Source organism: Augochlora pura, chromosome 2, assembly GCF_028453695.1.
Source record: "Augochlora pura isolate Apur16 chromosome 2, APUR_v2.2.1, whole genome shotgun sequence".
NCBI classification, from domain to species: domain Eukaryota; kingdom Metazoa; phylum Arthropoda; class Insecta; order Hymenoptera; family Halictidae; genus Augochlora; species Augochlora pura.
The window spans coordinates 18,181,129-18,251,198 of NC_135773.1; the positions used below are offsets into that span (position 1 = coordinate 18,181,129).

Below are 70,070 nucleotides of genomic sequence, written 5' to 3' on the forward strand. Positions count from 1 at the left end.
CGTACGGGAGTTAACGTATCGGGAGTGTGACATTGGGAACAGCCTGTACAAAATATTTGGCGCAATCGCCTGTAAACACAGAGTAGATTCAACAAATGTTTCGCAACTCGATGCGAATTCGAAATCGAGTGCAAGTTTTTCTAGATCGTTTTATATAAACAACCAATTTATAGAAGTACCACTGCTTTTCCGTTGCAGACTTTGGCTTGAATAATTATCATTAGTATTAGAGTTATCGACCAATTAAGTATGTTAACAGTAAGTACGCGTTTATAATTTTCTTGAAAAAAATACAGCGGAGCGATTACATTATAAATAATTGTGCTGTCGTGTGCCTTTCATGATGAATAAGTGCTGAATATAGATGCTTGTAAAAATTCTGCGCATCGATTCAACCGTATCAGAACATGTATACTAAACACATAGTATGTGGGGCTTCTAGTCCTCGTTGAATAAAATCGCGAAGATAGTGGTTAAAATGGGGATGCTCGGTTCGCGTAATCGTCCCAGTCGGAGCGGCTGGTTCTGACGAATTTATCGTGTGTTCCCTCGAAACGAGCATTCCGTCAACATTTTTTTGACCTTTCACTGAATCGGAACGGGATCGTCTGTCAACGTCGAATATAGGCGGTGCAAAACACAAAGGACTAAAGGAGATTACGACTAGACCCCGAGCGCTGGCTACTGAAACAGACTGTTGGATATAATGTTATCTTGACGTCATACCGAACAACTTTTGCTACTAGATTCCCGCAATCGTTGTCTGCCGCATCATACCACGATAATGAAACTATGACGAAAATAGATGTTTCCTGCGCGTACTCTTACCCTTTCGCTCGCCTCTTACAAAGTTAATTCTATCGCGAGATAATGTCAAGTATGTAAAATGTAGCCGAAAACTGTTATACATGGCTAATGACAAAAGAAAAACCCCATTTAATCGTATATGAATTCATTACAATGAACGATAATATAGAACGCATATTCTAATTAAAAATATGCTGATACCGAAGGAGACGAACAGCATCGATAAAGTAGATTCGATGAGAAGAGGATTATTAACATTGTAAAATTCAGCCCAAAATACAATAAACAGGGATAAAACTCTCAAGATTGATCGAAATAGCTGCCAATGAAATTTTGTCAATTTAATATTATTTATTCGATATTGGTTCTAATAGTTGTCCACCCTAATTTTGTTAACCATAGGAGCGAGTCGGACTTTTATTACGACTAAGAGTATATTTCAAGAATTTGCAAACACAAATGTAACATATCGGTATACTGTTGATTATCGACTAATTCGAATTGAAAAATCGAATTGTATACATTATTTTTATGGCAGAACCCATCTAACCTTTTCAAATCTCCCGCGATCAATAATAAAACGGAGTGACGTCAGGTCGTGGGTAACACGCCTATGTTCGCGTTTAATGTCCTGTCGTGATAGACGATAGACGTACGAGCGAGTCATGTTGCGATAATAATAGTGATTTAAAAAGTGGCTGTGCTATCCCTTTATCATAATCGCCCTTCTCGCGAGAAAAGAGCTGTAAGATACCGCGAAAAGAGCGCAGGACTGCGCGGTAAAATGAGCCTCAGTATAACAAAGTTATTGTTCTCGAGAAAGAAGCAGACAAGCGCGCTTGATACGGTCGTCACCGAGATTGGTTTACCCACGAACGTTTCACACAAGTTTCACGTGAGCAAAAATGCTGAAACAGGGCAATTGGAGGGTCTGCCGGACTCCTGGATCAGGTTACTCAACACTCAGATCTCGAAATCGGAGCAGAATGAACATCCGACCGCCGCCCTGCAGGCCATCAAATTCTACAATTACTCGATCAAACGAAAACCGGAGGAGGAAGTGTTCAAACCCTTTGTCACCGAAGACCTTATCGAGGAAGAGTCCCAGGAAATAGACAAAATCTTAGCAAAGAAATGTCAAGCCAGAGACTCTGATGGCTCAACATCACATGGTTCTACAGACAGCCTTGAAGAAAAGCAGCCAAAGCTTCCACCCAAAGTAAACAAAGTACCAAAGTCTGCAACACCAGTATGTTTTGATAGAATTGAAAAGACTCTCACCGAGATCCTTGAGGATTTCAACACTTATCATATTGGAGATGAACAACTGCCAGAGAATACAGCTGATAAGACAGAGGAGAGTCCTATTCTCAGAAGGAAGACAGACTCTACAGAGGGAGTGAAGCTCAGCGACGAAGAGGTCTTCGCAGAGCTCAGATCCATCTGTCATAGTGGAGATCCAAATCTGCGCTTTGAAAGGACTAAGGAGGTAGGAGCTGGTGCTTCAGGTACTGTATTTATAGCAACGGATTTGAAGACAAATCAAAAAGTAGCAATCAAGGATATAGATTTGTCTAAGCAACCAAAGAAAGAACTTATATTGACAGAGATCAAGGTTTTGAAAGAGTTTCAGCATCCGAATCTGGTTAATTTCCTAGATGTATACCTAGTAAATGAACATCTTTGGGTTGTCATGGAATTATTGGATGGGGGACCACTGACAGATGTAGTCATGGAAACGGTAATGAAGGAAGCTCAGATTGCTGCAGTTTGCAGAGAAGTTTTGAAAGCAATTAGTTTTCTACACACAAGAGGAATCATCCACAGAGATATCAAATCTGATAATGTGCTCCTTGGGATGAACGGTGCTGTGAAAGTTACAGACTTCGGTTTTTGTGCTAATATTGATGGTGACGAGAAACGACATACTATGGTTGGCACTCCTTATTGGATGGCACCTGAGGTGGTGACCAGGAAACAGTATGGTAAAAAGGTGGATATTTGGTCCTTAGGTATTATGGCAATAGAGATGATAGAAGGTGAACCACCGTACATGAAAGAAACACCTCTGAGAGCACTGTATTTAATTGCTGCCATTGGTAGACCTACCATTCCCAGATGGGACACATTGAGTCCAATATTCCAGAACTTCCTAGAAAGGTGCCTGGCTGTTGAAGTTGACGAGAGAGCAACAGCGGACGAATTGTTGTCCCATCCATTCTTGGGGAACTGTGCGGAATTAACAACTCTCACGCCATTGATTCGAGCAGCACAGCAAATACTTCACAAAGCATTCTGCTAAATATCTTTCTTGCATAGAAGCAAGAAATGCTTGTGTTGCTTTTATTATGCATTTGTCCCAAATGCGTGCAACTTTGCACTGATACAATTTACAACGAAAAGTATTTCTTACATTAGACAAGGAATACAACTATACACAATATGAATGCTAATATGTATTATACAATACGTGCTCAGCATTAACATCTTAAGGAATTAACAGTAGGAGTAACATGAATTTTAATAACATAAGTTATTATAGAACAATTCCTATCATTTATTTCTGCATTTCACGTTTATTATAACGACGCAATAGATTCACTCTGTTGCTTGAGTCAATGAAGTTGTAATTAATGTAAGTTAGTAATGATTCGATGTGCAATATCTATCGTGTTTGTTCACGGTTTACCTCGATGTATTATCACTTCTTTTGTGGACTTATCCCATCAATTTTAGATCAAAATGGGAGACGTATAGATAATTTAGAATTCACTAGTAATTAAGATTGTATTTTCAGTTGTATTTTGCATTTATTATATAATGATTTTACTGTAATTACTGTACTTAGTTTGTTCAAGAACTGAAAGTGCAAGGTAAACGCACGTGGCATCTATTCAGGGATCCTTTAAAATTTATTTCCTATTCAATAGTTCTCAATACACTAAAAGAACTAAAAATGCCAATTTTACTATAGTACAAATTAATCTAATATTACTAAATGAAAATTTCAATTACATGTTTTGCAATTAAGTATTTGAATTTTATTCGATTATTTATGATTCTATGTATTAAAGGATGAATCGAGCCATATATTTCTAATCAAACAGTTGATACACATGAATTTGGTAATTTAGTATTAGTGTATAAACTGAATAGAAATAAGAGTGTATTTGTGAACTTTTTTAAATCTTTTTCTCACATTGATAGTAAGAAGTTGAATTACACAGTTCAATTCTACAGTTATATGTATTAATAACTAAGTATTGTAAATGGTTTTCAGTACCGCACATTACAGAATGCATTTTTTAAATATTTTAGAAGACGCGCATAGTTTTGTAAGATTTTATCATATATCACAGTATACAATTTTGGAAAACTTTTATATTTGTATATTAAAACTTAATGCTGCTCAATTAAATGCCAAATTTTAAGGAAAGCTATACATTGAAATATTTATATACAAATAACATTGTCTTCGTGATACCTTCCACAAAGAAGGTATCCTTCCAAAAAAATTATTGCATTTTCATTATACAATTTTACATATAAGGTCTGAGCAGTAATACGAAATAAAATCACAACTGTGATAGAGGAAATTAAGTCTTATTATATTAAAGCATTATATTCCACCAACTGTCATTTTCATATTATTAATTTCTGCTTTGATAATTATTGTATGTATAATTTGAACATAATCTTATTTGACATTAAGCTATTGGCCAATATTCGTTTACAATGAAATTTTCAGCTTGTAATGTAATATAATTGTGATCTATGCATTAACCCTTCGACAATGATGATGTATAATCGTTTATATACACAAAGTCACAATATTTGTGCCTTATCAGATCTATATCTATGATTGTATGGCAACTGCCTTACTGATACCTTTATTAGCGATAACAGAATACGGCGAATTTAACTATGATTCAACATGTAGTTGTTGGAAGAAAGAAAATTATATTTTGTCGTATCAAAAAATGTACTAAGAAATCATCACACATCAATTTAAACAAATAAATACTTTATTTACAAGAAAAATTAGTAATCTTGTACATTTACTATTCCGATATATTTGTTCAGCCACACTGAAGCCTCTAATCTTGCATGGTAATCATAATAAGGAAAATTAATTACATTTTTCAATTCTATTCGTATCTACATAATTTTCTTGGAAAATATAAGAGTTGAAACTACTACAGTGCGGCAACCATTTCATTGAAATAATAATTAATTATGAATTCCCTACTTACATGAAAATAAATTATCTGTATTGAACACATCTATAACTTTTCCAGTTTGTAATCAGTTTACATTTACAATTTTTAAAGTATTTTTAATTTGCTTTAAATAATAATCTTGACGACACAAAAGTCTCCGATATGTACCCTATATACATCAGTATGAACCAAATAAAATCATTTTCTAATAGCTTTGTGGAAATGTAAACGGCACTAATCTGTATAAAAGAATCAATAATGATATAAAATATTTTAGTTCTATATATACACATATTACATTGTATTTATACTTTTCAACACTGTCGATAATTTCATTTATATTTCCGGTGCCTAATGTCCATAAACAATTCCACTAAAACATTTATACAAATATTACAAGTAAAAATATCGCCATTAGATTACTTGCTACCCTGAATTTCTTTATGGCAGTTTGTATATGGTTATTTTGAATATATGTGCATATATTGCTTCTTTGGAAAGGATGAAATATTACAAAATATTTTCCATAATTATCTGGGTTTTACAAATAAAAGTTTGCATGTGTTGTAAGATTTTAAGCTACGAATTTTATCTGATTTGTTCGCGTGGAAAAATGGCTTTTCTTGTAAAATTTCAGACCTAATTATTTTAAACAAACTTTATATCAATAATGCTCAAATTACTCAGATCAATAGTATAATAATTAATATTTAACGAACGTGACAATTTCCGTAGCCAAGCCATTTTTGCAAGAAACATTTCAGAATATGGATTTAATTAAAGGTCAATCCTGTGCGTACCTAAGCGCGCGTAATTTTCCGGCAACAAGGAAAGATGGATCGTCTAACATGGCTTTTAAAACTGCTAAGAAATCTGCAGCTTGCTCTTCGTCGATCGCTCGTCTGTCATAAGATAGGGTCACCGACATTTTTGTTGATTTTCGCAGTGTAGTATCTGTAAAATAATATATTAACATTTCTTATAATTTTATAGTCATCACTAAACTGCAGATGTTTATTGAAAAAATTTAGTGAAACATTTACCCAATTCGTCTCGACCACCGCCAACAGCGAGTATCGCTGTTTGTGGAGGATTTATTATGGCTGAAAACTGTTTGATACCGAACATACCCAAATTGGAAATTCTGAAAAAACGATATTAATCGTGATGCATAATGATATGTCGACAAATCTATGTATTCGTTCGTTAACTTACGTAAATGTTCCTCCTTGAAATTCATCCGGCTTTAACTGACCAGTTCTAGCTTTCTCAGCTAACTCCTTAATATTATTTGAAATTTCCAACAAACTTTTGGCCGTAGTGTCAAAAACAATTGGAGTGATAAGACCTGTATCTGTGGCAACTGCTACAGATACGTCGACTCGCGGCATACGTACGATCTATTAATAAAGTATTATAATTACAACATTTGTATATAACATTTAAATATTTTCTTGGATTCGTTACAGATTTGACATTGACCTGTCCATTCTTGTATAACGTATTTATAGCCGGACATTCAACCAGCGCATGTGCAACCGCTTTCGTGACAAAGTCGTTTACCGACACTTTAATATTGTCAGCTTTTAATTCGTTACGAATTTCTATCAGTTTGTCCAATTTGATGTCGATGAAAGCATAAGAATGTGGAATAGTACTCTAAAAATGATGTTACATCAGTAATAAATGGAGTTTACAGACTCATTCTGTACACGTAAGACAGTGGAATCGTATGATTACCTTTGATTCTCCGAGCCTTTTTGCAATAACAGCACGTATATTCGAAACTGGTATGTCTTCGTAGGCAGATGCCTTTCCGGTAGGCACATGAGCACCCGCCTTCTTAGCTCCTTCAGCTTTTACAGGATCAGCTATTTTAGTAAATAATGTATATGCATCAATTATATAATATATTTGAAATGTTGATAAAAAAAATTCTCAGTTCGTACCAGCTTTTGGAGCGACTTTTTTCAAATTACTTGCTGCAATATATGCTAATACGTCGCTCTTTAGTAATCTATTTGGCCTTCCAGTTCCTTTAATGGAGCCTGAACTTAGTCCGTATTCTTCTAACAATCGCTTTACTGCTAAACCATAAACCCTGTAAATAAGATACAATGAGTACAATGAAAATATAATTATTTGAAGTTATAAAGTGAAATGGATTCGCTTACTGTCCACTTGGTGGTGGTCTTTTATCACCTGCTGGTGCAGCCCCGGCAGCTGGTGCAGCCCCTGCAACTGGTGCAGCTTCTGCAGCTGGAGCAGTAGCAGCCGGTTTCGTAACTGATGGAATAACAACACTCTTCCAATCCATTCCTTTCTCAACTGTAATAGCTATCAATTGTCCCACATCGACTTGACTTCCTTCAGGAACCTATCAAATGAAATTTCAAAAATACATTAAATCTTGTAATTAAGATGCTGTAATCTACAATGTAATTTTCATTGCCATCATACAAGAATTTTTGCAAACACGGCCTCATCCTCAAATTCGAATGTCATGACAGCTTTATCAGTTTGTATCTCAGCCAATGCGTCTCCAGGTTCTATTTCATCTCCTTCCTTTTTGAGCCACTTTACAATTGTACCTGAAGTCATTGTAGGTGACAAAGCTGGCATGCTAACATTGTTTCTGGAAATTTAATATCGGACAATGCCGTTTAAGTTCACAAATTCAGTAAATTTTATAAAACCGTTATTAAGCACAATTATGCATTACAATGTAACGTTAAACCTACTGGCCAGGAGGTGGTTCTACTGCTGCACTTGCAGCAGGAGCAGCAGCAGTAGGTGCAGATGGAACAGCTGAAGGAGTACTGGACACAGATGCTGGCATTTCCACAGACTTCCAATCTTCATCTGTTTCAACAGTAAGTGCAATCAATGTTCCTACTTTAATGTCCTTAGTTCCTTCTGCTACCTAGTAAATTAATATAGCAATGAAATCTAATGGAAATGTTAAAAAGCCTGTTGAGTATATTATGAGTATTATATATATTATATTACAATAATTTTTGCAAGGACACTTTCATCATCAACTTCCATTGTCATAACAGCTTTATCAGTCTGTATGTCAGCAAGTGCATCACCAGCCTCGATTTTGTCACCTTCCTTCTTCAGCCATTTGACAATGGTGCCAGACTCCATGGTGGGTGACAAAGAAGGCATTAGCACTTCTTTTCCCTTGACTAAAACGAGAAATTCATTCAAGTACGTTTCAATTATATGCATTTTGTGCATATCTTAATTTAATATTTGATTGCATAACCAATCTGGATAATGTTATAAGGAACGAAAAGTCACGAACTGAAATGATATCAAATTAAATTAACTGTACGCTTAACGTCATCAATCATTTAAATTGTATTGAAATTAATATCATTTAGAGGTGAAACTATTTTAATAGATTGATGAGATTCTAACCTCAACGTGATGATAAAAACGTGCTAATAAATTATTTCTGAATAAAATGCATACCGTCGAGAATCCAACTTGTGTGGAAACATGATCGCTGATATTTTATGGGCACAGGTATCCGCGCTATTGTGCGATTACTGTTTCGAATGGACAAAAGTGTGATCCTAGATATCATCATTTGCGCCATTTTGACCTGACCCTGACGTTTTCTCTACAATTACTATACTACTACATTATATGTATCTATGTACAGTGATATATTGAGCCATTTCTACCTCACCATATTGCGCCTTTTTATCCCCCACCATTTTAATGCGCATCTAGCACTGCACAGTTAGTTTAGAAAGAAAACGCGAGATGATCGAGAGAGACAGAACGAAAGTAGCGAGCTCTATGGTAGTGTCCCCACGGACGAGAAACCTAGGTCATCTTACTCATCCGTACTTGCGGTCTCGCTCTTTTCGCGCATCTGTACGGTGTGACTAGATTCACTTGTGGTTGTGCTGATGTCGACTCTCTTGCTCTCTCGCCACTTCTCCTCTCTTTGTTTAAAACTATGAGGACAGCTCTGCTTAGCTGTGGAGCGTCAACCAATCAGAGAAAGGCAGTTTCTGTACCATACCTCAAATTCTTAAGCCATTTACCCCTGGCATGGCAATTACATACTGTACATATTGCAAGTGTCGTATAACGAACCACATGAACAACAGAATCACCTTCACTATACAAAATAATCTGTGTATGAATCTTTCTTACTTATTGTCAATAAACCAACTGCCTTACACATAACTTTTAAATTTGAATTAACATAATACAAATTTATTCACACATCGTACGATGCAGACTTATGTAATCTGTAATACATAATGTAAGTGCACATTTGTAAGATTACTCGAACTTGCCGCATAATTAATTATGTAACTGTAGCTTTACCAAATATATAAATATATAAAATGAATTCCTTTATTACTGTTTTACATTTTGGCAAGATACATTAATTAGTCTGTAGATATTATAATTCATGTGATTATATTTTTGCTGGAACCAATTTCTAGAATCAGAATAGTAAATATGAATAAAATCAATTTTATGATTAGCGTCTTAAAAAGTTTATTATCATAGATTTTAGTAAAAAAAAGGATCACATTACATTTTTACACCAAATATTGGGCAGTATGGTTAGTGAGCAGCCATCTAGCTTCTATATTTGAAGTATATAAAAAAGTTGCTTTGTATCATAATACAATAAAGGCACTTAAGGTCTAACATTTAAAGATATAAATAAAGAATATGTAACATGACTATCACTTTTATGTTTATTATTTACAACATGCATGCAAGATTTCAACCTCTGTTCTCGTGAAACATCCGCTAATGAGAGAAAGAAGCAACAAAAAATATCGTTTTCATATCTTTCTAACTACATCGAACATGTTATTATTATCTTCATATTTGTCGATGGATTAACATCGTTTATGGTATTTCTCGGATAATTTTTTACTAAGTTAATGTCGTAAAATTACTGACGTTTTCCCTACGTCAATAAAGAACAATTCTTGTATTACATAGGCTACGGAACCATAAGAAATCCATGCTCACGTTTATACAAATTTAAACACAACGCAACAAGAGCAACAATTTATCATAAAATATGCAGCGCTAAAATTTAATGAGGAAATGGACGAGTCATTATAGTATGTATACTCGGTGTAAAACAGATTAATGTACAAGCAGTTCATTCTTTCTTCTCTTGCTGCCATTGCTTCAAGCAAAGAATTACAGAAGAGATATGCTGGATGGAGCATCAAAGTTAATGCTAGTAGCGAACGAGAATCGTTCAGAGAAAATGTAAAGATACATTACATATGTTGCACTTGTATGTACATAGAGCATTTCTAAAGAGTCAACAATATTGTAAAGCATTGTATTAATTGAAACAATGGTTTAATATCCTTGGCTCTCTCTTTACAAGATTCCCGAAAGTACATCTGTTAAGCGTTAACTCCTCAAAAATAACTTTCGAAACTATTTTTCAATAATTCTTTTACATGTTTATAAAGTTCTGATATTTCATAGTTTAATTACAGTATGTTATCGGCAATAGTTATTTAACTGTAGTATTGACGTACATTTCTTCAGATACTTGTATATGTACAACCTTTTTATGATATGACAATAAAAATAAATTTTGTGATCATTCTTTGGTCATTAAGATTTAAAATTTGTCTTCTACATCTAAGCGCATAAAAATGTCATTACTTCGGCACATTAAAAGGATTTTAAACACTCTCAGATTGCATCAGTTGCATATAAAAATTATAATTTAAGAAATATGTTTTTTCTTGTACAGCTGCGAGATAATTATTACTTAAATTGTAAATATGTTGCACGGAATTAATAATATACCATAAGTTTCTATGTATCTCATTCAGTATAGGTCACTTATGTCAAAAAATATTGCGTTGGATTCTACAAAAAAAATAGTAGCTTTCAAGTGATTATAAAATTGATTAAAAATTTACGAAAATTCCATTTTTATCTTGAACTTTAGTCTATATATAAAAACTGGTATTGAAACTCTGTTTCTACACGTTATTTTATTAAAAAATATCATACTTGTATTTCCGCAACCCTATCTATTTATACCTTCTAGGTATTTTACTTGGTAACGAATTTTCTAGCTTCTTCTGTTTGAAAATGTTTATTCATGTAAATCCTTATTGATCACGTTCTTTAAATATAAGCTTTCCTTTCTAATTATTTTTTACAAGAAAATTTGTACAAAAGTTGTTTTTTAGGATTCTATCTACGTATAATTGTACACAGTGTGTAAATGGTATATTATTAATGCTTTCAATGAAATGTACATATCACGCAATTCCACTTTCTCGAAATGGAATGCAATTTCAAGTATAATAGGAGTAATTACACTATAAGTGTAATAGGAGTTATCCTTCATACAGATTCATTCATTCGTGATAATTGGAATGACCAATAAGAATTTGATCACCTACTTTTTGATTCTCAAGACAGAAATAAGTTTTCTATATCTGTTCCGATGAAGATAATTTAATAAAGGTTTTTATGAAATCACTAGTTCCACCAATCTTGACAAATCATTTATAAAATATGGTACACTAATAATTTTGCAATAAATCTGTAACGATAAAATCGTAATACAGACTACAAGAAAACATGAGAAAATTTTTCCATACAATTTCATATGATAGAGAACTTTCTTTAAAAAAAATTCGTTGATTCCTGAGAAACAAACGGAAGTGGAAAGATTTTCATCATGCTGGAAGTGCAATAATACTGAAGTTTTCTTATAGTCGCAATATTTTTTCTTTTCTTTCGAGAGCATAACTTAAACACCTTTTATACAAATTGTAATACGAATACAAATAAAATTGAGGAGCTTATTTAGAAACACGTGTCTGCTTTGATTATTAGTACCCCTTGAATTTTTACATGTATCCTCTTTTTACATCACCTTGGGTAGTCTTTACAGTTGGCCTAACAGCCCTAGGGCCTGGTATGCGCGACGGTGGCCTGGGAATAGCACTCAACGTGTTCGCAGTTCTATTTCCAGTATTCCAATTTCCCGGTTGTCGCATTCTGGTTTTGTTTTCGAATTTCATCGCAGGTTTATTGAGCACCTATGATTAAATATTTTCATATACATACAATTGCTCAATTGTGGAGCGTGAATAATTCCAAAACATACATTTTTTTTTAATTATAAATTTAATTGAAAATTGTACACTTACTTCAGCTTTTTTTACTACATCTGCTTCATTTTGATGTTTCAATACACGTTCCATAAGATGATCTTGAAAATAAGTTACAGATACATAAAATAATAAATAATGCACAGTGAACGAATTATAAACACAAAAGGTTACCTTACCGTTAGTATTTCCCGACTGATTAGATCTAGTAGGGCTTATAATCGGAGAACTTGTTTTAACATTCAAATCCATATTTGAAGAGAAATCGCTTTCTAAACCGTCAGTACCATTTTTTAGGATAGGAAAAGGTAAATTCTTCTTCAACTCCGTCCAAGTGTTATCCATGACTCGTCTGTTCAAAAGCGGAGCTGCGTCTTGCTTCAGACCTGATAAAACTCAATGTTTAATTGGATACTCTATTTCAACATGAATAATAGTATTAATAGTCACTTAACACTAAAACTAAAGATCTTAAAAATTTTGTTACGTTTTAGTTGTTCTAGTGTTAACAAAAAGAAGAAAGTGTTACTCACTTTCTTCTTGCATCCGTACAATCTGATGCAACTGTTCAATGTTCATTGGCTGTACAGTATACGAATTATGGCTACTATCAGAACATGTGCTAAGTCTATCATCCAGGTCAGGTGCACTGTGAGCACTTTGTGTGCTTTCAATGCTTTCTGTGGAACCCCCTGCGCCCATCATTTGAAGTTCGCCTGTATTGAGTTCCAAGAGTCGTTGTTCAGAACCACTTTTCATTTTGCCCAAAGCATACAATTTATTCGTTACACTCTTTTCCACAATATTTGGTTGCGAGCCCTTCATGTAACCGATACTAGATGGATTTGTGCATCCTGTTTTACTTACAGTCTTCAAGGAATTGGACACAAGATTTGGATTAGATTTCTGAAGAAACTGTGGCAGCTTCGAAAATGATCTCGGAATACGCTGTTTGCTCTTTTGTAGCTTTGCAAGTGGCTTCACGAACGTGGAGTCCACGTTCTCCAAAGATTCCGTATTTTCCATATCAGTCTTTCCTCCGTGAACGTTACTTTTCTTTGTAAAAGTGTAATACTTTTTATTCTGAGCACTCAAAACACAGGCTCCCGCGTCATTCGCTGTCTCTGTCTGAGATTTGATTCTGTTCACTGATGAATCTTTCTTGTATGTGTTATATTTATTTTCTTCGTCTGCACTCCTATGTATTTCAGCCAACAACTCTTTCCTCAATGATGTGGGTGCTTTAAAGGTTGAATTCATAGCTATGTGAGAAACCAGAGGCTTCTCTATAAGCTTGTCTTTTGCTTGATACGTAGAATTCAATACTATTTTAGGGGTTGAATGATTACCAAGAGAGACAGAGAATTTGAATGGAGAATCCAAAGCATTGTTTTGATTCGTGGAATTCGTGGTAGATGAAGGGCATCTAACCAAACATTCGAGATTATTAAGAATAGTGCTGTTATAACGACTGCAGGGTTGACTTCTTACGTCTTGCATTTCATTTTTAATAGGTAACTTTTGCTCTGCTTCTTCAATCTCGCTGGCACAGTAGGTAGCATTCAGAATACTTAAGTCTTGTTTCTTGTCATTTTCTAATTGCAGCAAATCCATTGTTCCATCATCTTTATTTACAAACGTGGAAGACAAATTAATTGTACTGTGTTTATTTTTATCCGGATTTGACAAGCCCATTATTGGAGATTCTGCATTGTATGTTTCATTTAGTTTGATGTCATCAGCTTCATTAGTAAGTGTTTTGTTTGCTGCAAACAAGCAGTAGCTTCCGTTATTGACTGGTTCCTCAGCCACAGAAAATGTTTCATTGATATGTAGATTTTTACTATCCTCTTGAGGTTCATCCTCTTTGTCATAATTTGCACTGCATAAAGAATCATCTCTAGGCAATGAAGTAATAGAGGAATAAAATATTGATGGTTGGGACACATTCATGAGTGGTTCACTGAGTCCAGATTCTACTAGGTTGATAAAAGAGTCGATTCCTTTTGAATGAGACATATTTAAAAATATTTCCATACTTCCTTGGCCTGATGATGGTAACATTTCATCAGGAATATAAGTAATATTTGCATTAGGCCCTATTTTGAACATAGGAGGCACAACTTCCTCTTTACTGGCAGCAGATTTGTTTACTTGCTTGTTTACCTATAACCCAAAAAGCTATATTTAGATTTAAATGTTTAAAAGTTGAATACTTATCCATACATATACAAGTTGACTTACATCTTCTCCTGTAAGTGGAAAACTTGAATGACTAGTTTTCCATGCATGTGAAATAGGTGAAGATAAAGCTTCCGAAATAGACTCAAAATTAATTCTACTATTTCGTTTTTTGGGCCTTGTAAATGTTCTTGTATCAATGGACCGCCTACTTCCTAAAGATAGATAATTAACTAATAAATTATGAAACAGAATCACACAACATTGTGCTAAATTATTTTTGGTACCTGGTAAAATTAGCTCTGATTCATTTTTCAACCAGTCATATAAATTTTGGACTGAGGTGTCTGTTTGATACTGTGATGGTATATACAACCTAACAAAGAAATAGAAACATATATGAACTTAAAATTTGTATTTTCTAAACCTGAAACTTATTTTACTATAGTAATTAGACTGTTTAAGATACATTGTAAAATAACATTAGTACAATTTCTTCTTGAAGCGAGCATCCAAAAATTAAATTTATAACATTATAAAATTAATGTTGAAAACGTTAATTTACTTAAATACGGATATGAAACCATAGCGAAAGATTAAATTCTGTTAAAGTTGCAAATGACATTCGAAGAATATAATTGCTTACCAGGTATCAGTGTTATCAAAATTAGAGACAGACACGTCAATGATCTCGACTTCATCGATGAGGATAACATCTTCTGTATATTGCTTTCGCACGGTTTCCGTGTCCACTTTTTTCTCGGACATGTTTTAAACGTATTACGACGTTAAACAACCGGAAGAACACATATTTTACAATTAAAGTGTTTTTCTTCGTCTCGACTAGTTGACGTGGTGAACATAAAAAAATAGTGTCGCGTTCTGCCGAGTCATTTACAAAATTCCTGCGAATACCGTTCTCGAAGCACCGTTCGCGGTTCAAAAACATACGTATTAAAATTAGCCGAACGTATGGTGAACATTACTACTGATACGAAAGCAGGAACATCCACAGATATTTTCACGTTATTTTCTGAGGAACCAAAGCAGGCCACGGTGCAAAAGAATACTCATAGATACAAGGCTCCTTTCGTCGCGTTTTATTTAACCGTTTTTTCGACTTTCCCTTTGCAGAAACCACTTCCTTTTCCGCGGTTAGTGTCGTTTATTGTTTGATTTTTTGTGTTTGTACCGATTCTACCAGTCTCGGAGTGTATTTGCATGGTTTGACCAATGGTACACTTGCAAATCTAGGAATTTTATAACCAATAATACTGATGTTTCACAATATATACGTCTTTACAATGTAATACCTTAATCTAATATTGAAAAATATTGACAAAAAATATTTAAAAATTATTACTTTTTATTAATTAAATTTGACAAATTAGAGTTATTAATGAATTTCACTAGTATTTGAAATACCAAAAATGTTTATAGAGATGAAACTCCCGTGTTTTTTGAGTAATCAATTTCCAGTGCACATGCGTTTGCAAATAGAACATGAAAGTAGCCTTAAAATTTAGATTATAACACCTTAAATAACCTCGAGAATTTTAAATAGAAATTATTTATTCACATCATGATATATAAAAAAAAGTCAATGATTTTAGTAATTATTTCAAATAACAGAAACTTGCAAATAGCTTACATACAGTAATCTTTCAATTCAAGATCCATATGCGGGGACAATGAGGCACTTAAATTGAGAACAGCAGCGAATTGCTGTGTTCAGATTGGTTAACGATTCACAGCTAACTACTGCTGCCCTCATAATCAATGACAAAGAGAGGATATAGCGAGTGAGCAAGAGAGCACGACATGAGCACAACACAAGCGAAATACACGGCGCGATATTCGAGTTGTACTTTTCCAGAATACAGAATAAGGCACAGTTAATTATTGTATTGCCCTGAATACTGACGCGACAAAATGAAAGAATGTTGCAAATGGATAGTACAAACTTCATATCTTTTACTGAAAGATAATTAAACCGAATTTATTTATGCAGAAGACCAGAATTTCTTTAAAAATGGCATTTATAAATTAAAACGAGTCGTACTTCATTCTTCAGAAAAAGATATGAAATTTACTGTATATACTTGCAATATTTAATTATTCTCCCACGCTACATTCAGGTCAATGCAATAATGAGCTGGACCTTATCCTACTCAATTTGTCGAAATATTGTCTACAAGCACATACGATCGAAACATAACTAAATGTTCCCTGAACAGCGTTCACTAATTCGCTGGTAAATGTAGTCGAGAATCCTACAAGGCGAAAAATACAAGTATATAAGAGCATCTGGTGTACGGATACGCAAAAGAGTTAAATTGCAAGCACGGTGAAACGATTAGGTTTTTCGTTCGTGTAGACACTCATAAAGTTGAATAGTAGGGATAGAAAGGTTCTTGAATTGAGAGTTGGCTTTACATTCAATTTTGTAACTATGCAAATTTATTAACACTTTACAACGAAAATGTTAAGCCTTTGAATGTTTGTTATTATATACGATTTATACATAAATTATTTAGGAAAATATTTGTTCTGTCTATTCATCTATTTATAATTGTTTTTATGTATGACATAACAGTTATTTTTTTAAATGGTGTAACCGAGTACTTTTAATAATACAGATTAGTAATATATAATACATATATACATACTTGTAAAATACATTATGCAAAAGTACCGTAATCTAGCAGCTCATAATGCTCCTTGTAATGAAGATTACCACAAATTACAAGACTGTCAATACGAGGTATTTCACTAAAATTGTAACTTATACTCTTCGAGAAATTGACATAACCTGGGAATTTTGAATTGTACCTTATTGTAGCATCCGTTTGGGAGATTCTTCGGCAACTGCAGAGATTTGGAAAAACAATTGCAAGTTTGTATAAGAAAACAAGTAAGTTTCATTGATTGTTCACTTAACGTATAATTAACGTTAAAAAGTGATCCAATCCTATATTTCAATGTTTACATTCAAATATCCACATTTTTAATTTTGCTATATTATTTTAGTTACAATCTAATAGAATAAAAAACAATCAAGCCTCTAACGAAAGGTTAAAGAGAATGCAAAATAAGAAAAAAGAAGAGACTAGTAATTCAGATTAGATTCACAGCTTTAAAAATAATTTACTCCAAAATTTGTATTTAATTGAAAATATTTTGTTTCTGTTGAATGAACACAGAATAAAAATATTTTTGTAGTAAACATTTACTTTAATCATTGCATCAATCAACAATGAGTATAAATTTAAACAGCGAACTATTACCAAAAGAAACAGAACTACTTGATGAGATTAATATGAAAACAGAAGTAAAGTCTGAATGTGAAGAAAATGTAAAATTAACTGATGATGAAGATGGAAAAGAAAATTCACTATTGGAGAATGATGAAGATGATAACTTTTCATTTCCTCCAGACAACGATGTTGCAGAAATGATAGACAATGTACATTACAATGGGTTGTTTCCAACAGTTACAGATAGATATTTTACTGCTTATTATAAATTAAATGTACAGAGCCCTGCTGATGATATTTGTATTTTACTGCACAGTAATCGCATTTGCATGCTGACTCTAGCTCCAAGTCACACTGTTTTGCAAAGTAACAAAGAGATAACAAATATTAACTTCAAAGTTAGTCAAAAGCTGGATAGGGTCATGAACAAAGTTACAGGGAAAGGCAAACATGGAGCCCAACCTCTGCAAGCTAATTCTAACATTTGTATTATTTCTTCTTCAAGTGGGGAAACTTATACCATAAAGTGTTGTATAATTGGAAAATTGGTAGAAGTGAATGAAGCATTACTAGATAATCCAAAACTGTTATTAGAGCCGCCACACAAGGGAGGCTACTTGGCTATAGTGTTACCAAATATAAATCAACTGGATCAAATGAAATTATCTTTGCTAACTCAAAAACAATACGACTTGAAAATACTAGAACGTCAGAATTCGATCAATCATGTCGAAATTTCGATGAAAAATGATTCAATAATGACTGATAAGAGCCCACTATTAAATCCTGCTGAAGATCAAAGCATGTTGCCAAAAAGAATGAAATTCTCTGTTAACACGGATATGAAAACAGCAAGTAAAGTATGAATACAAAAATAAGTAAAATTAACTGATAATAAAGACGAGTAAGAACATTTGCTATTAATGATTGATGTAGGTGATCATCTTTCATTTCTTTCAGACAACAATATAGCAAAAATTATGTTACCTGTAGTCAGTTGATTTGATGTATGAGAATATTAATTGTACTATTAATATCTTATGTTCTTAATAAACACACACTTCTCGAATAAGAATGAATATTCGAATGCAAAGGATCACTTTATTTCTTATAATTTCTCTTGTTATAACTAAAGTGGGATCAAATTCAATTCAATTATAATTATCAGTATAGATTAATAGAATCTTTGGTCTAAACTTTAGTTTGTATCGTTACTTTCGTATATGTGTCAATTTATTTTCAACACTTTTGCGGACGTAGAGTTATACTAAAAATAATATGGTACAAATTATAGCAAAGAATTCACGCTGTTTTTTTTACATATCTATGTGTACGATTTGAAACGCATATCTTTGTTTCCTGGAGCCAGCCAGTTATTCACAGAAGTTTATCTTGTACAGTTTAGAATACGCAATTATCGTTGTTCATATGTAATACAATCTCAAAAACACTTGAATTTAATTTATCTACTCCTCATTTGTTCATTTTCCTGTTCTTGTTCAACGTTATCGTCTGCTTTCTTCGTTGAAGTTTTTATTAGATTTCCTAACACAATTCCAGTAAATAAGATCATTCCTACCCTGTGATTCGAAATGAATTTTTTAGCGCAGTCCGTTGGATTATTAATGTTTAAACTGTATATCTAAAAATAAATTTGTATTGATGGGCTATTATTTAAACAATATTGTTCTTATTCAAATATGATTTTAAATCACATCATACCTGATTAGCAAGATGGACACCAACTAATCCCACTGCAGTGTAATATGGCCAAGTTTGTGAGACTATAATACCCGATGTAATTAAGCTAGTTATCATGGTCGTACTGAATCCAGACAAGTACACTTTAGTTTTATCTCCAAATTTTAAAGCTGTCGATTTGATACCTACTATAACGTCGTCTACTTTGTCCTGTAATGTAATAGTAAAGGGTAAGATGATATTAATAGCAAGAAGTTACAAGGATTTACCTGATGTGCATATATAGTGTCATATAAAAGTGTCCAACAAATTCCAGCAGTGTAAAGGGGCAGGCACACGGACCAATTGCATGATCCTTGTACAGCAGACCAGCCCAAAAGAGCACCCCAATTGAAAGTCATTCCTAGCATCAATTGTGGCCAAAATGTTACCCTTTTCATAACAGGGTAGAGTATTACTAAAACTGTAATTAAAAAATATTGAAAATTTAACTATATTTTAGTATTTGTATTAACAGTATTTCTAAATTTTAGCCAATGAACATTATCAAATAGCAATTTATTATATTGCCCAAGAAATTTACATTTTTTTGTGTTTTTATAACTATTGGGTAATTCTTAAAACAGTAAGACGGACCTTCTACTTTAAAATTGATGATTATAAAATTAAGAAATACTGTTCTAAAGGAAAAATAAAAACGTATACCTATTGAACTTGCACCCAATATTATACTATAAAGATTTAAGTGTAATAACACTAGCAATCCTAAACTTAACTGGCTTCCAAGGAAAACAAGCGATTGAAGAGGTGAAATTTCTCCAGTAACCAATGGTCTATCTTTTGTTCTGGCTACCTAACATTGAAAGATCTTCATAACATTTAATCTTGAGAGTATATAAACTTAATATTACCATTCCATCGATATCTTGATCCCACATATCATTTATTATACATCCGGCTCCACGCATGATGAATGCACCAATTCCAAAGAGTGTTAAGAGTTGCAAATCTGGCAAACCTCCTGGTGGTGCAGCTAATGCTATGCTCCAACTGCATGGCCAAAATAATAACCAAGAACCTATATAGACAAATATTTAACAATTAATATCTTCTGCATATTAATGCAATAAAAAATATATAACATTGTTACCTACTGTTAACTGTATAATTTCGGCTATGTTATCTCACCTATTGGTTTGTCCATCCTTAACAATTTCAAGTACGGTCGAATCTTAGGTGAACTGTTGTTAACTAATTTTGTGGCAAATGTTATATTTTGTTTCAATGATGTATTTGATGGTAAAGGATGCATCGTTTCATTGTTTGGCTTTAACGAAACCTCAACGGATTTTAATAGATTTTCCGTCGACGCATAGTTTCTTTTATGATCGTCATAATTAAACAACGAAGTATGAACTGTATTGCATGGATGCAATTGATTGACAACATATAATCTTTGACTAGATTGTGGATATGAGGCTAGCAGTTTTCTGGATGAAATAAATAATTGACATCTTCGCATGACTATCATTATTCCGTTCTATAACTTTCGTATATAAATGTTACAGATCTAGCATAACCTCAACTTTTTCCTGTGGTAATTTATTTTGTTATATATATACATATATAAATAACTGATTATAATCGATATATTTACAATTGTTGTATTGTCATTCAAAATTCTTAAGTCATTGTAATAACATACTTGCCGGCATCTTTTTACATTATGTAATTAATGCAGTAATCTGCGCCGCAAGGTTAAGTAGTCGTGCTTCGCGAAGAACGACACCGCTGGATACCGCATGCATTCGTTACATAACCGTATGCCGCGTATGCGGTTCCGCTATCATCGGACTCTGACTGTAATTGACTTACATTCTCGTGCAGTGACAGTTGACAAAATGTTGTACATATGAACCTGATTTTGTCAAGATACTGTTTAAAATTTTGTTGAACATTATAAAAACATTTTAATAACTCCACGCTACTTCGTTCATTTAGATACGTAAGTATACGTTATACAAATTTATAACAAGGAGTAACAAAGGAATTTAGAGTATATATACATATGTTATATTTTTGTCGTGCAAAGAACCTTATAGTTTATATGATTAGACTGCGGAATTTGTATTTAAACATGTATGTATACATATACATGCATATTAAAATGTATGAAGATTTTCTCTAACTTAATTGTCTATTTTGAATTATTACGGTAATGGATTACGTTAGCTTTCTATTTCTGTCGTCTTTTATCAACGATTATAGGATTATGATTCGTTGACATATTGCTACTTCAATCAGTATATCAAAAATACTATGCAATTAGTAACTAATTAGACTGAGACTCCTTTCGGGCAGTTTCGTTCCATCTAGGGGCAGTACATATGCATATGATATGTATGTATGAAATGTCGAATCACAAGATGAAATTGTTGAAAATAAAGAGAATAAATGATTTTTGCCGTTTTTGCCATAAGACGCAATGTATAACATCGCAAATATGTGATTTGAAAGGAAACCAGAGTATTCCTTTCTTAAAATATAAAAATAGATTTATCGACGGTATAAATATGTACATTTTGAAATTAACAATAACGCCATTTCATGTTTTTGTCAGTGTCGATGATACTAAATAGTTTCTAATTGTATTTCGAATAGAGAGCACCATTTTTATTGTAAAAAATATCCGTAGTTGTAAAATAGACGAAATATTGCACATAAAAGAATTGTTTTGTTCTTTTGATTCGATTGCACTTCGCTTGTATAATTGATCAATCCATGTCGAACGTAAATTGACAATGTTCAAGCCAAAGTTGATTATCACAAAACTTCAAGCAAACTAAAAGTGGCGCCATATTGCTATGGAGAACAAGACTTGTTCGATCGGTCGTGAAAGAAGTTTAATGTTTCGTTTACGATAAGACATATTTTTATGTTAAACGTATTTACAGCTGGACTGCGATTATTCACGATGTCCACAGTCCCAAAAAACGAGGTTTTATTTATACTGGGAGGCCCTGGCTCTGGAAAAGGTACTTTGGGTCAATGCATTATGAAAGAATTTGGTTATGTGCATTTATCTGCTGGTGACCTGCTGAGAGAAGAACGTCAGAACACGAATTCGATGTACGGGGAATTGATAGAAAATTTTATTCGTGATGGAAAGATTGTGCCTGTCGCAATCACTTGCAGCCTTCTGGAGCAAGCCATGCAAAAGCATGATAGTCCTCACAAAAGATACTTAATCGATGGTTTCCCTCGAAATCAGGATAACGTGAATGGATGGAATGAGGTATAGTATTCACATGTTTATCATTGATAATAGAATTAATTAAAGAGTAAATTTTTATCTATTCCAATTCACCTTAACATATTTTGTATTTACAGACAATGTTTGATAAATGTACAGTAAAAGGAGTATTGTTCTGCGAATGCAGTGAAGAAGTATGCACACAACGCTGCCTGAAACGTGGTGCTGGAGGAAGTGGTAGAACTGATGATAACAAAGAAGTATTAATAAAGAGGCATGAAACATACATTATGGACACTTTGCCCATAATTGAATACTACAAAAAGCAGAACTTAGTGTTTAAAATAAATAGTATGCAGGAAAAAGATACAGTATTTGCAGATGCAAAGAAAATTTTAGAAAAAATAGGTTGGGCATCCAATGAATAAAATCATTTCTAATAATCCTAGAGGGATTAGGGATTACTTCAATTATGTCTAATGTTTTACTGCTTAAAAAAAGTAAATATTTTATGAGTATTGTTTTCATGATATTAGTACAATGATAACCGTGCATTTTATTCTGTTGCCTTTATATTGAGATATTTTTCTTTTTTTTCTATATTTTACTAAGGATATATGATCAGGATTAGTCTTCTACAAATAACATATACTTGTTATGCATTCCCTTTTTTACAATTTTACATAAAATAATATTATGCATTGTATAGATATAAATATATAAATATTTATATATATATATATATATATATATTTATATATATATTTATATATATGCAAATTTAAATAACATGAACAACAAAATCAAATAAAAACATATTGTATTTTATTTTCAGTATTTAATTTTATCATGTCATTATATTTCCACAACTATTTCAGACGAGTTTGTTACTTTTTAACATTTTATCATAATTTCAAGTTACATGAGACAGCCCCTGTAGAATGGCAACCAGATGTAGCAGATGCAGTTGACGTTGCTAGCATTACGGGGACCATTTACTAAAAAGATACTTTATAAATGTAACACGGTTGAATTATTGATCACATGTGAGAACATGCTCAAAACACAATTTTTCGGGCCATTAGTTCACGTTAGCACGTTAACACTTTCGTATCACGAGGAGCGTTACCAACAGGACTTTACACGAAACTTTACTAGTTTCTATTAATTTCGATTAGTTTCTAGTTCCTCTTGGTTTAAACGAATTATTCTGTTTTTAATATCTGTTGCAGTTAACATTATTTTCTAGAATTAGCAATTAATTTTAAGTTCAAGAATTCTTTAATTTTGCATTTATAACTCTGGAACACCCGGTGCATAGCACAAAAAATGAATACCTCAATCAAGCTACAAAGTTGAACGAACAATTTAGAATCGTATCAGCTCTATTATTTCTATATATATTTTTAAGTTGCATAAATTTCAGTTATCTTCATACCAACAGGTGTATCGAATTTAAAGTCATTCGGGTGATCGATAACATTTATACGTCACGTATTCCCTCTCTTATGTTTATTCTAGCTCCCATTTAGAATTTTGAGGCACCCTATATAGATCATTGATGAAGAGTTTTTTGATCTAGCTACAAAGTAGCATTGTGGAACTAGTTTGGACTAGTTTTGAATTGTTACTCTCCGTGTAAAATGCAGCGATAGTGATACTTAACTCGTCCCACGAAATTCACTAGCACAGACGAATTAATTCGTCGAATGAAGTTCATAAGGAGAGACGAGCTAATTCGCTCCATGAGATTGCGAAGTATTAGCGAGGGTAGACTAGTATTTTCGTACGCAATTTTAAAAATTTGTATAAAACAGCATTTATTTCGTCAAGTGTAACAATCACAACTGTATATATGTTCATTAAGAGGACGCTTAAGATTTTTGGTAACTGCAACTATGCTGTTTGTTAAAATTTGTGAAAAGTTTCGAATCCGAAGCGATGTGGTTTTTCACGTGGTGGTAAATCACCCGATACGCAACAATGACTCGGTGGCAACGACCTCTTTTTATATCGGCACCGACAGAGGTAGCGTGGAGCCACTTTTTTTGTTGAAGAGAGATAACAGATAATCTCGAATGAGGAAACAAATAAATTTATCGTGGGAGAAAGAGACGAAGGAGTAATTCGGCGAAACGTGATCCAGTCACCGAGGTATCGTGTATTCAATTTGTAGAATTGATATAAGAGAGAGAATGCGAAGAGGAAGCTGGAATTCTGCATCGCGAAGGAGCATTGACTTCTTCCGTTGCCCGATTATAAAACCGATCCCCGCCACTGTGTGTTACCGAAGTTAATGCTCCTTCGCTGTCGAAAGATCGACCCGTTTTCAACTTTCTCATCGTGCTGGCCAGAAATCTGTATCGTTAATGAGCCGCCGCAAGAAATTCTGATCCGTGAAAATAATCCGGCAGTCCAGAAGCATCCGTGGCGAATTCTATTTGATCGAACGTGTGTTCCTGAAACGTTAGCTACTAATGTGCATAGTTAGAAATAGACCATGGCCCATCGATTTTTTACTAAAATAAGAGAAACATGTCTTTCTTCTAATAGAAATAAAATAAAACTGTTACTAATTTCTTATTCGTATCGTTCCTTACACATTTGATTCGCATTCTCATTACTCAAAATGAAAATCAGATGCCATTAATCGAAAATATCAGGCACTTTGCGAACGATCAGTTTCGCGGAATTTCCCTCAATCGCGGTTCAATATCAATCTGGTAATTACGCGTCAGAGTTTCGAGTCTAATGACCGAGCCGCGCGATTCCCTTGTATCGATTATCTGCAATCATCGGGCAAAAAAGCCGACTTATCGGTCGTGCCCTGCCTCTCTGATCTTTGCGCCTTAATTTCCAAAAAAACAAAATATATAAAAAGACTCGACAGTGGTTGTCCAGCTGGTATTATCGGGAAATCACGAACGATGTTAGTCGTTATCGTTCGGTGTTGACGTTCGCGGTGCCGCCGATGTTATCGCGTTGATCGATCGCCTCTTTTCTTTTCGCGAGCGTGACACTTTCGCGAGATAACGCTAACCCTGAAAAATACATTGCTGTTCTGGGATCAACGAACTATTATCGATTACGCTCGATGGTCCTCGTTCTTTGACTCGCTCGATAATTTCTCGCAGACGTTCGTCGGTCAAAAGTCCTTACCGATTTCGCGAGATCCTTTCGATCACGATTGCACAAATCCGATGTTGCAACGTATCTTCTTATCCGGCAGACTTTTGCTACTTATGTGCCTTTTGAAATTGTTGTGGAAATTTGTTACTTTGTGCGAAGAACTGCAACTTAATGTTCAGAAACACACTGAAAAGAAACAGTCATCCAGCAAATAGCAAACTTCTATATACGATGTCACTGAAGATAAATAAAGTGGAAAATTTTAAGGTACGATGCGAAAGGAACTTTCGTTCGGACTAGGGAAAGTTTTCTCGAAATAGGACTTCAAAGACTTTCTACTCTTTGTTGATTCCTAAAGTAGAGAGTCTTTGAAATTTTTGTAAAATACTTCAAGAAGCATTAAGCAGACGCAGAAGTTAGAAAAATCACAGGGTGAGGGATCGAGAAAATTATTATCTGCTTCCTCGTTAACCGAGGTCGTATAGGCAACGAACTGCCGAACCTATTACGTAAACGCTTCGCGTAGGTGTTTAATTTGAGGAAAAATACCGCGGAAAATGCGCAGACAGGTTCGTCGACCGAAATCACGCGGGCGTACACATTTGCGCATCGAGCGTTTGCTACGAAAATGTGTAAAGGCTCGTAACAAATGCGTTACATATGGAGAAGTGCATGTGGCGTCCTAATAGATTTTCATAGATTTGTGTAGGAGCGGAAACTCGGATGACGCGCGAAAACCGAGAGAATGGCGAGTTCGGTGAATTCCTGGGCTATGATGTCCCGAGGACAGTGTCCTGAAATTAACAGCGTAGAAAGTTCAAAGAATTTACAAAGCGCATTTAAATAGACTTTCGAGGCCATCATGGCCCTAATAGAAATTATATTGCCTTCATTGTCCTAATGACTCATTCTACACGAACTATTTGATAAATGGCAACAAGGCATTGCTAGGAATGACGGAAACGTACTCGATGAGAACATAATTGCTGTTTATGTAGATTTACGTAAAAGATTATTACTTTGTTACAGTTACGATACAGAAATCAAGATTGGTTTTCGTTTACAGATGAGATAATTGTCGCACAGCTTTTAAACAAAAATGGATAATTATAGCTGCGACTGTGAATAACTATAAAAATAAGCTGTAAAGCTCGAATAATCACATATCTTCTTCTTAAATTGTCCATTTTTATTTACAAACTGAGAAACAATTGGAGAGAAATTGATTGATCCCATTTTTAGGGATGTATAATCGGAAGAAGAGTTTTGTATAGGAAAAAGTTCCTCCTTAATAACTTCGTCGACAGACAGAATGTTTTCAAATCTGATGCACTTGTAGATTGACCAAATTTGAGAATTTCACCTTCAGTATCTCTTATATAAAATTTATGCATATCAGTGCAAAATGATAAATCTCAGTGCGTCACTTCTTGCAAACTATTTGTTATATTGTACGGTACCATGGAAATTTTACGGGCAAAAGTTTCTATGGAAGGAAACGTTACCCTTAGGTACATCTTCGAAAAGTTGTCTCATAAAACAAATATTTTCTTCAACGATTTTCTCTTCAATTTTCTTCAACAATGGGTTTTTCTAGAATGACGTGTAAGTGACTGGAGAAGGGGCGATGATTCAGCCGTAAGGGCTGAAAAGTGAAAGGCGAATATCCTAGAGTGACTAATAAACTAAGAAAGGTACAAAGGGTTCGGCAGTAATAAACTCAGGTAAGGAATATTCGCCAGTCCGCTTTCGTGATGAGCGTTTCCAAACTATAACGATGTTTTTATGTTGGCGTGCTACAGTTTTTTAAAACATGCAAAGTTTTAACCCTTGATCGTGGCATACTCCATATTGAAATACTTTTCAGTTTGCCGGAACCATGTCCGTACCGATAATCTCTGCTAGACGCATACTCGCGTTCTTAGGAATCACTAGTCAAAGGGTTAAATAGAATGTTTCGCAATTCTTTCAATTTCTGTTCTGAACTACCCAAGTCCTGGAGACCAGCGCGTGCTTCTATGATGGCAACTCGAACCCGTGCAACGTACCCTAGCAGATCGTCTCCGGTGCGGACCACGCTGAGAAAGGCCAAAGACGAAAAGGTTCGAAAGGCTGTTCGAGCCTGAGGACGTTGGTCGCGCGGCCGAGAGATCCCCGTTCGATCTTTCCGATCGTGTCGAATTCCTACCGACGAACGAGCGCACACACGTTTTCTCGGTCTCTCCCACTCTCTCCTCTCCTCTCTTCTCTTTAGAGTGCCGTGCCATGGATCGGTCCGGGCCGTGCCGGGCCGGGTTGGGAGAGGAGAGACACATTACGCGCCGCGCGCGTAATCCTCGGTCGCATCGATAAGAGGTGCCCATCGGAGAGTCGAATGCTCTTACCCCCATCATCGTGCCGGCGCGCCACACCAGTAACACATATATAAATGCCCCAGCGATTGACAGAACGTACAGTTCACGTTTTGACGTCTGCTACTTTGCCGGCCTCAAGTTTCACGCAAGTGCACACCTAGCCTACCAGCGGACAGAGGTGACCCGCGTCCGGGCCCGATACGTGTGCTCTCGGACCCCCTCGCACAATTAGTTACACGCGAGCACCATGGGCTGCCCCATCGCTTCCTCCGCTTCCATCGGCCCCAGCGGCCAACGGCTAACCTCTGTTCTCAAAATCATGTTCCTCTTCATCGCCATTGATCTGCTTGCCGCCCCTGTCCAAGCCCGAGTTAAACCGGAAACCGTGCTGCTGGAGCTGCTCGCCAAACCATTCGCACCCTCTGACGGCGCGTCCGATACCTGCTTGAGCAACAGCGCTCTTTTCGTGAGGGAAGTGGCCAGATACACACCGTGGGCTCTGCAAAGTAAGTCGAATGTGTCTCTTTAATCAATCACTTCAATCGATATTTTTATCAGTGTCATTTTGCTGTCAAAACTAAACCGTCGCAATTCTCTTCCAATTATTAGCGACGGGCACGGAAAAGATAAAGATTTTCTGATTTGGGAACTCTTCGTAAAAAAGGGTGGACCATTAGTGTTTTTAACATTTACAGTATTTTTATTTTGTTGTTTTGTTGGTTTATCGCGTGAAAACTATTCTATTCTATCGAAAACATTCATCGGATACTGTGACACCAGCTCGTATTATCAACAGAAAAGTGTTCAGTTTTTGCAACAAGATCTATTGGACAGACCGCGCGACACTTGCCGTACGTAAGCAACCCTAAAAGTCGCAGCACATTCTCGCAACTAGAGAAAAAATGACATTTAAAAGATTCGAAATTTTCTAAACCCTTGAAGACTGTGGACGATTTCTGTTTGTTTCTCGATCTCTTATTTTAATTTCTGACGATCCAGTTCTTAGTAAAGTGATTTCTGAAACGCTGGCTTGTGTCCCATTATTTTTTCCGATTTTTCAACTAAAAATTTTCTGCGATTTGCACAATCTATTTACTCTCAAACAGCATACTAGTTTAACAAAAAAGTTCGTGAATTTTCTGAAAAAGAATTCTTGAAGAACGCACTCTTCTAAGGAATTAGGCTAAATCTAATCAAATAGAGTAAAGCGGATGAAACGAATGTAGGTTTTGGAAAGAAAATTATTGGTATAAGGATCAGAGAGCTTTTCTGGTTTCAAGGGGCTCGGAAAAGATAGCATGGGACTTGAACAGACACGCGGGAAGTTTGAAAAGACATCGGAGAGTGCATCCTCCGGCAGCTGTCGGCACCGGCGGCGATGATTGTTGGTTTGTGGGACGCGTATTCGACCGGCATCATGCCCAGCATGAGCATACGGCGCCGATGACTGATGCAGTGGGCCTCGGTTTCGTGGATTGCTCAATTGGTTTCGCGGGTCAGTGACCTCTCTCTTTCTCTGACGCTGCCATGCCGGTCCTCCCGAATAGAAAGCGATGAAGAGCAATGGAGATCGCGTCGGCACCGGCACCGGCCCCGAAACGCCGTAAAAATACCGTTTGAGCAATCTGTCGGTCTGTCTACCTATTCGCGCGTCATTATCTAACGGGGTCCCTACGCCAGTCCGTCACGGGAGAGGATCAATTGTCTCTCAAAAGGGAGCCACGGTAGCGCTCGTAAAAGTACCGTTCCACCGGTCCCGCCCCGGGCCAAAACCCACGTTTTCAAATTTCTAAAACTCTCTCTTTCTCTCGTCTTTGTGATCCTATCGACTCACTCTCGTACAATCCACCCTTGCGCGGTACAAGTAACGACATAGGCGTGCAAATTTATTTCGGACTCTTTGAAGCAACTGGAACGAAGAACGAGGCAAAATCAACTACCCTATCGAAAGCAGCTATCGAGTCATATTTAAATGATCGCAACGTCGATTCTGTGCAAATAGTGATCGTCGCGTGACGCAAATGGTTTAAGGAATCACCGAATTGTCGATATTTACAAAATGATAAATACTTTCAATACATGCTGCAAACATGAAAGAATGATTAATACTGTCGACATTTAATCCAGTTTTACGCGAATTCTAATTTTACGCGAATGGTTTAATCATATATCAGTTTTCATAAAATCCTTGAAACGACAAGTAAAATCATCGAAACACAATAATCCGACTGCGGGACTTTATGTGAAATAAACATTTCTCACGCGTGCGCGATCATCGCAATTTTTATAAAAATATGTAAATTAATATTGTTTGAAATCATAGCGCAATGTAAAGGTAATCCATAATTCTGCTTCGCTAAATGTTTATAATATCTCCTAATGAATTTTTGATTTGTTTAGGCTAAAAGATAAAGAAATGACGGTAGCAAACATTTCGATGACTTCATTAGGTTCATATCGCTCGCAATTTTTCTATACCGATTCGAGCAACACTTTCTTCGTTACCTCACGCGTAAAACGCGCTCCGTCGATGCCGATTTCGATTCTAATACGTGAAACGGTTTCGCGAGCTAGGCAACAGGTCGTTCACCTCGGTGTCGCTATTTATAGACGACGAAATTAGGCAACGATCCGTGTTCGCTTTTTCTTGAATGGACCGCCTGGTCCGCAAAAGATGAACGAATCTCCCTGACATTTCGGAGGAAAGGAGCCGACCGCGTGTCTGTCACTAGGTGAGAGGAGCACCGTATGACGAACTTGGGCCAAAAAACGTTTCGGGGACTCCCACGAACTAGAAATTTCATTTCACGGTGTCAACGACCTCGAGGTTTTAGTACGAATCGACCGATGAACCAGTTTCCTTCGGCTGAACCTGTTCCCTCATCTGCTACCTTCGTTGATTAACGCTCTAGGGCGATCGGGCAGTGTCAAAACGACCCGAATCGATTTTCTAATTCGACAAGAACGTGTCTCAAATTTCCTCGTGGCGTTTCAAAAGCCGGCGCGGTACTAGCAAATTTTGCGAATTAACGTTGACCAACTGACCCGTACTCTCAGGAAGATATGCAATATCCAAGACAACACAATCATATTTGCTGTTTGCATCATTCCCAAAAGAAGCGATTCTTTTTATCGTTTCCCGATGGAATCCGTTTCACATTTTTGTTTGGTCTGCCATTCGCGTGCCACTTTTTTTGATCGGGCACGGCGAGTTAACGAACACCGTGGCGTAAAATTTCTCTGGCTGTATATGTCGGCGAGGTATATTTATCTGACTTTTCCGAAACTGTTTTTTTATTTTTTTTTTTATTTGCTTCAAAGTTTTGCGAGAACACTAGATAGACACGTGCTTTTGATAGAACCTAATTATATTGTTCACTTCGGCAATTCTTAGCTGGAGAGAAGAAACTTTTCGACGAAAGAATGGATTAACGATTTCCGAAAACGACAGATTTCGATTTTGTTTATTTGGTTGCGATAAATTGGCGGATCGGTGAAAGTCGCAGAATTTCACGGAGTTCCCCGGACAATGCTTCCATCGATCGTGAAATGGTTCGTAGCATTGGATCTTGACCTTAAGTCGTCGCGGCCAGTGATGTTAGACAACGGCAGGAGCCTAATCTCTCCAAGTACAACGAACGGCGCGCCGCTACGTGTGGAACCGTTCGTTCTAGTTGAATCACGTAATTCGATTCATAATTGATGGGAACTCGGTTAATTTTCGAAGTGGGCGATAACGGTAATCATAGTTCGATGGGGTCAATGCCGTCGTATCGGCCAGTTTTGCGCATTATTGCCGATTAGCGCAGTTTTCCGGAAGTGTACGAAAATTTTTCCATCGATGACGCACAAGAGCCGATCTAGAAGTCGTGTTTGAAATAACGTGGCGTTGAATAATTTTCCTCTCGATTGAAAAATGTCGAGTCGGATCGCTGCAATCGAGAAATCAACAAAGAAATAATTGCCGTAAACGATGTGCAATACGAAGAATTACTTTTGGTATCACTGAGCGGCGGTTTTTCTGCGAATGTGGGAAAAATGACCAGTTAAAATAACAAACTGTAGCAGCAAAAGTCGAAAATGATTAAAAGAAGCAATAAATTTTTATCAATCTCCGGTATCATGTAATTGATTTAGAAACTTCTGATGCAGTTACGAGGAAATACTTAGTAATAACATGTTTGGCATCACGGATTTATTTGTCGTTCATCATCGTTAGAATTATCGCCGATGCAACGAAGTTTTATCGAAGTTTTATCTTTATTTACAATTACACAAGCCATCGGATCGAATAAAAACCACGGAACTGCGATACAACGCAGCATCAGAACATCAGAACTGGCATGTTTTCCAGCACACTGAGTTACCGATTTTCGTTGAATCGTGAATGTTTAAACTTTCGGAATATCGTGAAAAATAGTGGATTGCGAAAGAACAGGAATCGATCCTGGAAACAAGTCAATACCGTTTAACGTTCATTTTCTTAAATAAACAACAATCGCGTCTTGGCTATCGAGTTTGAAAACGTTATGCAATCGGTACGATGCGAAACAAACACTATCGGCCGGGAGTGCGCAAATTTCTACTTATCGGGGTGGTAATAGATTTACGGGTCAGTGTTCTACAAAATCTCGTTGCCACGATGTCGATTTCAGTATGATTTTCGACCAATCGATTGCCAAAATTGGCAATAACTTCGTCGCCAGAATTTAATCCACTCAACCCTTTGCAAGCGATTTTACAATGGTTAACTATTAAAATGGTGCTATAAAATCGAGATATAATGGTATTTGCATTCTATATAACCTGATGCATTTTATATGTACATATGAAATTGAATTTCGCGACGCATGACACAATTACATATTTAACAGTTTTCGAATATAAAGGAATTTGATAACGTCGAAATTATAATAATTTTTAACGGCGTCCCGTAGCTGCCCTGTAATTTCGAAATATTGAAATAGTATGTACCCGGTTTCTTTTTTTCTCAGATTTGTATTCGTGCGAAATTAATCGTGTAATTTCAAAATAGCTCAACAGTCCCACTCCGGTCGATTGCTATAAATATCAACAGGCGAAGCGGTTCCCCGAAATCGGATCGATGCAGCGAAGTCTTGGATCGAAGGATCCGAAGTCCTCTTACGCAACGCGTCGGATCAACAATGGCGCCTCGGTCAGAGACACTCTCACTTTCGAAACGATCGGATCTCGTTATAGCGACGATGACCGCCGGGCACAGGATTCGCATAAATCTGCGAAATGAATTTTTACGAGGCGACACAATTTGCGCGTCTTAAAAAATATCATGATATCTAAAAGACAGTATTCGTTTTCTGAAGAGGAGTATGATAAGATATAGATCAACGTCAAATTAGGAATAAATCGTAAGCTTGAAAATTTCAATTCGACCGACGTGCCTCGTGTTTCTGCGGTGACATTGTAAAACCAATTACAAAACTAATTACCAAACTAATTGCAGAGCTAGTTATAGAACGATTCACGTTATTTGCACGCAGAAATACGAGCGGCGATAAATCATTCAGCCAAAAGTTCGTCGAGCGTGTATGAATGGCAACGAAAACAGATTATAGATTATAGTGCAAGCGAATTCATCGAACTACTATCTCGCGACCTTTCGTTTATCTCGCCAAGTCGCAGCTTTGCACAACAAAGCAAACTATATAGCCGAAGAGCTTTTCTTCGTTTCAGTTTTCCCAAAATCTCGACCGATGTGGAGAAGTTCATAAACCTTGTCTGAAAGCTGCAACTTCGATAATTACGAACTAACGAAATTATTCTATAAAAATAGAGAATAACTTGGCCCGCTCGTGATCTAAAATTGGCTAGCAAGAGTTCGGTTATCGGAGAAACCTTTCTCCACCAGAAAAATTCTTTGTCCTATTTTAGGGAGATGCGTGGATTTTCGGAAATGCGCGAATTTACGAATTCGAGCGAATCTGCAAATCGTGGTGCGTTGTGCGTCATGTGTCGCACGCGAACTGGGTCAACAAGGAATAACGTCGGTGCCGATGACCGTCCTTGTGTATCGGAGCCGGTCTTTTTGCTCGCTGACCGATGATCGATCGATCTTTCCTCTTTTCCGACGCCAACGCGTCTCTTTAGGCTCCCTCCACACGAATCATCACGATTCACGACCACACGCCGTCGTTACGTTCTATGATTATTTCAAACGCATGTTCGGACTCGACGGGTCACGCAGATTTCTCGCTTAAGTTCGCCGATAACTGAAATTTTCTTTGCAATTCAAATTGAAAATTACTCCACGACTTGCACCTTCGAAAATATGCAAAGAAAGATGAAACTCAAATTTTCGTTTTCTTCGAACGGCAATTGTTTGCAATTCATCGATAACGCCCAGATTTGCGAAGAGAGATCGATCATTTGAGACGACGAAATTTGCGCGGAGCTGTGATTTCGAAGGGGACAGGATGGTTTCACCTTCCTTTACAATCGCAATTTCTAGTGCAATTTCTGTAGTAGCCTTCTAAACACGTCCGGGGAAAAGAAATCGTTTTAAATCGAGAAACGTACAGGAAGCCCTTAATCGCGTCTGTCGCGGAATAAAATGCAACCAGCGCGTGCAATCGGCGTGGCCGGTTGCATTCCCGTTGTAGGAAGTCTAAATTGGCCGCGCTGCGAATAATTACCGAACATTGTATCGCTGACGGCGGAATGCAATTCGAAGGTGTTTCCGACTGTAATCGCGCTCATTTGCTCCCACCGACTATAGTGCCAAACCCATTGTATCATTTATTCACCAAAATTCCCTGAAATTTCGAAAACGCTCGCAATTATTCCCGCAATTATCGGCGCCTGTTTCTCGTGGAAAAATGTCTGGAATGGGCGCAGTAGGACCTGTATTATCCGAACTATACGGCGAGAGAGTACAAGCGGTTTGAAGAGACTTGGAAAGAATTCTTTTTATCTCGACGTGATTCCATAATACATTAAATGACGCAATAAAATCATAAATCGAAATTTTTGTCTTTCAACAGCAGTCTGAACATTATCTGGATAATCTGGACAAACCACAGAAAGTGATAACAGTGTACTCGATAATCCATTCGAAGCTTCTCAGATTTTTCGAGTTGCTCCGTAACAGCCCACTTTTGCGAAATTTCTCCGCGTTACTACGCGGATTTAGAACAATATCGGCTGAATTTTATGTAAAATCGATTGCTCTCGGGTTTCGAAAAAATCTGCGGAGCCGAACGCCAGATCCTGGAATCGTCTTGCGTAACTGCTTGCAAAAAAAATTCAGGATCGCGTCATCGCGGTCGGTTCAAGGCTGGTCGTGTATGCAGCTCTCTTTTTTCCGTTCGAATGAAGATCGAATGTTAAACGGTCGATTCTCGCGCTGCGTCGCGAGAAATGGCGGCGGGTTTAGAAATCCTGTTTGCGAAAGCCCGAGGCATGGCGGCTCTGTTTTTGGGTATGCGTTTTCGGATTTCGTAACGAGGCCGCGGCGGCTCATACCGTGTCCTTCGAGATTATTTGAATGGCCTGTTAGCATGTTTACCGTCGCGTGCATAACATATGAATAATGTTCGTGTAAATCGAGCGTAAAAATATACAAGTCAACTCGAAGGGTGGAAATCGCTTTTTTTCAAAATTGACATAGATTTTTTCCGATTCAGCTAGGTAGAATCCATTGTACGTATCTACCCACTATGAGTCACCGAAACTAACGAGTGTTTACTTTCATTAAATACATAAGGGTTCAAGATAAATAAAATAAAAAAATAAGATAAAAAATAAAGAAACAACGAAAGTAATTTATAACTCGATTTAATACAGTGGTTCGTTAAAAAATCCGATTAAACAACGATGAAAAATCGTAGATCAAGTTCCAAGCGCTCTTTGCAAGGGAAAGCCTTCATCAATCTCGAAACTTATGGCGACTTCACTCACGGGAAAAATTATTCCATGTTCGTAGGGACATCCGAGTTCGCCGGATCTCACAACTGTTTAAGTATCAATGTTTCTTGGAATTTCTATGCGAGATCAAATTCTATGACAGTTCCAGTCTATTAAACGAAATTGATTACAAGATCATCGACCGATACACTGCCAGACCGCAGTTTTCCTCGTGGAATAATTTCTGTAAGCGGAAAACTAGGAGCGGAATAAACCGCGAGCGAAAGCGGTGGTCCGAAATCGCGAAGGATTTACGAGTCAAATGTCAGCGATCTCTTCGATGTTCTTCGATGCTCGATTAGGTAGAAGATTTTCCAAGTGGCAGCAGGCCAGAGGAATAAATGCACCGGATAGGCGATGCGTCGTCATCGATGAAGATACCGACGGGGGAGTAAACGAACGCGTGGCCTTAGAGCGCCGGTTCCTTGCAAATGCGCATCTGAATAAATTCCGATTCCTCGTAATATGTGTTATTAACCCTTGCTTCCTATCTGAGCCGCTCCAATCTACGTCATCCCGCTTATTTTTCCTATTCGCATTAGGAAACGATCTACGCAACCATCGATCTCCTTTTTCATACTCCAAGAGATTTGTTAATAATTATATCCTGGAAGATTTTCTATCCTACTATTGTTGAGATTATAAATATACCTGCGAGGATGTGCCGTTACTGTAAAAACATTTATAACATCACTTAATCGGACACATTTTTAACAGGTGTTGAAAAAGCTATGGAAGTATATGGAAGGTTCTCCAATGACGCGTTTCTTCTTGGAAAAAGAAGAAGAAGAGGTAGAGGTGAAATCAAAAATCGACTAAGCAAAAAATCGGGTATCCTTGTTGAAAGATATTTCCCGCAAAAAATGCTTCTAAGAAACAATAAAATTGCATTGATCCCACGAGCCTTAAGCGAAGGTCGATCCTGTGGGTCGACGTTCTCCACGTCTCAAGGACTCCTCGCGTAGAAATCATTCCGTGCAAGTATTGTACTTTTGCAAATCGAGGACTACGAAACCGCTTAATACCTTTCTTGATTCATTAATCTTTTGATCGGTTGTCTCGAGAGATGATCGTACGTGCGAGTAGAAGCATTGATAATTAACTTTGCATAACAAGCGATCCGAATAGAAATTGTTACGCAACCGGGTTATGGTTGAACTTACACAATTATTAATTACTCGCATTGTATACTTAGTTGTAGCCGTTGGAAGGATGCTGTTTCCGGAGAAAATTTTGGAGATCGTGACGCAGATGTTGTGATTGATCTGTAGGCGTCGGCGTTATTTGCGAGCGTGAACTCATTGTCAGCGAGCATGCTTGTCCTCGCTATCTGGCATCTGGTGAAAAACTCGAGATATCGTAGCTAGATTTTTCTCGGGTGCGCCCTTATCGACCGACCCGTTTCACAATCCGCGTAACCGCGCAATTCCCGCGCGCGTATCTCCTCTTAAGATGCACTTCCGTGTATGCAATCGGCAAATCGTTCGCATACGACCAACAACACGGCATTGTCTCCCCGCTTTCAAATAAGACAATACAAGCCGACAGATTCATTTGTTTTCAGCAACAAACATTGAGAAATCAAAGAATCTATGAATCTCGATACGTAAACTATCCGAGGATCTACTTGGACTAATTTGACAGGTTATGTAGAGGCTGTTGCCTCTACTCTTTGTGTCTGCAATTGTTTCTACCCCTGTATCATCGTGCTTCTAGATTGTATTTTTGCACAAAGTAGTGGCAAGCAGTAACAACAATCATTCATAGTTCAATGTGGTTGAAGAAGTGGTTACAACTCAAGTTTCAACAACTTTTACCCCAGATTCGCCAATAATCTTAATCAATAAATTGCGGATCTTCGTGCAAATTCTTATTTTCATACGCGTTATCTTACAAAAATCAGAATTAAAGAAAAGCTCCCTTCGTCTACTAAAAGATAATTAATTTAATCTTAAATTCATTTGTAAACTTCATTTTTAAAAATCTATACGTGCCACAGAAATTCATAGTCTAGTAATCGAACAGCTGTAGAGAATTGTATACCAAATATGATATTATTGCAAAAGGAAGACTTCGATGTTTGAGAGAATGGGCCGAAATTGTAATTCTCAACAGTTTTATTCAACTAGACAAATGTCACATTTCTCATATAGTCGCGAAAATTTCATAAACGGCTCCAAGAAACGCCGATCTCTGAAACAACGAAAAACCACTACGGATTCTTTGATCGGAGGATCACGGATTGCCGCGTTGGCATTTAACAATCAACCGGAGCCTGACAACGAATCGAACCGGTTGACGTTGATTCGCGTCAAGGAGTTCTTCTGTCCTCGATTTCCCCGATGATAACAAGCGCCCCGTATTTTGAGTCTCGCGCGCACGCTTTGGCATTTTCATGTTCGCGCGGGGTGAGGTGTCGCCGCGAGGAAAGTACAAAGACCTTCTTTTCTTCTGGATTCCAGTGTACGACGCGTCCGTGAAAATTCCATCGGGCATAATCATGGGCAATTACAAGCAGCTAGGCAATTACGACGAGTGCCTGCGCGTGAAAACCGGACACGGATTCACGGGGAAGGCCTGCACCGCCATGGTGCAGTTTGACATCAGTGGAGACCGCGGCGGACATCACTTGCCTGACATGGGCGATGTCCTTCTGAACGTCGCCATCGCATCGGTGAGTCGATCCTTCGTTATTGGAGCATTCGATTATGCAATACAATAAATTTTTCAGTACAAAAGTTTCGTGGCTTAAAGGGACATAGTATGTAGTGGATGTATTTTTTTACAGCGGAAGTTGTTTCGGAGATGTGAAGGTCAATTTTATTTTTTCAAATGGAATACTATATTTTTTATATCGGACCTTTATTAACCATAAATTGAACAGCTAACGAGTAATTTTGCTTCATTTTTTGAAAATTTTCTCAAGTTGAATCTTCAACTAGATATCATGTGAAGAAAATGTTCAAAAATTAAGCTAATAAAGGTCAATACTTTCTTACTTAGAATTTGATATTTTTTCATAGTTTTATATAAGAGATATAGTATCTCATTTAAGAAAAAAGTTGACCTTTAAATCTCCGGAACAGCTTCTGTAAAAAAATTAATGCATAAGTTGCGTAGACCACCCTGTATGTGCTGTTATACAGGAACAGCAGTGACGAATCAAATTGTAGACCGTCGCCTCGTGTCGACAATGATCTCGATGAAACCTCAATTTACAGAGGTAGAAAACAAATCGTCGATTTTGTTAAAAACCGAAGAAGATGAGAAAATATTCCATCGGCACAAATTACACACCGAAATGATCGTTTTCGAACGAAAACGTTCTCCCGTGGAAATCCATTGATAAGCTCTTTATTCTTCATCACGATAACGTGCTTGAACTCGAATTCATTTAACACCTTTATCGGTCATCGTTCGGGAATCCGTATCGCCGAGCGATCTTACTAATGATTATCGTTATCAATTCCCTCGTCGCGATGAGATTTTCGGAGATTTATTATCTTTGATGTGAAATCACTATTATTAGCGTGAGCAGACGCCGCCTGGGACCGAACCGAACCACTGGATTCTGAATTGCTTTTCTCAGAAGTACAACTTCCAATGAAGAGTATCTTTGTAACGATAATCGATTCTCTTCCGTACGTTCGATCTTATTCATTCCAATAAATTTAGTACGATCGACCTTTTAAACAGGACACTTTAATTTGTTAATGACAATAGCAACACAATAAACATATTTGCAATATCACAAAATTCGAAACGAGTTTACGTAAACTGTAATATTAGCGATTGTAAAATGGATCTTTACCCACATAAACAAATAACTAAATTGCATTAGAAGCATTTCGCGAAATATCTCCCAAAATGTTTCGATGTAATCTTAGATTACAAGATACGTGTAATATAAATTAAATTCGTTGTCCTCTTAAAGTATTGCTGCCCGCTTAAACGATTAATTCTGCGTTGCTACACAGTCGATCGGCTGCAGCAGACGTGCCATTTATTTTGAATAAATCAGAGATTTAAAGGTGAGTACGAAAAAGACTGAGAAATCGATCGTTTGACACAGGGCGTGAAATGGAAGTTGGGAAAGTCGGTGATCTACGAGTGGATGTGGTGCGTTCCATCTAGCTGCAATCACACGGAGATCCAGGAGGCGTTGGAGATCGCCCTCGACCCCCTCAAGGTGGAAGGTCGTGTCGACTTGGTGGTGAAGGTTCCCGAGAACTCCTGTCACACCGCAAAAACGGATCAACCGGTCCTCGATGCAACCGACTGGATTTACATGTAAATATCGTTATAGGATTTAATTGTATCGCGGCCTTCCAAAAGTAACTCTTATGTTGTCGCGCTAAAGCAACGGCTATTCGTGTTGTTTGTCGTCTATCTCGAGGACAAGGCTGTCTGCGCACGATTTTCCGGAATAATCGAATCGAGACAAACGCCTCCGTGTCCCTGAAATTCGCATCGCAATACACCGACTTGGATGTAAATATTTGCTCGACGGAGTTTGCTTTCCGGGCAGCTAGAAAAATCGGGAATTATCGTGGAAAGATATTGTTGGACCGATGACGCGTGGACAGCTCGTCTTTCCTGATCTGTTTCGCGGGGTAATCCCGCGTATGCTTCTCGTGATCTCGATTTCGATGTTGTTTCGAAAAATTGGGACGCTCAGATTACCGAGAGATACAATCACGAAGCTTGAAGAGCCGAGCAAATACGTTTCATTTGATCACGATTTTACCGCTTTGCCCAATTTGATGTTGAAATTCGAGGCGAGCGCCCGATGAATCGGGATCTCGTTCTCCGTAGCATTCTCATCGTAATTGGGAAAATTAGTAAAGATCTACGTTAATGATTCTTGTTTAAGACGAGCTCTATCATTTGAAAATTTTATTACGACGCATGTGTCTTGATTTTTGCACAAGATTTGAAATTTGCGAACGAAAACAACGATTCGACTTATCAAAATCCGTCCGAGAAGAAACGAATTGCCGTAATTGTTTCAAGAAATGTTGATGTCATGTGAAAATTCGCAAATCTGTTTACCGGTTTCGGTGACTTTAAACAGTCCCGCAATTAAAGAAATCGTGTGAAAGGGTTGTGCGTTTAATAATACGAGAGACTGTTTTTGTCAGCAAGCTAATAAGTACGATGTACGATAACGTTTAATTGCAGATCGATCCTCGCGATATTTGCCGTGATCATAATTGCCAGCACGAGTTACGACATCGCCAGGCAAGGCCGTCTGAGCACGTTGAACCGAAAAGGTGGGTTGCACGTTCTCGTTACGTAAACGATCGTTACACCTGTCCTGTGTAGGTCAGCTTATCGATATTCTTCGCGGAACGATGTCAGAAAAACGATCGGTATCCGATCGGATCGCGAGATCACGCGTGACCGATAACGATTCTCGGTCGGCGCAGATAACGATCAGTGTTAAGGACGCTGTGTTTGCCCGTTGCATTTTATCGCTCCTTCTTCGTTCTTGCGTCGCCGTCGATCCAAAGACTTCGAACGCGCGAGAAAGAGAGACGGGCAGAGGCCTCGAGATCCTACACCTCGCGATCCAGAATTTGTAAACATCGACGATCCATTAGGCATAGAAATGCGTTTCGCGCAACCTATACAACTGTTTAACACCGTTTAAAATTATAGGCCGTTCCAAAAGTATTAGCATACAGTTAGATCAGAGTTGGGCAACCTGAATCACGTAGGGCAATGTAATAACGCAGCTAAGAGCAAAGCGCTTCACGAAGGGCTCAGTCCTCACTCCTCTAGCGTTGCTCCATAGCTTCGCTCGTAGCCCGTAGCTGTGCTCAAACCCTTAATGATTCAGATTGCCCAGCTCTAGGTTAAATTCCCATTTTGTTAGTTTCCAAGCGGACTTTTCAGAAAGACCAACCTTTTTCAGACAACAGACACATTCTTTTGACCTCGTTCTCCATCTACACGAACGGAAAGAATCTTCTGAATACCGATAGATCCAGAGACTCGATCAAATGCCTGGACGGACTACGTTATCTCAGCATCTGTTGGATCATTTGCGGCCACACGCTCTACTCTGAGATCGTCGGCGTGAAAATGAACCTAAACGAGATCCCCCTGGTAAGACGAAATTAAATTTCACTTTTAAACAGAGTCTGCTTGATAAAACAGATCGATGAGAAACGAAAATATAAGGTACAGGAAAGTTTGGCCTTCGCCTTGCTTCAATAGAATAAGCAGGAGGTACAAACAGTAGTACGAGTCAATTTTTGTTCCTACGCGAGGCGAAGTGCGTTCTGTGTTCGCCGATTAAATTCAAGCGTATGCGTTTGCCATACAAAAGAGCGATCGTCGAAGTGATTTAACAATATCCAATGCTTTTGAATTCTTTCAAGATGCACTTGAGCTGGAGCAACATGCTGCTGCTGAACGCGAACATAATCACCGACACGTTCTTCTTGCTGAGCGGAGTGCTGATGGCGTACACGGTGCTGACGAAGCACGCGAAAGACCCAAAGGGACGTTTAAACGTGATCGGTCTTTATGTACATCGATATCTGAGGCTGACGCCAGCTTACGCCATGATGATCGGCTTTTACGCCACTTTGTTCTATAAAACGGGAACTGGGCCGCAATGGGACCAATGGGTCGGCACTAACAGGGACTATTGTCGCGAGAATTGGTGGACTAATATTCTCTACGTGAACAATTATGTCAATCTGCCTAGAATAGTACGTATAATAATATTTATTATACTATATTTAAGATATTGAAATTCGGATAATTTTCTGTACATCTATATCTACCTATCTGTCTATCTATATAATTTATATAATATCTCTTACTTTCGAATTCCAAGACCTACAGAAAATTATGTGTTACATTTATATATTATTACATTTGTTATATTTATATATATATATATTATTTATAAATTGCAATTCGAAATTTTAAATATAAATGTAACGCATAATTTTCTGTAGGTCTTGGGCCATATATATTTATAAATTGCAATTTGAAATTTTTTAGTGCCTCTCGCAATCATGGTACCTAGCGACGGACATGCAGTTAGTCTGGCTGTCACCGATTTTCCTGTACCCGATGGTGAAGTTCACAAGACAGATCTTCTTTTGGATCGTGATCGGTTTCGGCCTCGTTGCATCGGTCATTATACCATTCGTCATCACGTTCACCCTAAAACTATCAGGCACCATGCTTTACTACAAAGAGTAAGTACAGATATTCGTCGAACTTTGATTTTGAAAGCTTCTGTTTCCGTCTCACAATTCCTCGCTGGCACGGTCTGATTAATTTCGGTCTATATCACTTGCTCCGTTGACCCGCTCCGTATTAATCTGAAAATTATTTATTATTCCTGTTACATTTGCAATTAGCATTCAAGCGTATTGCACTCAGTGTTACAGATTTTTGAGTTTTCTTTATCCGTGGGAATTTTATGAAATCCTTTTTACTTCCGTCTAGCTGTATAAAGAAGTATGAAATACGAATATACGCATTTTATTTTGCAATTTGATGGATAAGAGATTAACGTATTGTCGCGTCGTTCAAATGTTACACGTACGATTTTCTTTTTGTTGCTAGAGCCAACGACGTGGCGGAGGTTTACGTGCAGATCTACACGAAAGTGTACAACAGATTCGGTGCCTATGTGATCGGCCTAGCTCTCGGTTACATCCTGTACAACACCAGGTCGCGGGTCATCAAAATACGGCCGGTAAGTGTGCCTAATTTAACAAACTTTTACGACCATGGGTGATAACATCGGAAGTGGATTATCGATTTGAGTGGACAAAGCGCATCTTATAAGTTCATTCCTCCATAAATTTTCATTGTCCTACGAGGGAACGTTTCCGGCCTCGATTAGACGAGTCACCTTAAAGAACCTATTCCGGTTAGGGTTGCCAGCCCAGCTCGGGCCTTTCAGAAGGTTAACACTCGTTTTCTGCATTTAGAGATGAGAAACAAGAAGAGACTATATTCCCTCTCTACTGAAGCGAAACGAAAATCATTGCGACCGCTTGATCCGAGAGGTCAAAGAGGTCGTGCGTCACGTGTTCGTACAACCAGCATCATCTTTCACAACCGGCGTGTCCTTTTTCACGATGCAACTATTCTTCACCTTGTCCCGGTGGTTTTCTGCAGATGTACGTGCTCGCTGGATGGATGATCGCTGCCCTGACTGCGTTGTTCGTCTTTGTTGGTCCACGATGGATGTACTTCGAGGATCACGTCTACGATAGGCTAGAGGCCAGCTTGTACGCCGGACTGCACAGGCAGGTTTTCGCGCTGTCGATCGCCTGGATCATCTTTTGCTGTGTTCATGGATATGCTGGTACGATTATTATATTTTCTGTTTGATCTTCGCGGGGTCTCTTTGATCACTGACCAAGCCGTTGCATTCTATGTTCTTGTATACCAATGTCGACATGTTCTTCTTCAAGGTTTCGTGGACCACTGTCTCTCTTGGAGAGGCTGGGTTCCTCTCAGCAAACTGACTTACAGCGCCTATTTGTGCCACTACGTCTTCTTGTTGATTGAGGGTGGTGCTGAAAGAACCGCTGGCATAGTCACCCCCATACAAATTGTGAGTACTTTAAAACTCTATCGATCTAAGATAAATCATAAAAAACGTACCCCCAAAAATCCTCGCTATAATCACGTACCATTGTTGAATGTCCAGTTCCGAAGCTTCTCGAGCAACCTGTGCCTCACGATGTTGCTTTCGGCGGTCTGGAGTCTGTGCTTCGAAATGCCGTTCATGATCTTGGACCGCACTCTCTTCTCGTACTGGATCAGCCAGGCAAAGCTGACCTCGACACCGAACCAACAGAAAATATTCGGATCGACAGACTCCAGCAAGGAGATTTACCGATCGACGAACGATTCGTCGTCGATTCAGAGCTGCGAGAATTACGGTCAAAAGTCGAACGACGACAACGTCTACTGCTCGACAGGGGACGAGAGCTTCGAGCAGGGGACGTACGGCTCGGGTTCGTCGCAAGATCTTCAGAAAAGGAACAGGTGTCCCTTTATTTTTGTGATAGGGGGATGTTCCGAGGGGAACAATTCGTGGCCGGAGTCGAGGAATGTGCATCAGAACAACGGGTTCGACGAGGACTCGGACGACGCGTCGCATTCGAAGTTGGACGTTCGGTTGGACTGTAATTACGAGTCCATCGTGAACGAGGTTAGATTGGAGAACGCCAAGGAGGCCCAAAAGGTGAACTGTTGATCGAAAGGATTGTCTGTTGTGTTTGAAGCTTGCTGGTCAAGCGTTTATTTATACGTCGCCGCTGTAGGCGGCAGCCATAGCGATTTAGGGGACGGAAACAAGAAGTTGAAGAGGACACTAGCTGAAAATGAATTCTTATAAGTGATCGATGAATCTGTTATGTGGCTGGCTTTGGTCCCTGAGTTCTGGATCAGAGATCGTTGTAGTATCTGTTCGAGAGCGTACGATTTTGCGGATCTCTGTGCGAGTAGAATTAAATTTTGTTAATACATTTGATATTTTTCGAAGTTAACTAATTGTTGCAAACGCACAGGGATTCATAGTTCGCTCATCGATGTCAGGATTGGAAGAGAAAATTTATGCTATCAGGTATTGATCTTCCGATCGTGTTAATTATTAGCTCGGCGAATGTTTCGCGCACTGGCGGTCGTAATAAATGTTGAATCTACCTCGAGGATCTAATTTGAAGCGCCTGATTTGAGAAGAACAGCTATTGCGACCATCAATTGTATATTTCAGGGCTTTGCTTTCGAGAAGCAAATTGTAATATTATTGTAAATAGCCAGGCAAAGTATAATTAGCAGACGAGTTGTTTGCACAGTTGAGAAGTCGTCGTTGATTCGTCGACGTGTGCCAATGGAATAAGAGTAATTAAGCTGTCTTTCATTGTTGATACAATTTGGAGAGTTTCGACTAATTTAAGAAACGTAAAATATTTTTTAACAGCTCGGTTGTTGCAAAAATGAAAAAAGTTGAATATTTGTTAGAGCGATTAGTGATTCTTGCCATAAGGGTAATATGTGAGCGAAAAGTAACATGAAATCTATCAATGTAGATAACAAAAATTTTTATTTTAAAAGTACACGAATGTCCCGAAGACTCTCTTATGTCTATATCGTGCGAAAAAGGTTTATTTATTATCGTACATAAAGAGAACAGATGATTCTTGCCGCATTCGCTGTAAGATGCAATGTAAAATGCGGTAAGAATCATCTACAAATTCTAATGAAAGTAGCGTCTCTCGTGACGAAATGAAGAAGCTCCGTTTTTGGTCCGTACAGCGCCAATAGTAAATGACAAAAAGCGGAAGGTGTTGGCCAAACAGTGGCGCCAATTGTGGTAAAATCTGAAAATTAAGTTTTGACTAACAGTTTCAGCGTATCGCCACGTACTAATTGGCGCTGCACAAATCCCAAACGAAGCTTTCAGATTTCGTCACAAGAGGCACCACCATCGTCGAAGCAGCAATTGATTCTTGCTAAAATTCATATTGACTCTTACATGAAAAGCGGCATGGATCGTTTTTCCTGCATTTGATATTGGAACACGAAATAGAAAATTGCTTATTACTAATTAATTCCGATATAATTATGCGAAAAATTCGTATATTTTACTAGCGATCTCTTTTAAGTTCTCCATTCGTAAAAATGAATAGGAGTTGTAAATCGTGAGGAAAAAAACATAATGAATTCAATCGGCAATGCGTTTACGAAACACGAGCTACAGTATTATGTGTACATACTCAAATTTTGTAATTGTACGGCGCAGGGCCTGGAAACGCCGATCTTCTTGGTACAATTTGTTTCGTAATCGCTAGTTGAATATTCACGTTTCCAATCCTTCAGTGGATTGATTAATAAAATTTGCTATTTTGTGTGTAACTCAAACGAGAATGAATGGTCGTAAACAATTATGCAATGTATTGTTGCGCTGTTATAAATAAAGATGTTTCTACTGACAAAGTGAAAGGTGTTTTACTAACATTACGATAGCATGAAATAAATCCTGAGTATTAACCCTTTTAGTACCGGCGAAAAAAACGTGCCTAAGCGAAGAATACCGGGCCGAATCGGCGAATTTGCAGAGGTTTGCGAAAATGCTCGTAAAAACGAAAGTAGAAGTGATATTTACAAAATATAAAAAGCAGCATATTCGGAAATAAAGGGAGAATAAAACGATGCCAATTGTGTTTCATTATTTGTTGAAAATCATAAGAATAACATAAACATAAGACATAACAGAAATCGTACTAATGTGATTACTCTTTTTCAAATGGTAATTGCACATAAAAAATGTCATCATTTGGTCATAGCTCTATATACATCATTTAGTATAATGTATAGACATTGCATTTTGCAATCATTTGCAATACAATAGCAGAAGTCGGATAACAAAACGGAAGGATAACGCTATGATGCACGGCAAGCGTCAGACAGATCTACTACACAAGTGGATCGTGCAGCTGGTAATACGTCACTAAAAAAAATATAAGTGTTATTATAGATATTTATAGTTAGTTTTCTGGCCACTAAGAATATGTAATGTCACCCACATTGAAACAAATGTTGGTGATCAAGATCAGAATGATGCTTTAGGCATTGTCGTTGTGGCGACGACATGTAATATTTCCTTACTTTTACTTACACAAGCAATTTATTAGCATTGATGCTTACTAATGCATATACCATGCAACCCTTTATTGCAATTGGAATACTCTGATAACTATCATAAACATCGTAAAAATTGCAATTACGGTCCAGAGAAACTATCCCGTATCGACGAATATACGAGGGATATCCCGGGTCCCGTTTCTATCTTATCGCTCTAACATATACAGACCCGCGGCACTAATCAACATAAAATATAACAAAAAGTTAAATCTAATAACCATTTTTTCACTTGTGTTGCATCGAATATGAACCATTTTAACATTTTATAAAGTTATTTTGAAACACAGACCTCTTGTGATGAGTACAATAAGGCTCCAACGGAGGCGCGACGATATATCGTCGTTTGGTATTTTTGGCAAGTGCACCGAACGACGATATATCGTCGTTCGGTACTAAAAGGGTTAAAGGAAAAATTTCGATTTCTATATCAATGACAGATTCAGTCACGGAAAAAATTTTCTAATGTTTTTAGAGGCGTTTTAATTTGCAGTATTTACTACAGCATTTACATCAATTTACTACTTGTTACACAACAAAACATGTTACAAGAAAATAAATGATAATTTGCAAAAGTACAGACTTCAAACTTTAAAATGAGCCTAGATTTATTGTTGTTTGATTCTTCGATGCCAAATTACAACGAGTTTAATGCCGTCAACTTTTCGTAAAACAGAAACTACTTTTTGGAAGCTTACTGACCCTACTGTTAAAAATAATTACACGTGAAAGTGTTAAGACTCAATTTCGTCTAGATGTACCCTTTTTTTTTCACTCTGGAAGATTTTGAGGATGGGGTGGAAAAATTCCCTTTTGGAGTAAGAGTTTTAAAGGAGGCGCGACTGCGCGTGTAATTCTTCGACCGGAACCACCATGGGCCATGTGGCGGCGTAGACACCGCTCGTAACCATAAAGCTCGGAAACACTGCCAACAAATACAAGTTAGCTTTCCGCCTCTCTTTGCTCGAGTAATCATTTACTATCGGGACGGACAGGAATAACACGGGAACTCATCTTCTCGCTGCCTGTAGAAATCAATTATTTCCGTGTCCCGAGCCAAATGAAAAATATCATCAGAAAGTAATTAAAACGAGCCTGTCTATACGATCTAGCAATCGTTTCTAGCAAATCATTCTGGGTATAGAAAAGAGACAGAGATAGAAGTATGAAGGGAACTTTTATAATACAAATAGATACAAGTCCTTTATTTTGGTAATTACACTATGTCTTCGGCTATCGTCTTTGTTTCAGCATGTCGAGCAAGCGAAATCTCAGAAGCGTGGATCGTCTGAGTATTGTCTGGGTTTGTTGAAGATGCTGTGCAATTGGCGACCGAGTCTTGGCGAAGGTGTCCATGGCAATCGGCGACCTAAACGTGGCGCGAAAAGCGGCGGAACATATTGCTCCTCAGCGTAGAGTTCGTCCTGATCTTTAGGGAAACCGTATGGGAACAGTTCCTCGCCCGACTCTCGTCCTAGCCGAGGTGTAAATTGAGTCGGCTGCCGCTTTTCTCCACCTGTAAAACAGCCGCAGACCGAATAGTTTCAGTTTGATTCAGTTCATCTTAGCAGTAAAGCGACGATCAATGCGTTCTGTCGTTGAACACGTTGCCGTATTTTGACGAGTCTGGCTCGTCGTAGAACTTTCTATTAATATCTTGTTAAGTATAAATGTTAATCCGTTCTTTTAAGTCGGAATAAAATTCTGTCCTCTTGTCACCGGTATTTAACCATTTAATTAAATGTAGACAAATGCAATAAATATATTTTCTTTTCCTTCTAAGAAATTATTACAGTAGAAAAAGTGCTCATCCTTGTAACTATGAAGAAAATAGTACGGCAAGGGGTTAATTACGGTACACATTTTACATTTCTTGTGCATTTTCTTGGATACAATAATTGTTGAACAATTACCTGGAATCGTGATGACAGCCCAGCGGCCACCATCGAGGATGGTCGCCAGGGTTTCGAGGTCCGGGTCGACTTCCGTTTTTCGCTCTGATCTGCGTCGTCTGCCTAATCGCGGGCCGAACCACATGCCGCTGGTAATGTCCTGCGTGGTGCGTTTGATGCACTTTCCGTCGTTGCACGGTCCGAAATCGTTACCCGACGTCCTGTCGCTTGCAGCGCTGCTCGGCGAATCTCTTCCCACTGGCGAAATACATTTTTTCTTTGACCATTAACAGCTTTACACCGTATCAAATTAAAAGTTTCTAAATAAAATAAAATTGATTCGAATAATTCGTATTCTTCTGGTTCCTTTCCCATGATTCTAAAACTTTTCAATTCATTTAAAGCCACCCGTTACTTCATCCCCTAGAGTAGACTTTATCTAAGAAACACAAAGATCTTTGGACAAGCTTTGGAAATTGACTACACCATATCTACAAACTACACCCTAATCTAAGAACAAAAGCTTTCAGATTTTCCATTAATAATTACTTATTACTTTCATTTACACGCACTGTATCCAGCATATAAGAACGATTGCTACATGAACGATAGAAACTCTCAACTTTTCTACACCGACTGTAAAGTCGCGTATCGTCTGAGATAAGAGACGAAAAGCACTTTTCACACTGCATTATTAAGCAATAAACTCGTTGGCGCAATGAATGAACAAAACAGCTCACCGTACTCGCTGGAGGTGCAGGAAGCGACGCACAGGAAGAAGCAAACCAGGGCGCGAATCCCGGCCACGTAGAAAGGTGCGAACGCAACGTTACCGATCATTGCTCGTTCGACTTCGCAGTATCCTCGAGAGTTGTCGTCGAATGATGTCGACACAGCCGAGATCCGGGTGTTTTATAGGGGTTGGTTGCCACCCTCCTAGGGGGGTTGCTTACGCGCGTCATTGTCCACCTCGTTCCGTCCTCCGCCGAGACTATTTTTCTCCCTTTTCTTCCTTTCCATTCATTTCGATCGGTCTTCTGCCGCCCGATACGCAAACACCGGGTCGGAGACCAATCTCGCTTGACTCGCCGAGCGATTCGTCTCAATTTCAATCGGGATTCATGGTGCTCCATACCTAATGAGCTAAGGGATGCGTCTCGACGCCGTGAGATCCTGCAACCGCCCCCGTAAACTCTCGGCCTTGCAAACCGGAAGCCTTCCGCCTGACGTCGCGCCTCTATTTTAGTTCGACCCCACGGGGATTTCACGGTGTTTCCATCTTACAAACGTTCTCCCTTCTTTCGAGCTGAATTACCGGTTCGATCGACCTTCATCGGGCAACCTGGAACGCGCACTTTCTGTTTCAGATCGTGTTCTTTCGACTCGCGCCCCTAATTATGCTCCAATTTTAATGTACAGGGTGATTGAACATGTGTGTTGCAGATTCAAGTAATCCACGGTTCTGATTCGTTATAATCTTATATATTTATGATAGAACGATACACACTTTTCAATAAATAGGGGACAATGTTCTTCTTACATGGCTGTGAACACGCAGCAAGAAGAATTTTTAATAACACAGTCACACTATTTTTAGTTTATCGAAAGGATTAAAAGAAACGATTCATTTTTATTTAATTTCTGGCCCTCACGGTCTTATTGGAAAAGTATTCTTTTATATAATGATCTGCAGTCTGCTCATTACACAGTCAAAAACCATGTATAAACCGTTCTAACACCTCTTCTCGTCATACATATTTAATATATAGACACCATGAACCAATAGTTAAATTGTTTTGTTCAAGTGTAGATTAATAGAATGACTCTTCGTTTCTTTTTATTGTTTTCGTAGGTAACAAATAATACGAGTTTGCACCTAAAAATGTTCGTTTTGAGGGTATATTACAGGAAAATTAAATCTACTAACCTTTTTCTATTTTAACAATATTATTTAACAATATTGAACAATATTTACTTCATCTATTGTATTTATTTAATTTTTATTTTATTCATTATATTCATCGCGACTGGTATCTAATATTTAAAAATTATATAACTATATGCGAGCTTACGGTAGTACAATCTAACACTTTTAGCCCAATAATAAATAATAAATTATTAGTTGTCATTACAACCGAGTAACAGGCTCCCAGTCGAATTAAAAAGTCGATTTATAGGCTACTGATCGGCAAAGTGTTAAAATGAGTTATTCCGCATAAATGCGAAAGTTTTAGCAGGCTTCAGATTGTAATTAGAAGGCTTTAGTTTCGGTTAAACTCAGACGAATGCACGCCCAATGACTTGCAGCACTCCGTTCAAATTGGAAAGTCAAACTCGGTGAAACACCCTCGCGTTTTCCGTCCGGTCGCAGCGGGCGTTCCACGGGACAATCTGTTCTCGATTAAGCTTGTCAATTAACCAATTCAATTTCGGGATCAACGAGATCGAAGCGGGAGGGGGAGATTGCGTATATAAAAGCTCGAGTCTGAACCGCGATGCACGCATTCGCGGCTAAACTCTCCGACCATCGAATTTTCACCGGATCTCATACCTATATAAACCAACATTTCGTTTATTTATATACTGCGTATCATAATATTTAGAACAGCGAATCAGTCGCACGTGTGTGAGTGACACGAGAATAGAGGAACACTGTTGATGCATAGTATTTGGTGGAGATGCAGATCGGCCACAGCCATAATAGCCAGACTGTGGATTTTTATAAGAAATAAACAATGGCTATATTAATTTCGAGAAATGTAAGTCAGGCGGAAATGTGTTCCATCTTTTAATAAATTGAATAAGTTTTACGTAATTGCAAAATATTTTTAAATTCTTCTTACGTCTTTACAATTTTGTTTTCGACCTGGTAATTCTAGCCAAAGGTACATCAAATCTGCAGTTTGATTATAATATCTTTTTTATTGAATGCTGTGTAACCCTACACCTAAGCGCCTAAAGATATATTATTAAATTAAAAAAAACAATGTGTACAGAAATAAGTAGAACAAATTATATTACTAGGATACATATGAATAGGCAATATGGGTAACAACGGAAAAATTAGAAATTATAGACAAATACATACAATGCTGCTTTAGAAACTTAAAAATAATCATTAGCGGAGGGATACGTGGCTAAAAAAGAAAAGTATCAATTGAGTATGGGAAAAGAAACCAATTGAATGCAATTTAGATACCATTTTGTTTCTATCAATATTTGCGGACATTGCCAGGTAATATAATATTAATAACGGAGAAAATATAAAACTTGAATGGACCACAACAACGTAAAATGTTAGGTCTATTGGAAAGCTCTATCTGTTTTTAAAAAGAAAGGAAACAATACATTTTGAATTCACCTAATATTTATTCCATTATTATAATAATTTAACATAATCGTAACTTATGCCCTATTGTCAGCGTGATGGCGATTTATGAATATCATTTTTGAAAAATATATGTCGCAAAGAAAATGACATTAGCGGACAATATTTTCCGGTGGACCTAATTTTTGAAGAGAGTCCATAAAATATAAGGCATCATAGAGAAGCAATTAAACAGATGTAGATATAGCAGATGAAAATAAGTCGAGAGAATCATGAAAATAAAATAGAGCTCCAATAGATCGAGCAAAGTGAAAATAAATCAGGGGAAAGGAACTCGCAAGCTCGAGGGAGTTTTCCTCTTCTTTTATTTCACTCCGCGTCCCGGGGAGATAATCAAGATTACTCGTTTCGCTATGTTCTAAATTCCCGTAGAATCAGTTTCACTGATCAACTGGCAACGATCACGCGAACATAGACATTGATGGCTGTGGCATCGAAGTTTCGGCCACCGAAAGCAACAGAAATAAATTACAGAGGAGCCGACGCACTTCCGAGATCCGAATATTTGCGAGACATTCAATTTCCACGGTCCGACAGAAGACATAATCTATCCTAGAGGAAAACAGCGTTGTTTACGCACGACGTTGCCTCGAAACGTAAACCCGGAAGATTTGTGGTGTTGTTGCGAAACCGGTGTATCTCGCGTGCTCCCTCGATCCAGTATTCAATTGAAATATTACGCCATTCGACGGAAAGATAAAGCATATCTACAATAATTCGAATAACATCCACAAATAAAGAAAAGACCTGCTCGCATACTTTCAAGATTTATTTCATCCCTTAACCAGTTAACTGTGGCGATCTCTTTGCTAAGCACCCACCAGTGTGTGTCGAGATGATCAAGCGATGACGAAGGAAGTTATGAATCCAGCTCGAATTATTTATAATTTTCATTTGTTTGTTTCATTTCGTCTTGATCTCGAAACATTTTTCATATATTAAAATTTACGAATATAACTTAGTTTTTGCCAGAACTACAATTTAGATGTCAAATTGTAACAACATTTTACGCATGACGGATATAATCGTCATGACACAAAATTCTGCTACATCTCCATGACGGATATAGTCGTCAAACACACTTAATTGGTCAAAGAACCGAATTTTGGGCTCTTGCAAATTCTCATAATGGCAGAATTTCGATGCATTTTGAGCCAGGGTACGAAAAGCTTCGCATAAGCTTCGTAAAAGTTTTAGTAGCCAGTTTAAATCGTCAACTAGCATCCGAATCGATAAGAAGAGGTTAACAGTGATCTCATAAATGTCGGTTTACAAGAACGATCGGTAAGGGATTTAGCCACGGCTGCCATAAGATCATCGATATTTCAAAGTTTAAAGTTCTTTGCGATCGAAAGATTTAAAGTTTCTTTGCCATTGGGGTCAATGGCAAAGTTCTGTGGCAGAAGAACAAGGAAACAAAGGATTGAGTGGTCGAGATCGAGGCAACGTTGTTGTTTTTACTCGGAACAGACATGCTCGGGGCAATTAGGGGGTCGGAGTCGACACATGCACGGGCCAGTTTTTCACGAGCAGGCTAAGTGGACGAGTCGTACTTAGTTGGTTGTACTTAGACTGCTCGTACGCGGACCTTCGATACTCGTCAAAGCAAACAAACCTCTGCTTCATGCTTTTTTCGCTCGACCAGCGTGAGTTCGCTCGCGCGCGCGAGCTCTCCTCTTATCGGTGTCACGAAAACGTTCCCACGTGACGACGTCTTCTGCTTTTGTTTCTCGTTGCTCCTCTTCCCTTGGCGATCGTCCGAAAGATCGATTCAACAAGATGCGTAATTATTATTGTTTACTTACGGGCCACTATACCCTTTTAACCCTTTGCGGTTATATTAAATTTATATGCAGGTGTCACGCTGGTCGGAATTAATTTTCAAACAAACAGTAATATGCAAAATTAAATAGGAAAAATAATTTCATTAATTTTCTTAAGTTTAATTATATCTAACACAATAATATGTTTTAGTTTCATGTAAAAATCGAGATAAATAAATAATTGATATAGACATACGACCATAAAGGGTTATGCCGTGTAAGTGAAATAAACATTAAAAGGTGGAAGATTTAATAATAAGCACAATGAAGTTGGTAAAATAACTTAGGGTGCTTTCGAAGAAGTCAAGCTTTTTGTTGAATTCGTTTGCCGTCCTAGTCGCTTTTGTGATACAGCTAACGTACGATGAATCCTTAATTGTATCTATCCAGGAGCCTAAGCGTTCGACGACTCCAGATACGCTATCTAGATTCTGCAATTAAGATGGCTTCCGGACGCATATGCATCAATCCTAAGTGACAGTGTCGTGAACCGTGTTGGAGGAACAAAGATGCGGTTTTAGGTGATCAGAATCTCGGGTCTGTGATCAATTGGACAAATGCGCGATCCATGTATTCGATTTTCTTATCTTTTCTGTCTCCAACCCTCGGCTTGGACTCTTTCGATGATTGAACAGATGGCGATGGCTGCTCTATTTGAACAGTGTTTAATTTAGCATTTTTAAACATACTTTAACGCAATAAGCAGCGTCCAATTTTCTTTCGGTGGCAGGAAACCGAATAGATCGAATTTGTGAACGTAAAGTAGATGTTCCAACTATTATGGTTGTCATGATTATGATAATACACATAAAACGAAGAAGTTTACAATACACATAAAAAGAATAATACACACAAAAAGAAGTTTTATACGTAAATGGACACCTCTCCCTGAATTTAGCATGTCGATAGGTAAAGATAATAAAAAGATATAGATCATCAATTTATATAATAACACTTGTTTTTAATACGATAATTGAGACATCTACCCTAATCGCTAAAGGCGGAGAATTCTTTATAGAAAAAATAACAATCCACTTGGCTGAAAAGAATTTTCTTCCTCAGTAAATTAGAAATTAAAAATCAAAGAAGATGGAGCTGGTTTCAGCCACCGTCATACCACTGTGAAATACAGTTGCCTTTGTCTATTTAACTTGGGAGTGCAGTTTAGGGGTGGAACAGTAGGATTCGATGGTATTGGGCAACGCTTTTGACAAGAAAGCGACGATCTCTTCGGCACTACCAAGAATAACCGAGTTTCTCTGCCATCGGGGAGTGTTTATATCGTCGACACGGGTTTCGTAGGTGTTCTGGGCTTCGTCAAGGGAAGAGTTTACAAAGAAGCGGTCGTCGATTCACCTTCCCGTGTTTAGCACCTTCTGACACGATAGCACGTGCCTCATCTCTCACCCGGTTCCTCTACCGTTCCCCTAAATCCAAACGATTGCCTTATTAAAACACAGGGACATCTCCTGCACATTTAACGATGTAAGACTACGGATGCATTCATTGAAAATATAAATAAATGAATCTCGAGATGTAACGCGATTGAAGGAAGGAACAAGGTTCTACTTTATTTGGATTTCCTGCAATTAACCGACCGGTAGCCAATAAATCGGCTTTTAACATTGACTGGCATCCCGTAAATCGGTTGTCATGGCAACTAATAATTTATCAATTATTGAGGTAAAAGTATCAGATTGAACTTCTGTAAGTTCTCATATATTATATCATTTTTTAAACATTAGATACCTATAGTGATGAATGAAATAAATAAAATAAAAATAGAATAAATTTAATTTTCCTACAATGACATAAATGTGAACCGTTAACATACATGGTATTTAATTTGTTTTTAATCGAATTTCCATCCTGTGTTTGGTAGCCATGTTTTATCGATAATCTAGAAGTGATCCGAGGAGATCCACTTCATAAGTTAATTGCACATTAATTTGATACATGGCACCGTTTTACCAAAATACACGACAGCTTTATAGTCGATGAAGAGAATACGATGCTCCGAGCCGTCGGAGAAGCCGATTGAAGTGTTTACAGGGCGAAACCGTGCTCCAGTGTCTAGACCACGTTCTCTCCAAAGTAACGGTGTATACCACATACAATATCTGTAATACGTGCATACGGGACTGTAATATGGTGGCACTCGACGCTCGCGGTGATAAACAAACAGTGATCAATCGGTCTGCCAGTGTATTGGCCTTCGAACGTTGCCATCGGCAAACCCGGCCGTGATCCGACTATCCGATTAAAGAGGCGAGCGGTTTTTGTGAGAGAGCACGCTTGAACCTTGACGTCTTTCTCTTTAATCGACCTTAGACACTTCGAGCACCGCGGCTACAAAAATTGGGAGACGGTGATCATCGACTAGGCTCATGAAACTCGTTTCTGTCGCGACATGTTCGAATAAACCGAATTTTCTTAGGACTCGTGATCTTAAGTTCGCTTTCATTTTTTATTAACCCTTTACGGTCGGGTGGCGACTCTAAGACGCCGCTATAGATGATCATGCCACGTATCAAAATCATTTTTATGAAGTTGATTCACATTCAAAAAATTTTTAAGAGCCTGTTGTTAGCTCTTGTACGAGTCCCATAATTCAATTCGATAATGTCTAAAATGCAACAGGTTATGTAAAATGGAAGCGCTGTAAGTTTGAGAAAATATTTTGAATTTCGGGTTGAAACAACTGCAAAGGATTAGACTAATATAAGATCCTTGTTGGGAGTATTAATAGATTATTGGTCAGTGTTCTTCTTTAATAGCTCGTAAACGATTACATTTTCGTTAAGAAAGGATTACTTAAAATGAACTCAGGTACCCTTCGTTTTCCAGAACTACCATAATTTTGAGACACTATGTACGTTTGAATCTTCTCTAAAGTTGTAAACAATGGGATTTCAGAAAAAGAATATTAGGCGAAGAGAAGCAGAGGGTTCATATAAAAAGGCATCTATTGTATAGGGTGGAACATACTCTCCGTTGCAAAATTTGTATACCAGTTAGCTGATGCTGTCTCTTTCAAATGTGCACAGTTATTGCAATTATACCCACTGTGTACGTTTGATTTTCTTCATATTTTTATTTAAACATCACACTTCCAGGATATATATAATTTCATAAAGAATATTAAATTATATATGCTTCTCAACCAATTAGCACATTACATTTTGTGTTATGACGAGTATATTCGTTGAAAGCAGCTAACTGGTTAACGAAGTTACTTCGATGGGAATTTTTCAAGTGAGATAGAAGAGCCTTGGGAGCAAGTTCGTTCTGGATCAATGAGCTTAAAATCGTGAACGAGAGAGACCTTGTTTGCAGTGTTCAATTGCCCGCAATGCTGTCATCGCGAGTTATCGCATCGTTTGGATATCGGGGTGACGCCGATGGAGATGTTACCAAAAGATACAACAAATATTCAGTACTGATTATTCGTCGAACGAGCCGCTTTGTTTATTTGAACTCTGTAGAGAGACGCAGAGAAAGTAAATCGCTCCGACGATGACTCGTGACGGAAACCGACGTCGATCACGCGTCTTCGGTTCTCGAAGGCGAGAACGTAGGCTCAACAATTAAATAAATGCTGGGAATGCAGACGTTCGAACGCTTTCGTGAATCCCTGTATCGGGAGATGAGAAGAGGCTAAAGAGGATGCTAGTGACATCGTGTCAAGGCTCGACTACTGGCGCAAGGACTCTCAAGAAACACGATACACGCCGCGACTCTCGCCGCGAAGTCGAAGAAACACGTTCGACAGTCAAGAAAAGGATCTGGGAGCTGAAGAGACACGTTTCACACTGAAATCCGATGAACCCAACAATCTAGATTCTCGATTTCTTAATTGCTACTTCTATACTGAATTGTCGACCCTACAACCAATTATAGATTTAATTAATATACATAATTAATAGTAGACAATAATTAACCCTTTGCACTCGAAGCCATTCTACCTCGAATTCCAACATAATTTCTCTGATCCACGATATTTCGAAATTGAATATTATATGAAATTGAGTCACGTGATTCGCACAGCAGTTGCACTTTTAATAGTTTTCTAAACACTGGTAACTATAATAATTTACAAATTATTTTGAGACATGATAGAACAATTTTCAGTGATGCCTTGGAGTCAAAGGGTTAAAGTAACTCTGATTAATATTCGGACACCTTCCAAAGCGCAATAACATTTTTTTTAGAGCGGGCTACACGATTTGAATTTTTATTTAAAAAGAGAGATTCGTCTACTAGACCACAACTAGTATGCTTTCTGCTAAATTTTGCCATTACTTAAAATTACGAAAGAAAATAGGAAACTCTCGCTCTTTATCTTTTTCGTCCGAGCCTATAATGCAAATTTTAAAGAATGCATTTTGTAGATTCGATAACTTATACAAGCGTCTATTGAAAATTGCACATGTTGAAGAATAAACAATTAAAGATCACAACAATTGCAGTTTTTTCTGAAAGCTTGAAAATCTATCCTACGCTTGTATCTTGACTTTGCATTGAACAATTGTGAGATCTACAAAACGCATCTTTTTAAATTTTCGATATTGAACCAGATAAGAAATTTAAAGAATTTATCTTGTTTTGTCAGTCCAAGCAATAACGATATTATAACAAAGTAACCTGATCATTGTCTGGTATACCAATCCCTCTACGATCTAACAAAAAAATTTTAATCATTTAGTCTGTGAAAATGTTATTTCATTTCAAAAGGTGTCCGAATGTTAATAAAAGTACCAGCAGATCAAAATGCTTCGACAGACATTTTTCTAGGCAGCTTCAAAAATATTACGATACTGATAAATAATAAATTCCATCATTGCAGCTCGACTAAAGAGATAAAGTTTATGTCTAGGGGGTGTTTATCTCATCGCTTGGATTAACCGCATATTAAAAGTAAAGAGATAGATATTTGCGTCGCATTAAGACAGGAAATCGACGCCGTAGAAAGGGGATGGCAGATCCGAGATTAAATTAAAAGAAAACGAGTAAGGTTTAAATTACAACACTCTGTTTATTGCTAATGACTTTTTATACATCGTTGACACGGTTTTTTATACAAAGGTCTTCTGATTCTTGGCGAACCGTTCTCTAAATTCTAATTAACGCTTGGGGGAGGGAGGTCCCGCTAAAATCGAAACCGACTCGAAGAAACTCGCGTTTAATTACGAGCTACGTAACAGGACACTTCTATTTACACACGTGACGTATCGCGGACGCGTATTTACAGACGATCGTCTCTTCTTTTTACAGCGGACCCGACGGAGTTCCTCTGACCGGAGAAGAATCCGTTGAACGCGGTCCTTTGACGTTGACGGACCCCGTTTTACGATTTATCGTTTATGATATGCTGTTCGAAAATCTTTGCCTTTCTACGCTACTCGCAGACATCTCGTTTCGGAGAATCGTAAAATCGAAGAATTACCAAAACGATACGAATGTCACCGCGGGGGTGGTTCTACGCTACTTAATCCTACTTGTTTTTTTCGTACGTTGCTCTCGACGGACATCGACGTTACACTGCCTGTCAATCGCCAGAATGCAAATAAAAAAATTCGTAGAATGTTGTTTCGATTGTTTGCATCAACATAGCGAGTCCGAAATGTGAACGGATGAACGTTTTGAATAAATAAAATGAAACGAAATAAAAACAACTGACCCGGTGATTGTTGCAACGTTAATAACGTTACCTTTCTACGTCCTAGAAATTTCATCTTTATGCATTATACACATACAATGCGATAAGAATGCGCAAATTGCACGGAGTATTTAAAATCCCAGTGGTTGCATGGACTGCATAGAATGCATAAAGAAGTCGCGGTGTTGAAATAAATAAAATTTTCGTAAGCAGATCGAAGAAATGGCTGAAGTTTTGTCGCGAATGGTTAGAGATCGTCGATTTTATTGGATTTGGCTGGTCTGCGATTCCTGCTTTAGTTCCAAGGCCCACATGTGCTGCGGCCATCCGGTTCGTCCTTTGCCCTTCGACGACTCCTCGACCATCAGACTGGAGGCAGGGTGCAAACACGACTCGTTCTGCAATTAGAAGTAACAAACTCTCTTTTTCCGTTCATGTGAAGCTCCTAGAAAAATCGTTTAACCTCTTAGGCACGGTTGGATTTTACGGGAATTAAATTCTTCATAACTAAATTACCATTTTTCGTTATATACAATTCTTTTTTGTGTATTTTCTTAGTGTATTGTACATATTCACTTTCACTTTAATCGTTTACTTTAAGAACTAATAATACAATTGAATAAAACACGAAACTTCCACAAAAGCCACTATAATGGCGTGTCATGCCTGAGAGGTTAACGTATCGCGTTCTATAAATCATGCAGTCCGCGACGCGACGAAGAAGTATTTCGTTTCAAAATAACGTTATTCGTTCTGAAGAGAGATTTTCCTCTAAGATTATGATACGTAGCGATCATCTTGTCGCAAACCATAATTAGGTTTGTTTAGCTTCAGTCAGAGGTTGACGACCCCTCGAAGGAAAGAGATCAATCCCTTCGTGGGTGGCGAGGAATCGCAGAAAATTGGGAAAACCACAGACCGCAGGGTCCGACGGGTAGAATCGACTGGCGTCGATGTTACGGAAACGACGAGACGATTGAAAAGAAACTATAGCGAGCTATACTGAAGACCTGCGATACCTGGCCGATCCGACGCGATTCCTGTTTCCTTCGTCACACCTCACGAAAATTTCTTTCCCGCTTGCCAGTCGCTATTCTGCCTGGTTCTGTTGAAAACATGCCCGTCAACCGAGTGTTTGGCACAAAAAATCCATGAAAACGCGTTTAACGCATCCGATGCACCAGATACGCAAGATTCATAAAATACGTAAAATGTTTCTTATAAAACAGACTACAATAATTTGGTAAATTGTGTTTTCGATGGTTATTAAAATATAATAATGACATTCCTATCACACCGTATCGGATCCTGAAAGGATTAAGGATACCGAACTATTTCCGATCGTTTACGAGCTTGCTATCCGATGCACCACGGTCTCTCGAACGTTATTCCATCGACGTGCAAAAGTCGGCAGCGGCGCCCCGTTGGAATCCGACAGCGCGAAAATCCAATGGAACTTTGTTTCTCTTCGTTTCTCGAGAAGCTCGAGATGCGATGACGCGTTTAAGGTCGAGCACGACGAGCGAGGCACCAATTAAAGAGGACGATGTTTACTCACGGGCAACGCTTACGAAAGCCTCGAGAGATTTCGAAAAGACTACGAAGAAAGCATAAATCCCAAAGTCCTCGAGCGACTTTTCCCGTGAAGGTAATCGGCGTCGCTCGAGTACGTACTTTCCGAATTAACGGGGGAACCTTGATTCTCATTTAGAAGTCGATTGTCAATGTAGATCGTACTGCGATAGTTCCTCAGAGTCCCAACTTACAGACCCAAAGCTGGGACAATAGTATTTTAAATGGCAAATAGCAAGTACATATTATATTTTAAACGATGCATATATTTTTGAAAATTAAATATTCGAAAGAATGTACTTTCAAAAATAAAATATTTTACTTGTACTAATAAATTTTTGGGACAGTATTTCCTACCAGTATCGATTTGAAAAATACTGAAAATATTTGTTCCAGAATCCGGAATATTTTATTTATTTAATATCGACAAATAAAATAATTTCATTTCACTTAATCATAGATTGAAATTTTCTTTTGGTAAACTGAAGCGAACGAAGTGCTTTTCCACTGCATTATGAACGTTCATAAAAGATGCATTTTGTCACATACGAATAACTGTATTTAGAAACGTTAGTTATCATTTTTATAATTTATTTCCAAGTTAGGGACTATGGGAAATATTCAATTCGCGTGTGCAGTAACATATTTATTGAAATAAAAATGATCTTATCTTGTGCTTTAGATTATCAAAGTAAGATATTTATTTCGTACTAGTACTAATTCACTTGTACTGCGAAGAATCTATTACTTAAAATAGTGTTTCATATATCTTCTCAATAAATATTAACTAGCTCTAGTTGCAGTCTTCTTGACACCTCGATTGAAACAACCCTCCCATGATCGAAATCTATACAGACCTGATTCGCCTGAGTCGTCTTGCTCCTCCTGCCATGCGAGAGGATCTCTGCCCTGAAGGTTTGCGGCTCCTCTCCTTCGTCGCTGTCCAAAACCGCCATTAGATATCCGATGTAAGAAGCGGCAAGCCTGAGAGTCTTGATCTTCGACAGCTTGGTGTCCGCGGGAACGTTCGGTATGCAGTCTCGTAGATCCGCGAAGGCGTTGTTTATACTCTGCGTCCTCCTCCGTTCCTTTTTGTTCGCAGTGTTCCTCCTCTTCGGCCTTACCACCAAGCCACCCTCCCGCGTGGCATCCCTCAGGTGCTGCTGGAAACCGCTTTCGATCTGGTTCATCGACGAGACACCGGAATACTCGCCATCCCTTCTGAGGGTTTGGGGATGATGATGATGGTGCAGCAGGTGATGGTGAGGGACCTCTTGTTGCGGTTGATAGACCAGGTTAGGGTAATGCTGGCTCATCGAGGGGTGAGGGTATTGTTGCAGAGGGGAGTAGCTGGTCTCCTGGACGCCGATCTCTTCGATCAGGGGTGGCGTCGAGGCGGTAGGGCTTCCTGCGCCGGAACTACCCCCGGAAATCCCGGAATCCGCGCCCCAGTACGTCGATTGGCTGTCGGCGTCGGGAACTGTCAGCGGACCTGCACAGAAATGGTTCCCGTTTCTTCATCCATCGAGTCGCGTTCTACCCTCTCGTGGAACGAGTCCGATACCAATGTGGCTACCACAATTTTGTAACTCGCACAAAGGACGTTATTGTTACTTCGATATTTATTAATCGCCAATTGACACAGAAACGGATCGTTTAATTGCAGCTTTTCGTGAAATGTATAAATTGATACAGCTTGAATACAATGGAGAATTTACAATTCCTGAAGATTAATTTTAATTGTTAATTTGCAAGCAAATGTTGCTTTGTCTAACTAGATATATAAGCCTCCAACGTAAGTCTATTCGTGATTTTTCCCCGAATGCGTGGGTCATTCAAAGGGCGATATATCCTAATGAAAAAATCGTACCCGAATTCAAAAATCGTTGAAAAGAAGAAATAACCCTATTCGTTCCCATCTCGATATGAATCAAAAAAAGATTCGCCGTACTCTGCAGACTCGACCGTATTTGCGAAATCAAGAATCGTCTTCAGCATTGCCACCGATTTCTCGACGCAAAGGAATTTCTGAAGAAGAATTCGATTCGGGGGTATGAAAGTGGAGACTTCGCGTTTCAAAATAATTCCAGTCGGATTGCCCTACGACTTTTGTCAGCGAAGTTAGTCCGAAGATCTTTCGATTTTTCGCCTCCGCGAATTAACGTACATAAAAACAACCGTAAAGATTTCGGCCAACTTACCGTAGGGTAGTTGCGTGACATAATTGTAGGGTTGATGCCACTGCGGATAGTATTCCGGCTGTGTCTCGTAGCCTCCCAGCATCATCCTGCGGTCGAAACTTCTCGAACTACACAGGAATCACAAAACTTGTTCTCCTTCTTTATCTTCTCGTTCAACAAGCCTCTCAAACTTCCACCATTTGCAGCGAGCAACAAAACCGAGATGCAACTTCAACAAAAAAATCGTTGTGATCCTTCAAGAAAGGACTCTGAAGGCTAACCCTTCCACAGGAGACCGTAACAGAACGACGGAAGCAGAACGACCTGGCGAAACTAATTTCCAGGGGTTGCAACAGTTTCAGGAATGTAACCGGTGATTAGGATGACAGTGCACACGACACGCACGACACTGCCTTGGGGTTCGATGTGTTTCCGGATGCGGTCCAAGTGCCACTGAGAAGGGAGATTTCGGCTTTGACTTGACGGCGTCGCACGAGGCCGGGGCGCTTGTTATCCGATCGCTGCTCGGATGTTCAAAGTGGGCGTGGAAACCGCGAGAGAGGCGGAGCGATCAGAGATCCCCACCCAGGCAGCCTCCGCTCAATTCAATTAGTAAATTGAACGGGAATCAGCGACGGCGAGCCATGATTTAGGATGCTGCCCGCCATCCCATCCTCCGATTCGCGATAGACCGCGGATCGCTCGATCTCAAGCTGCTGCGCCAATCATCTTTACCCTCCCTCTCGCCCGGTCGAACGATCAGATTCTTGTTCGGAAGATATGGCATTCCCCACGCGGTGAGTAAGATTCACTTATATGAATCCGCGGTTTTGTCTTATTTCACTTTCGGACGATCGATATCGTACAGATATCACAGGGTGTCCCCGAAATAGGTGATCAACCTTCGGTATCGCATTCCACGTTCCCTAAGGATCGGAGAAGGTCGTATAAACATAGGTCCGGAAACTCTTCGTTTTCTTGATAAATATTTTTTGTTTGCAAGGTGAAATTTTAGAGAATTGTAAGTTACAGAAAGAGATTTCCCAAAATGACTTTTCTGGGTCACTGTACACGCTCTGCATCTACGTAGACTGTTGAACACGTTCAGAAAATCGAAGTATATTTCAAAATTTATCACATACTGTGACAATTAAAATTTTTAGTGTTGCGATATTGTCGATACAATTGATTACCATAAGTCGAGTTTCCGATAACGAGTTTAGGGGGTGAGAAGGGGGTCCTATTTCAAGAACGCCCTACACATTGCTGATTTATAAAAAACTTCAGTTGTAATCGGCAAAGGCCCCAAGAATCGAAGCTGCTCTTCGAGATTTCAATATTTCAAGATTCAAGGTATACAGTTCGACGTAACAGATTCGAAGCACAAAGGATCATTGCGTTTGACTCATACGATTGACTCAATAGCGAAGGCACGACCACGCCGAGAGGCAGAAACGATCACGAAAATCTGAGGGGACCAAGACAATTCGCTTTAATTTTTAGCAGTGTCCCGGTTACTTCGAATCGCGTGCGTGTATATAATTAACGCGAAGAAAAATGAGCGCATCCGTCGAACGGCACCGCGTTTCTTTGAATCGGCGCGCGGGCAACATCCTATTTGAAATCCGTCGGAGATCTCAAGTGGCTTTCGATAAGGGCCGCTTCTACGAGCGCCGTAATTAGCGGCAAAAAGACTTGAAAATAGTGTAGCGGTCAGCGCACGAGAGAGATGCCTAGTCCGACTCTCCAGGGCCCGGCACAAGTGGCTTTAACCGGCTTTTTCCCAGGGCAACGCTTCGTCTGATGGCAAAAAGTTCTTTCTGTCACCGTGGATCACCGTCAACAAGTCGCGCTGTCACTCGACTTTTTCGCTATCGGCTCGATGTCTCTCGAACAAAGCCAATTAATCTCTCGCAGTTAGAAGTATAAACTCTTGGTTTCTGGCAACGAAACTTCCGCTCCTTGTTCGACGAGAATAGAATGTACAGGAAAGACTTTTGAGAATTAAAGAACACTGCGATTCGTTTTCCTCAATATTGAAATCTTTCATGCATAGTCTAGCTTTCTAAGGAAAATATTAACAGTATTTTTGAAGATTCTCCTCCGCAAAGGGGTAAAGATAGGACGCATAGAATAAGGCAGCAAGGGGGGGTACCAGTAAGGAACCAGCTATTAAACCACGGATTTTGTGTATTTACAGTAACACTGAATGAACGGAACACAAAACATTGAAGATACAAGAAGAATTTGAAAATATTAAGAATTTGATAAAAATATTTAATTTGCATAAAAATGCTTTAATAATTTGTCAAAGAAAATACAAAGATGCATCGATTTGAATACAAAAATTATATGATTTTGAAAAAGAATTGTTGGCACCTTTATTTTTTATTAAATAAAAACTTGTATGCAGATTTTTTTTGCTACAGTTTATTTTTAGTCGAATAGTGAGAAATTTTGTTCGAAAGATTTTTTATTAATCTTTCCTCAGTGCCTGAAAATTCTTAGCGACCGTTTCGTGTAGTACATGAGTTTCAGATCAGTTACGGCTACATATTTCATTAAATAACTCCGAACAACACAACTTTTTACGAAAAAAGTTTATATAATATCAATAACAATATCTGATAAATATTTTCTTAAACCTGTTTCCTATTTTCTTAAACCATTTCCCATAAAACTTAACTGAAATGTTGAAAAATAAATTGTACTTAAGTATATCTTTTCGGATCGATTATTACATTGCACAGAAGTATTATAAAATTTTCATACATTATGATGATGACGACATAAACAAACTGCATTGTGAACTAACATGCTATTGGGTTGGCAATTAAGCGATTGCGGATTTTGTTAATAGATGGTCTTAGCACATTCTTTTGTTTTATCAACGTGTTCAATGTAATTAAGTTATATTGTTTTCTTACTGTCTGGACTTTCATCTTCAATTTAGTAAGAAAATTGTATCGATTAGTTATTTAGTTTCGTTTTTATCACTGTTTGAAGATGGAAGACAAGAAGCTCATTTTAGACATATTTTATTGCATTATTTCCAAAAAGCAAGCATCGCAAGCACGGTTTTTATGTTACAGTATATACAGTATATTAAAATATACTGAAAGAAAGGCTTGAAAGAAAGGCAGTGTTAAAATTGATTTGTCTAATTGAATAAACTTATATTTTTAAGCAAAAGAATTGAATTTTCCTTCTTATTTTAAATCCGCAATTACTTAGTTCCAACCCAAGATTTTATCTGTCTAATATTCGTTGGAAGAACTCATTTGAAAATAATCTCCTCAATTTTTCGATCATTCAGTGTACCCAAAATATGGTTACTTAGACATTTGAACGCATCATACCCATAGTTTTAAGAAGTCGTGAAACAATAAATTCTTCGAATTTCGTCCATTGACGGTTGCACCATGGGCCGGGGTAATAATACGATAGAAGGAAGCTTGCGGTTTCCAAAGGAAACTCCGACGCGGCCATTTTTTCTAGTCGGTTATCTGTCTTTCTTTATTGGATTCGAGTCCTGTAAACAACGTTTCGTTACATGCGCTCGTCAAAACGAAGTTAACACGTCCCGCGAGCGTTTCAAAGTGAGCTTTACGACGACAAAGATGATTTAAGGTGGATTTTCCGGGAACGATCGTTTTTTGGTGGCGGGCACACCGTGCTCACCCTTTCGGGGCACACGGTCAAAGAGGGCATTTAGGTGACTTAAAAGATGGGAATCCGAAGTCGGTCTTCCTTGAAACGTGACACCGTTCGGACTTTTATTAACCGAGATCAGGGACCATGTTCCCTTAACAACGGGCCACTGTATGCACATCGACGGGCGCATAGAAAAAGGGATTTGTTTATTATTCCAGTAGCGGAGAGCAACTTTTCTCCGGTTATGTTGCGTCACACCTCCGGTGTCGTCACCTAATTCACTCCACTTTCGGACCGTCATCTTCGCTTGTCTTTTAGCAATTCATTGGATGAAAATAGACTCGATAAAAATCACGAAATCGTTCAAATTTCGTTCTCTTATCCCCCATATTGGAGGTTCTTTGGTCGTCTGCAGCACAAAAAAAAAAATGTAAAACGGGGTAAAATTTTTCGAAGGATTGGAAAACGAGCAAGGCTCGAAAGTACCGGTAATTGACCTTGAAAAGGAAAGGCGCGGTAGGAATGAAACGTGGACGTTTAGGGGTTTATTGTGGCCCGCGTTTCACGGTTTAAAGGGCTGTCAGCGTTTTATGAATGAACCTCGAGGAGCGGACGTAGTAAGCAAGACGAAAAGGCTGCCTCGACGACCGGCGAACAGTTTATGATATACAGAGGACACGTGTACCACGCTAGTGTTTACGTTTCGAATTTGTGACACCGGAACACATTCGAAATCTGGCGTGATAGCGGGGACTCTCTTGTATCCGTTGCAGTTTCTTTCGACCATCCTATCGGCATACGCGTGTTCATACATGTATCCTTAATCTAAACTTTATTTGAACACAAATTATACAAATTGCACGTCAAAGTTTTATCTTTAATTTGATTAATAATTATATTAACACGTTCGTCGCCTACGATTAGACACTAAAATCCCCACATAATTAAAGCAATTTAATTAATTAAAATAAAACTAAAAAGTTCACATTTATCACAGGGGATGACATTAGAACTCTTTCGCATTCGAAAAATCATAGTCGAATTCATTTTGCTCGAATATATTGCAATAAAAATCAATTTTCAAAATTGGTCAGAAATTAGTGTCACCCAGATATGGGTGACGCGGCGACGAACGTGTTAATTGCGTATCTGTAGTCGGACTATCTTGATCACGTTTCTGTGTATACAATGTTAAATTTAAATATGGTTTATGTAATTCGATGAATCTCATCATGACAGCTTCACGTATACTAGATGGCAGTGTTGATTTTCTTCTACAGAGTTTTGAACAGCAATTCACTGTATAACTGTATGCAATGCTGCTATGTATAGACTATTATGTATACAAAAGGCTTCTATCCTTTTTTTCAATAAATAATAATACTACTGAGGATGAATAATAACATTACTGAGGATAAATAATAATACTACTGACGATAAATGATAATATCAAGAATAAATAATAATAACAAAAAAAAATATATTATTCACCGACTATCCTCGACAAGTAAACTGGGATGATTTTGGTGCTGCAATCAACAAGATCAACCGAATCGGATCAGAAATAAATAATTGGAGTGGAACGGAGTAATTAGAGAAATGTTTACGCCCTCCCAGATGTCGTCAGCGATCAGGAGCAGTATGCGGTAGGGAAACCATGATTTATCTCCTCAATTGTCTCTCCGATGCACCGAATAATTACCGGTTACCGAGCCACCAAAAGACGGAAGGTGGATCGCCGAATCGAACCGTGGACCACACAGTGGGCAGGCTCCGTCGACAATTTTGAGAGGCACGGATTTAAATATAGAAATAGCAGCGGGTGATCTATCGCGAATAACGATCACGGCGGATCCAGGTTAATTGAAAACACAGCGCCACGTACACAATGCGAGATACAGCAGACGCATTAAAAGAGTTCCATGTAAATCAGCGTCGCTGCATTTACGTTTTGTTGATCCCTGGACAAATAAACACGCCGCGGATCTTGCCTGAAATTCGGTTGGAAAAATTCCGCGGTTCTCTGATTTTAATCGCCGAAATAATCCATTTTTCAAACGAATGCGGACGATTGGAAACGAAATCGCAAGCATCGACATTTCGATACCGTTAAAAGGACGATGGCTATTTCCATTTTCAAAACATCCGCGAGGTTCGCGCAGAAATTCAACGGAGGTCGATATAATGCGAGAGCGTTTGCTTCGCGGCGGAACGTTG

At 38.1% G+C, this 70,070-nt stretch overlaps 9 protein-coding genes across 12 annotated transcripts; 4 read left to right on the forward strand and 5 right to left on the reverse strand.

Annotated features, from left to right (window-relative positions):
* The first annotated feature begins 1,441 nt into the window (after window positions 1–1,441).
* On the forward strand, window positions 1,442–5,626 carry Pak3 (p21 (RAC1) activated kinase 3). Its single transcript, XM_078186765.1, has one exon. The coding sequence runs from the start codon at window positions 1,592–1,594 to the stop codon at window positions 3,107–3,109; it is 1,518 nt and encodes a 505-aa protein (XP_078042891.1). The 5' UTR covers window positions 1,442–1,591; the 3' UTR covers window positions 3,110–5,626.
* LOC144473133 (dihydrolipoyllysine-residue acetyltransferase component of pyruvate dehydrogenase complex) lies at window positions 4,815–8,752 on the reverse strand. Its single transcript, XM_078186751.1, has 11 exons — window positions 8,508–8,752; window positions 8,037–8,218; window positions 7,769–7,950; window positions 7,488–7,662; window positions 7,202–7,404; window positions 6,977–7,128; window positions 6,768–6,898; window positions 6,510–6,686; window positions 6,243–6,427; window positions 6,071–6,171; window positions 4,815–5,981 (listed from the first exon to the last, which is right to left on the reverse strand). The coding sequence occupies exons 1-11, from the start codon at window positions 8,632–8,634 to the stop codon at window positions 5,812–5,814; spliced, it is 1,785 nt and encodes a 594-aa protein (XP_078042877.1). The 5' UTR covers window positions 8,635–8,752; the 3' UTR covers window positions 4,815–5,811.
* A 993-nt stretch (window positions 8,753–9,745) lies between these two features.
* On the reverse strand, window positions 9,746–15,535 carry LOC144473129 (uncharacterized). The gene is made up of 7 exons (XM_078186745.1): window positions 15,006–15,535; window positions 14,647–14,735; window positions 14,423–14,574; window positions 12,712–14,344; window positions 12,358–12,564; window positions 12,218–12,279; window positions 9,746–12,106 (listed from the first exon to the last, which is right to left on the reverse strand). Exons 1-7 carry the CDS (start codon window positions 15,125–15,127, stop codon window positions 11,915–11,917), a joined length of 2,457 nt encoding a protein of 818 aa, XP_078042871.1. The 5' UTR covers window positions 15,128–15,535; the 3' UTR covers window positions 9,746–11,914.
* A 1,093-nt stretch (window positions 15,536–16,628) lies between these two features.
* On the forward strand, window positions 16,629–19,730 carry LOC144474324 (protein Abitram). Its single transcript, XM_078189058.1, has 3 exons — window positions 16,629–17,123; window positions 17,202–17,273; window positions 17,390–19,730. The coding sequence occupies exon 3, from the start codon at window positions 17,616–17,618 to the stop codon at window positions 18,480–18,482; it is 867 nt and encodes a 288-aa protein (XP_078045184.1). The 5' UTR covers window positions 16,629–17,123; window positions 17,202–17,273; window positions 17,390–17,615; the 3' UTR covers window positions 18,483–19,730.
* Window positions 18,698–21,131, reverse strand: Coq2 (ubiquinone biosynthesis protein COQ2, mitochondrial). Of its 3 annotated transcripts, none has more exons than XM_078189040.1 (7): window positions 21,023–21,131; window positions 20,506–20,909; window positions 20,229–20,395; window positions 20,023–20,170; window positions 19,587–19,780; window positions 19,339–19,527; window positions 18,698–19,258 (listed from the first exon to the last, which is right to left on the reverse strand). In XM_078189040.1, the coding sequence occupies exons 2-7, from the start codon at window positions 20,846–20,848 to the stop codon at window positions 19,079–19,081; spliced, it is 1,221 nt and encodes a 406-aa protein (XP_078045166.1). In that variant the 5' UTR covers window positions 20,849–20,909; window positions 21,023–21,131; the 3' UTR covers window positions 18,698–19,078. The 3 variants fall into 3 exon arrangements, with proteins under 3 accessions (XP_078045166.1, XP_078045172.1, XP_078045158.1); XM_078189046.1 differs by having other exon boundaries at window positions 20,975–21,097; XM_078189032.1 differs by having other exon boundaries at window positions 20,506–21,077.
* A 36-nt stretch (window positions 21,132–21,167) lies between these two features.
* Dak1 (cytidine/uridine monophosphate kinase Dak1) lies at window positions 21,168–25,153 on the forward strand. Of its 2 annotated transcripts, XM_078189079.1 has the most exons (3): window positions 21,168–21,322; window positions 22,272–22,612; window positions 22,708–25,153. In XM_078189079.1, exons 2-3 carry the CDS (start codon window positions 22,292–22,294, stop codon window positions 22,996–22,998), a joined length of 612 nt encoding a protein of 203 aa, XP_078045205.1. In that variant the 5' UTR covers window positions 21,168–21,322; window positions 22,272–22,291; the 3' UTR covers window positions 22,999–25,153. The 2 variants fall into 2 exon arrangements, with proteins under 2 accessions (XP_078045205.1, XP_078045195.1); XM_078189069.1 differs by lacking the exon at window positions 21,168–21,322 and having other exon boundaries at window positions 22,160–22,612.
* A 2,950-nt stretch (window positions 25,154–28,103) lies between these two features.
* Window positions 28,104–46,974, forward strand: LOC144478346 (O-acyltransferase like protein). Its single transcript, XM_078196153.1, has 11 exons — window positions 28,104–28,559; window positions 38,457–38,668; window positions 40,067–40,284; window positions 41,176–41,267; window positions 41,912–42,105; window positions 42,381–42,716; window positions 43,015–43,214; window positions 43,588–43,720; window positions 44,149–44,338; window positions 44,448–44,590; window positions 44,687–46,974. Exons 1-11 carry the CDS (start codon window positions 28,301–28,303, stop codon window positions 45,236–45,238), a joined length of 2,529 nt encoding a protein of 842 aa, XP_078052279.1. The 5' UTR covers window positions 28,104–28,300; the 3' UTR covers window positions 45,239–46,974.
* Window positions 46,975–48,894: 1,920 nt separating this feature from the next.
* On the reverse strand, window positions 48,895–50,445 carry Pban (pheromone biosynthesis-activating neuropeptide). The gene is made up of 3 exons (XM_078194896.1): window positions 50,318–50,445; window positions 49,599–49,835; window positions 48,895–49,201 (listed from the first exon to the last, which is right to left on the reverse strand). The coding sequence occupies exons 1-3, from the start codon at window positions 50,415–50,417 to the stop codon at window positions 48,957–48,959; spliced, it is 582 nt and encodes a 193-aa protein (XP_078051022.1). The 5' UTR covers window positions 50,418–50,445; the 3' UTR covers window positions 48,895–48,956.
* Window positions 50,446–60,576: 10,131 nt separating this feature from the next.
* Window positions 60,577–64,641, reverse strand: Hand (heart- and neural crest derivatives-expressed protein). The gene is made up of 3 exons (XM_078191401.1): window positions 64,221–64,641; window positions 62,877–63,511; window positions 60,577–60,845 (listed from the first exon to the last, which is right to left on the reverse strand). The coding sequence occupies exons 1-3, from the start codon at window positions 64,303–64,305 to the stop codon at window positions 60,711–60,713; spliced, it is 855 nt and encodes a 284-aa protein (XP_078047527.1). The 5' UTR covers window positions 64,306–64,641; the 3' UTR covers window positions 60,577–60,710.
* Window positions 64,642–70,070: the final 5,429 nt, after the last annotated feature.

Coding starts and splice junctions, on each gene's coding strand:
- LOC144478346 (XM_078196153.1), top strand. CDS start 28,301: ATGGGCTGCCCCATCGCTTCCTCCGCTTCCATCGGCCCCAGCGGCCAA. Junction 42,106..42,380: donor ACCTAAACGAGATCCCCCTG/GTAAGACGAAAT, acceptor AATTCTTTCAAG/ATGCACTTGAGCTGGAGCAA. Junction 43,215..43,587: donor ACCATGCTTTACTACAAAGA/GTAAGTACAGAT, acceptor TTTTGTTGCTAG/AGCCAACGACGTGGCGGAGG.
- LOC144473129 (XM_078186745.1), bottom strand. CDS start 15,127: ATGTCCGAGAAAAAAGTGGACACGGAAACCGTGCGAAAGCAATATACA. Junction 14,345..14,422: donor TTCCACTTACAGGAGAAGAT/GTAAGTCAACTT, acceptor TTTGGGTTATAG/GTAAACAAGCAAGTAAACAA. Junction 12,280..12,357: donor TCAGTCGGGAAATACTAACG/GTAAGGTAACCT, acceptor CTTATTTTCAAG/ATCATCTTATGGAACGTGTA.
- Pak3 (XM_078186765.1), top strand. CDS start 1,592: ATGAGCCTCAGTATAACAAAGTTATTGTTCTCGAGAAAGAAGCAGACA.
- Hand (XM_078191401.1), bottom strand. CDS start 64,305: ATGATGCTGGGAGGCTACGAGACACAGCCGGAATACTATCCGCAGTGG. Junction 63,512..64,220: donor TGTCACGCAACTACCCTACG/GTAAGTTGGCCG, acceptor ATTTCTGTGCAG/GTCCGCTGACAGTTCCCGAC. Junction 60,846..62,876: donor AGACGACTCAGGCGAATCAG/GTCTGTATAGAT, acceptor TTCTAATTGCAG/AACGAGTCGTGTTTGCACCC.
- LOC144473133 (XM_078186751.1), bottom strand. CDS start 8,634: ATGGCGCAAATGATGATATCTAGGATCACACTTTTGTCCATTCGAAAC. Junction 7,405..7,487: donor CCGTGTTTGCAAAAATTCTT/GTATGATGGCAA, acceptor TTCATTTGATAG/GTTCCTGAAGGAAGTCAAGT. Junction 5,982..6,070: donor CGGTGGTCGAGACGAATTGG/GTAAATGTTTCA, acceptor ATTATTTTACAG/ATACTACACTGCGAAAATCA.
- Dak1 (XM_078189069.1), top strand. CDS start 22,253: ATGTTAAACGTATTTACAGCTGGACTGCGATTATTCACGATGTCCACA. Junction 22,613..22,707: donor ACGTGAATGGATGGAATGAG/GTATAGTATTCA, acceptor TTGTATTTACAG/ACAATGTTTGATAAATGTAC.
- Pban (XM_078194896.1), bottom strand. CDS start 50,417: ATGATCGGTAACGTTGCGTTCGCACCTTTCTACGTGGCCGGGATTCGC. Junction 49,836..50,317: donor CTGCACCTCCAGCGAGTACG/GTGAGCTGTTTT, acceptor GTATTTCGCCAG/TGGGAAGAGATTCGCCGAGC. Junction 49,202..49,598: donor GGCTGTCATCACGATTCCAG/GTAATTGTTCAA, acceptor GCTGTTTTACAG/GTGGAGAAAAGCGGCAGCCG.
- Coq2 (XM_078189040.1), bottom strand. CDS start 20,848: ATGATAGTCATGCGAAGATGTCAATTATTTATTTCATCCAGAAAACTG. Junction 20,396..20,505: donor AAGGATGGACAAACCAATAG/GTGAGATAACAT, acceptor TTGTCTATATAG/GTTCTTGGTTATTATTTTGG. Junction 19,781..20,022: donor ATTGGGTGCAAGTTCAATAG/GTATACGTTTTT, acceptor TTTTAATTACAG/TTTTAGTAATACTCTACCCT.
- LOC144474324 (XM_078189058.1), top strand. CDS start 17,616: ATGAGTATAAATTTAAACAGCGAACTATTACCAAAAGAAACAGAACTA.